A 70,179-nucleotide genomic window follows, 5' to 3' on the forward strand; every position below is an offset into this window, starting at 1 on the left:
GAGCAGCCTGGGACAGTGGGAGGTGTCCCAGCCCAGGCCAGGGGGTGGGAATTGGATGAGTTTAAGGTCTCTCCCCACCCAGGACATGCTGGGATCCTGTGACCAGCCCTGGGCAGGAGGCTGTAGGGAAGCCAGAGGATGACACAGGATTTCAAGTGGAAACACAGAGTCACTGGGAGCTGACTTGTGGCACAGAAACCCCAAAGCTTGAGGCAACTGATTCAGTGCAGTGAGCTTGTCAGGGCTGTAACAGCTCTGATTAAAGGTGTCAGCAATGCCACATCAAGTGCCTCATGAGCTGCAGCACCAGGGCAGCCAGGAGGCAACAAGAAATCCATGCTGCTCATGAGCTGTAATTAAGGCTACCACTGACTAACAAAATGGGCAAAAAAACCCCTCAAAACTAAAAGTAAACTACAGCAGGGAGATGTGGCATTCACATTCTCTGAAAAATCCTTTCACCCAGGATTTTTCTCCTGGGAATCTGAGAAGCCTCAGAGAAAAGGAAAACAATTCTTATCTCCTTTGCTTCTCCTGTGCTGTGCTCATGTGGAATGTGTTTGGAGATTGTTCACCCACAGGTGATTGTTCCATTGCATTCTGCTGGGAGTTGTTTTGGCTCTTTGGCCAATCAGGGCCAAGCTGTGTCAGGACTCTGGACAGAGTCACAAGTTTTCATTATTATCATTTTAGCATTCTGTAAGTGTCCTTTCTGTATTCTTTAGTATAGTATAGCATTCTTTAATATAATATAGTATCATAAAGTAATAAATTAGCCTTCTGATAAGATGGAGTCAGATTCATCATTCCTTCCAACATCTGGGGGCAATCCAAATACAACAGGGAGGTGATGAGAGGGAACAGAAAACCAAAACCACTCAGGATACAGAGTGGCTTTAGGTAGAAGGCCCAGAGAGCCATGAAATGATCACCAAGGAGCTGTACCTACAGCAAACTTCCCAGGAACAGCCTGCTCCTTCCCAATGGCTTTAAGATGAAGGAGGGTAGATTTAGACTGGATATTGAGAAGAAATTCTTCCCTGGGAGGGTGGGCAGGCCCTGGCACAGGGTGCCCAGAGAAGCTGTGGCTGTCCCTGGATCCCTGGCAGTGTCCAAGGCCAGGTTGGATGTGGCTTGGAGCAGCCTGGGACTGTGGAAGGTGTCCCTGCCATGGCAGGGGTGGAATGAAACAAAATGAACTTTAAGGTTTCCTTCCAATCCAGATCACTTTAGGATCCTATGATTCCCTAAAGAGTTGTTTTCAAGAGTGCTTTGCAAAAAGAAAGATCAAGCACCTCTGGCAGGAGGAACATAACCCTGCTCACCCAAGCTCAGTTTTTATTTAGACCGAAGTCCAGCTGTAAGGCAAGAGCAGAGCAAGGTTTCCTGTGACCACTGCTCAGGGCCAGCACCTGATCTCATCTCTGGAGGCAGGGTCCAGCTGTCCTGGAGCCTGCAGCACATCCAGCACGCCTTGGCCGGGGCACCTGTCAGGAAGGATTCAGCTGATGGGTTTGAGGGACCTGCTGTAATTATCTCATCACAGTGACACACACCCTGAGATGCAATCAGCTGCCAGCTAATTGCACAACATCCCCAGTGCACTCAGAAACAGCACAGGAGCCACATCAGCTGGAGGAATCCCATTAAACCCTTGGGAAGCACAAGCCCACCCACATTTGAGCAGGTCCTTGAGGAAGAGGCAAAGGTTGGAAAGGTCCCAGTGGGAAGGGCAGAGCCTTGGGAAAGCCCAACAGGTGCTTCAAGAGAGAGGTTTCGAGGCAAGCACGCTTCTTTGGTGGTTTTTTTGGGATGGGGGGCGGGGGAGGAAACACTGGCTCTTCCCATCCCTGCTCCCAGTTTTCTCCATCCTTGGTTGTGGCAGCTCCCTCAAGGCAACAAAGAGCAGCAATTCCAAGAGAGCAGCAGCTTTTTGTGGAGATTGGACCAGAAAGATAGCAAAGAGGATGGAACCTGAGCTACTGTCCCTGCCGGCCTTATTGTCCTGGGAGTACTTTACAATCCCTGCAGACAGATCCCTCAGCCTGGCAGTTTATCATCAGCATCCTGGCTGCTCAGGGCCTGACAGGTAAATAAACACACAGCTACATTGATGCCTTCTGCCAGCAACTCAGAACAGCCACAGGGACAAGGCAAGTTTTTATTACAGCCTTTAGGCAGCAAGTCAAATTCATTCCCTGAGAATCCTGCACAAAACATGTGCAGGTTCCCATCTCCCTCGAGGCATCTTTAAACATCACTATTCCATACTGTATTTAAGGCATGTTAAAAGTTCCTCCCTGACATTCACAGCTCCCCATCCCCACCACTCTGGGGGTTTTTGGGGCACTTGCTTAGAGACACAGCAGCGTGGAACCCCCAGAAGTTCAGCAAGCACAGCAAGACAGCAAGGCTTAGAGAGAATTAAAAAATAAAGTCTCAACAAGAAAGCACCTTAGAGGAATGCAATTGATTTTCCAAGTCTTTCAGACCATGTATTTTAATTAATATTTATCCTACCTACTTAAATGCCATAATCTGCACCGTGTTAGAACTGCAGCATTCAACAATTGATGCTATTAATTCTGCCCACCATGGCATCTCCCTCTTCCAGATGCAAAGGGAAGCACTCAGCAGAGAACAGAGGGATTCTTGCAGCCTTCCACGTGCGCTGGGAAAGCAGCAGCAGCTGAATAATGTTCTCAAGCAGATAAACATTCCAACAACGCTGCTTAAAGCATCAATTTTGTCTTCCCCTCGTTTGCAAGAAGCTCCTGTTGTCAGCTTAACTCAACAACTATTTCCACACAGCAAACAGCTAATGGGCCACTGAGAAAAGCTCCTAAAAATTCAGCCTGTGCTGCTCCAGAGCTGAGCTGAAGCTGTGTAACCCATGGAAATAAGGGGCTGGAATGATGGGCAAGTGTCAGAGCACTGGCACAGGGGAAAAATAATTAAATATAGAAAACAGAAATTCTTCTGCCACAGGAGAAGCTTCAGTGGAGAACCAGCTCATCTGAGAGTTGTTAAGGACCAAGAACACTGAATCTGCTTTTGGGGAAGGAGGCAGCTTTCCACACAGTCAGCCAGAGCAGATGTGGGAGGCAGGAGGGCATCACCATGCTTAGTGCATCCAGGGAGAGCTGACAGGAGACACCAAAATCACCATTTCTGGCAGAAATTCTCTTCCCCAAGCTCAGAGCAGGACCCTTAAATTTGGTAAGAAATGCAAACCAGCCATAATTCCTTGGGGAAGGAGGAGAGAGGCTACAAAGGGCAGAGCCTTTTGGGGCAGACTCCCAGCTGCATCCCATGGGGAGGAATTTTGCTCCTCCATAGCATTTTACAGAACTTTCCACCTCAGCCAGGTCACCAAACTAAGCAGTGCTTGGACCTGTGGCATCTCCACCCCTGGCTTCTCTCTGGTACAGATTTAGGGAGAGTGTAAGGTTCAACCCCCCAGCACTGCACCACAATTTTTACAGCAAACCCATCCTGAAGAAGACACAGTTTGTCTCAAATTCAATTGCACTGCACCAAAAGGTGGTCACAACACTTGGGAGAAAAATTAAAATAATCCCCAAAACCCAAACACCCTCAAGTTTCAAACTATCAGAAGTAGAAGACTCCTGATCTGTATCAGGGGGCCCTATTAAGATCATTATTTGCTGTCAGAGTCTTTAAGCAGCCTGCTCTAAATATAGACCCATTTAAAGCTTTTCTAAGGGAAAAAATAATTTAGAAAAAATCTAAGTGACTTAGAATCAAGAGTGACACCAAGACAGAGCCACAGCAGTGCAGGCAGACTGCACGAAGGTGATTTTTAAAGGCAAACCTGTGCACCTGCACTCCCTGGGGAGATTTTCAGTTCAGAGCTGCATCCTCAGTGCTCTGCTGCATTTGGTGCTGCAGCACCATCAGCGATTCCTCCTCCCTGTTCTGGGAGCTGCCTGTCAAACCCATTCCCAGGAGGGAACCTGCCTTTGTTAGGGGCTTTGCAGGTGATGTACACCTTGGCCAAAAGCAGTTTTCCCTGCTAGGATCTCTGCACTGCAGTCCCCAGGCACCCATGGGTCTGCCAAAGCATGAGCAGTTAAAGCTGGCAGAGCCTCAGACAAGAAGGTTTATATCCTTTTCAAAACTCCACTTCAACTTTATGTACTCCAGGGAATTTTGTCGTCTGTGCACATAATCCCCTTGGGAATCCTGAAGCCTTGGTGATAAATCCCTGGAGCTGGTTATAAAACACAGATGTGCTTTTGATCACGGGGCAAATGCCAGCGTGAAGTGGTGTTTGTTCCCTCTTTGTTCTCCTGGCAGAAGGGAGTGCAAACACGGGGCTGTCTTCCCTTTTCTCCCTGATGGTGTTGGAGCCTTCTCCCTCACAGTTCTCTCCATTTCCATGGAATAATGGTGCCAACAGAACTGCCCCATTTCCAGGCAAACCCAAATGCAGAGGGAAGGGTTTGCTGGGAGCACACGCTTCCACAGACAGCGTGGGCACCAACACCCTTCAGAGAGCAGCCTCTCTGTCAGCCAGTTAAACCAGACCAAACACAAAGCTCCTCTGCTTCTAAAAGGACTGACTGTCATTGTGTTTATTCTCTTAAATTAATCCAGATTAATTTCTACTGCACACATAAAATACAGTATTCTCACGTCAGTGTACTGCCCCAGCTGAAGATCTTTATTTCTTTAGCATTTTTTTCCTGCAGCCACATCACATTTAAGCCTTTCCTGCCTGTAAGGTGACTCCAACCTCTTCCCTACCACACATCCAACCAATTTCCCAGCAGACCAAGCCACGTGGCAGCAGGAGAGACTTGCAGCAGGATTAGGATGCTCTGTAGGGATGCAGGAAAACAGCTCCCTTTTCTCCTGAGAGAAACAAACAATTCTAATTTGGAAGCTGCTTTTTAATGCAGTTGGTGGGGTTGGGTTTTTTTTTCCTCCTCCTGCTTTTTAGAAAGCTGTTTTGAGCATAGATTGGGAGGTTTGAAGCAGCACTGAATCTTAATGGGCCTCTCACGTGCACAGGCAGCTGCTCCCTGCCAGACTGGAGCTGCTCAGAAACATGTACAGACTCTTCTCCACAAAAGAAAGTAGAAGCAGCTTTAGATGCTTCTCTTTTTCTGTTGTGTTTGAAACAACTGACTCCACCAGCCAAAGAACATTCCCTCCATTGCAATCCACCTCCTAAAGGGGAACAAAACCACTGGATGGAAAGGAAAGGCTCTGAACCCCTGGCAGAGGAAACCCCCGGTGCCTTCGTGGCAGAGACAAAAGCAGCGACACAAAAGCTCAGCCCTGCTCCCTCCCTCCAGGAGGGTCACAGCCAACGGGATCTCTTTCCCAGGGAGAAGTTAACGCTGTGTCCTGCGCCCAGAGCCAGGGAGCAGCCTCTCCCAAGTGGGGTCACTGTCAAGGGAGGAGCACACAGGCAGTGAAGCCTCTGGTTTGGATCTGCTGGCAGCAGCAGGGGAGAGATGGAGCAAAGCTCCCAGGAAAGCGATCAGAGCTGCCGAGCAAATCATGGAAGCATTTCCTCTCAATGAGCTGCTCCCTTCCCAGCAGCTGGCACACTTCTCCCTGTGCTGGCTGCCCTGCCAAAAACATCAGTTCCCAGGGGAGCCAAGGTCAGGCATGGCCAGGGAGCTTGGCTGGGTCACCACCCCTGCAGAGCTCACCTTACCTCCATCCCATTCGGTGTGAGCTCAGCCTTCAGCCACCTGCACTCACAGTCCTGGAACGGGTTGGGTTAGGGACCTTAAAGCCCAGCCCATGCCACCCCTGCCATGTCCCCATGGGCAGGGACATCTTCCACTGTCCCAGGGTGCTCCAGCCTGGCCTTGGACACTTCTAGGGATCCAGGGGCAGCCACAGCTGCTCTGGGCACCCTGTGCCAGGGCCTGCCCACCCTCACAGGGAGGAATCCCTTCCCAATATCCCATCTAGCTCTGCCCTCTGGCAGTGGGAGCCATTCCCTGTGTCCTGTCCCTCCATGCCTTCTCCCCAGTCCCTCTCCAGCTCTCCTGGAGCCCCTTCAGGCACTGTAAGGAGCTCTGAGCTCTCTCTGGATCCTTCTCTTCTCCAGGCTGAATCAACATATAAAAAGTTAATATACCAAAGATTTCCACACACCTTTCAGGACACTCAATGGCAGTAAGAGACCCTCCCCTTCCTCCCTAGACCTCCTTTCCTCCAAATAACCCCAGGAAGTCAAATGTGACACAATGAAGGATTTGCCTCCTTTGGGACCAATATCCTGAATTTTGTGCTGACATCTCACAAGAGGGAAATCTGCTGACACAGAGGCTGTGATGCTGCACGTGCACTTTTGCACAGCAGCTGTTTAAGGGCAGTGTTTGGAATGCAGGGATCACCCCAGAGGGTGAAAACACTGAGGGAGAGACCTCGAGCAGCCTGAACAAATACGAAAAATATCAGCAGAAAGACTGCTGGGACACTTGATGCTACTCTATGCCAGTCAGAGATCACTGGCTTCTTCTGCTTTACAAAAGAAATAGAAACTTCAGTCTAGGCAGAGCTATTTGATTACAGAGCAGATCTGGTTTAGCAGATAACAGCTGGAGTGGAGGAAGAGAGCCAAGCCATGGCTCTGAGCCTAAACAGCCCGGCTACAACAAACTACAAAGGGGAGAGGAACTGCTCTGACACACAACCCAGGACACAGGATTGCTCCTCACAGCTGTGAGAAACCCCAGCCCGCAGCCTGTCACTGCTTTTCACTTCCCATTTGCTAAGCACATCCCACCCTTTACCCGGGCAGAGCATTTCCAGGAACACTCGGGAGAGTCAGCATTCCTGGGAGCTCAGCATCCCTCAGGGCAGTGAGCACAGGGGTGGAACAGGCAGGACAGAGCAGAGCAGCTGCAGCACTGCCCAGAGGGATGGAAAATGAGGATCTGCCCTCTCTGCACCTCAGCCAAGCCTAGAATGGCAGGTTTGAACCAAAGAAGGAAAGTACATTTGTATTTTTGGCTTGTGACATCAAGGTCTGGGAGGGGCCACATGGTACTGCCCAGCCCCACAGCAGGGTATTTCAGGGCAGTGTTTTAATGGGATCAGAGCCCCTCTGCTCTGGAGCCAGCCTGGGGGAGCTGGGGGTGCTCACCTGGAGAAGAAAAAGATCCAGGGAGAGCTCAGAGCTCCTTCCAGAGCCTGAAGGGGCTCTAGGAGTGCTGGAGAGGGAGAAGGCAGGGAGGGACGGGACACAGGGAATGGCTCCCACTGCCAGAGGGCAGGGATGGATGGGATATTGGGAAGGGATTTGTGTCTGTGAGGATGGGGAGGCCCTGGCACAGGGTGCCCAGAGAAGCTGTGGCTGCCCCTGGAAGTGTCCAAGGCCAGGTTGGACACTGAGACTTGGAGCACTCTGGGATAGTGGAAGATGTCCCTGCCATGGAATGAAATGATCTTTAAGGTCCCTTCCAACCCAAGCCATTCTGGGATTCTGTCTCAGGACCATCACACAGGTACAGGGGACATTCATGGCTCAGCCCCTTGACACTGGTACAGCCTGAACTGGACAAGTTCACAGAGACAAAAAGCAGTTTGAGGCACATCTTGGTTTCAAGCAAAACACTCCCTCAGCAGAGAGGCAGAAGAGAGAGATGAGGTGGTGTAAGAAACCATTAAGCAAACTCTTCATGCTGACCATGAGTGTCAAGGTTTTGAGGAGCTCAAGGGCTCAAAGCCCCATGCAAGTCATTTGTGACTCAACCATGTGCAAACCATGCTAAGCCAAATCCCAGAGCTGGCTCTGATGACATCCAATCCACCCAGAGATCAAGAGTCTAATGCCACATTTCAAACCCCCCAGAACTTGAGAGGAGCTGAGTATTTTCTTATCCTTGTACACAATGGAATTTATGAAACAGATAGCAAAAGCCATCCATCTTCATTTATAAGTCATGGCTTTTGCCTTTGTTAAATTTAATTGCTTCCCCTGTGGCTTCAAATCAAGGGCAGATTCTATTAAAAGTAATTACTTTGCTGTGCAGCTGGCATAGCAAAGTTGCTTGATAAAGGTTAATCTACTAAGTGATGGCAGCTTCCAAATGAGGGTGATGATTTTCATTAATAACTTCATGGGGAAGATGATGCTGGAATTTACACGTGCATTGACATGATAGCCACAGCTCCAGAGGGTTCTGTGTCCCCATCCATGGCCCAGGACAAGCATGACACTGGGGCCATGGGGTCTTGCTGCAGGTGCCAGGCACTGCTCCCTGTGTCACCCACAGGGCTTCCACTCACACTCATCCTCAGGGATGTGCAGGCTGTGGTCTGCTCCACCCCTGGAAGTGTCCAAGGACAGTTTGGAGCAGCCTGAGCTAGTGGAAGGTGTCCCTGGCCACTGCTGAGGGTTGGATCTGATGGGCTTTGATGTCCCTTCCAACACAAACCCTTTTAGGCCAATGTAGAATCAGCACCCCCCTGTGAGGAGCTCATTCCAGGCCATTTGCTCTTCAGGATTCTTTTTTGTTTTCCATAGTTCTAGCAGAAGGAAAGGCAGGGGCAGGAGCCCCCTAATAATCATCAGACAAAGTGGAACCAACCTCAGGAGGAAGGCTTCAAACAAACCGCTCCTTTTTCTTTCTTTTCTCCCTGCAGAGCAGCAGGAATGCAGCCCATCCACGAGGGCTGCAGCATTCTGTGCAAAAGGCCACTTGTGCCACACAAATAATGGGAGAAAGGCTAGAAGATATAAAAAAATACACTTTTTTCACCCCACTAATGGCATCTTTTAGCTGCACTGGAGGATTTTACTCCTCCCACTCATGACCAGAATGTTCAGTTATGCCCTAACAGCACTGCTGGTCTCTCCAGACTAACTAAAGCTGGTCTAATGGTCCTTTGTGGATCTCTTCCAACTCATGATATTCTATGAATCCTGTGGGTTTAGGCACCAGGACATGGCAATCCAGTGCCTACTGTGGCAGATTTACAAAAAAAAACCCAAGCATTTTCATCTTTTTAACCATGAGAACCCAGTTTTATAAGCAAGCTGTAGATATTTCATGGAAAATTAGACCAGCTCTCTCAACCACAAGAAAGTTTTACACCATAAATCACAAATGCCTCTGAAATCAGGAGCTTGAGGGAAAAAAAAAAAAAAGGTTAAGAATTAGAAGCTTAGCACCAGCTATTTTTAACATAATACTGAGAGTAACACCCTGCAAGCAACACACACACATGCTCTATGAATAAAGTAAAAACTCAGCCTTCTGCACACGCCTGCCCCTCCATGAAGGGAGCTGCCATCTGCATGTTGAAAGGATTATTTTCCACGTGGGAGGCCAGAGAAAGGGGAGAAAAAATATCCCAGAAACCTGCTAGGAAATGCAGTCAAGAGGGCAAGTTGTCTCCTGTTTCAGCAAGCAGAGGTGGTCCACGTGGAATGGCTCTGGCAGAGGGGGGTGCTGGCTTTCCAGCCTTGCACCATTAATTGCCCTTCAGGGAATTAATTAAGGAACTGGGTAACTTCAGGGAGAGGGTTGAGACTGAGAGTTCTGAAAGGGATGGCTTGCTGGATATTAACCTTGGAACCATCTTCCTGTAAGGCGGAAACACCTCTTGTCACCTCTCTTCCAACCCAGCTGCATAGTTTTCACCCCATTCACCACAGTCATGTAAAGTTTCAGCTGCCAGGGCTCAGCCCCTGGCTCTGGCCAGTCCCAGATGGGACACCCCAACTCCAGTTTTTCCTCTGAATAATGAAAAGCCACTATGAGCACCTCTGTTCCTCCTCCTCCAGCACAACAAAGCCCTTTCAGAGCAGCAGGTTGCTGCTCCTTCCTTGCCTGCTGCACTTCATGAAGCCACTTGTGGCCATTCCCGTCTCCCCAGTCCTTGGTTTCCCAGTGATTTCCCCTTGGTTTCCCAAGCTCTGCCTTTCCTTGTGTCTGTGACAAGGATTTGTACTCTGGGGGTTCCAATTTCCCCTCGGCAGTTATCACTCCAGAGCAATAAAAATCTCCTCAGGTCAGATGCAAACAACACGTGGCTCCAACTCCCCCTAAATCAAATTTTACTGGAAAGTCACGGGAAGCTCAAACATTCCCAAGACTAGAAAGAGAAAGGAGCTATTTATTCTTGCAGTTACACCAAGCAAGAGCTGAAAAGGTGTTACATTGCTGCCAGCTTAGCTACACATTCAAAAATAAATGTGTTTTCTTGGTGATGGTGAGAGTGCAAATCTCCAGGGAAAGCAAAATCAGAATGGAAAGGCAGCAAAGCAAAGTTATTTATTCAGACTATAGCTGTCAGAAGGGTCTGTTCTGATCAAAGGCTGTTCTGCTGCCCAGGGGGAAAGGTGAGCAGCCCTACCTGCAACTGGCAGGTGAGAAAAGCAAAGAATTCTGCACTGGGAGCAGGTGAAGCAGCCCAGCAGGGACACGGGGGACACCCAAGGGATGAGCACGCTGTGTCACCTGTGTGATCCAGCAGGGCAGGGCAGCAAGGCTGTGCCAGGCTCTCCACGGGCAGCGTTCCCCTGTAATTACATGGGGGAGCAAGGAGCCATTGCAGCAGAGTCCTCTCGAGTTTGATCGAGCCTTCAGCAGACAAATGGAGCAGTCAGAACCACCCTGCCATGGTGTCACTGCTCCAGAGGAGAGGAGGGACCCCTCGGGGTCATGCGCACTCCCTTGGGGACACAGGCCACCCCTCAGGGACACAAGCCATCCCTCAGAGACACGGCCCAGCCCTTGGGGACATGAGTAGTCCCTCAAGGACACGAGCCACCCCTCAGGGACACGGCCCACCCCTCGGGGACATAAGCAGTCCCTCAGGGACATGAGCACTCCCTCAGGGATAGGGGCCATCTCTCGGGGACATGGGCCACCCCTCGGGGACATGAGCAGTCCCTCAGGGACATGAGCCACTCCTCAGGGACATGAGCCACTCCTAGGGGACACAGGCCATCCCTCAGGGACATGAGTAGTCCCTCAGGGAAACGGGCCAGCCCTTGGAGACACGGGCCACCCCTTGGGGATAGGAGCACACGAGCAGTCCCTCAGGGACACAGACCACCCCTCAGGGACATGGGCCACCCCTCTGGGACATGAGCACTCCCTCAGGGACATGAGTAGTCCCTCAGGGACAGGAGCACACAAGCAGTCCCTCGGGGACCTGAGCACTCCCTCAGGGAGACAGGCCATCTCTCAGGGACATGGGCCACCCCTCGGGGACACAGGCCATCCCTCAGGGACACGAGCCACTCCTCAGGGACATGAGCCACTCCTCGGGGACATGAGCACTCCCTCAGGGACCTGAGCACTCCCTCAGGGATAGGGGCCATCTCTCAGGGACACGGGCCACCCCTCGGGGACATGAGCAGTCCCTCAGGGACACGAGCCACTCCTCAGGGACATGAGCCACTCCTTGGGGACACAGGCCATCCCTCAGGGACATGAGCCAACCCTGAGGGACATGAGCACTCCCTCAGGGACATGAGTAGTCCCTCAGGGAAACGGGCCAGCCCTTGGGGACATGGGTCACTCCCTTGGGGATAGGAGCACTCCCTCAGGGACATGGGCCACCCCTCAGGGACAGGAGCACATGAGCAGTCCCTCAGGGACACAGGCCACCCTTCAGGGACATGGGCCACCCCTCAGGGACACAGGCCACTCCTCAGGGACATGGGCCACCCCTCGGGGACACGGGCCACCCCTCAGAGACATAAGCCACCCCTTGGGGACACGAGCCACCCCTCGGGGACAGGACAGGACGGTGCTTACCGGGGGAAAGGACCAGGCCTCATGGCGGGGCTCAGCAGCTGCAGCACGATGGTGCAGGGATCGAGGTTAACGCAAGTCAGGATGGATTTCTATCCGGAGTCAAACTGCACTCCCTAAAAGAACAAAGAGATTTTAGGGCAGTGTTTTAACATGAGCACAGGCCCTCTGCTCTGGAGCCAGTCTGGCAGAACTGGGGGTGCTCACCTGGAGAGGAGAAGCTCCAGGGAGAGCTCAGAGCTCCTTGCAGGGCCTGAAGGGGCTCCAGGAGAGCTGGAGAGGGACTGGGGACAAGGGATGGAGGGACAGGACCCAGGGAATGGCTCCCACTGCCAGAGGGCAGGGATGGGATATTGGGAAGGAATTCCTCCCTGTGAGGGTGGGCAGGCCCTGGCACAGGGTGCCCAGAGCAGCTGTGGCTGCCCCTGGATCCCTTCCACTGTCCCAGGCCAGGCTGGATGGGGCTTGGAGCAACCTGGGACAGTGGAAGGTGTCCTTGACCTTGGGAAGAAATGGGCTTTAAGGTAACAGAATCACAGAATCACAGAATGATGAGGTTGGAAGAGACCTCTAAGATCATTGAGTCCAACCGATGCCCTGACACCACAGCTAGACTATAGCACCAAGTGCCATGTCCAGTCTTTTTTAAAATACATCCAGAGATGGTCATTCTGCTGCCTCCTTGGGAAGAGCATTCCAGTACTTTATTATTCTTTTAGTGAAAATTTTTTTCCTAATATCCAACCTATCCCTTCCTTGACGTAGCTGGAAACTGTCCTCTTGTTCTGTCAGTGCTGCCTGGTGGGAGAGACCAACCCCACCTAGCTACAGCCTCCCTTCAGGAAGCTGTAGAGAGCAATAAGGTCACCTCTGAGCCTCCTCTTCTCCAGGCTAAACAACCCCGGCTCCTTCAAACACTCCTCACAGAGCTTGTGTTCCAAGCCCCTCACCAGCCTTGTTGCCTCCTCTGGATGTGCTCAAGCATCTCAACATCCTTCCCAAACTGAGGTGCCCAGAACTGGACACAGCACTGTCCTCCCAAACCATCCAGTGGAATAATTTGGAGATAGGATCCATGCTCCCAAGCAATGCCAGCTCGGCCCCTGAGTACTTTTGATTGGCAGAAATGGGAGATGCAGCTCTAGGACTTGTGTAAAGCTCAGTAAAACCCAGCCGTGAGCACGCCTAGGAGCGTGTGACCCTCCCTGGGTATTTTTGGTAATTTTTGGGTAACAATGTGTACATTACACTGCAAGTCACACCACACAGGGTGGAATGCTGCCAAATCCAAGGCAGGAGCTATTCCTGGTGCCTCCAACCTGAGATGTTTCATTTCCAGAGCAATTTGATATTAATATAAAAGGAGAAAAGAGGAGCTAAAAGTGAGTTATTTGTTTCTTATTTTTATGGCCACTTTGATTCTTTAGCAATATTTACCACAAAAGGGGGAAACAAAATCCGCACCAAAACCCTAAAAAAAACAACTACCCTTCAGATTTTTAGCTAAAACCAGGTTATTGGATGCCCCAGAGCTCCCTCTTCATCATTCTCTGTATAAATCAGACTGAGAAAGAGCACAGCCAACCCCCACAGTCACCTGCAGAGTGGGATGCTCTTGCACACAAAGCCAAGATTTAGAGCTAACCCAAAGGCAGAGCCTCTAATTCATCACAGTTTTAATTGGTTTCAGTCCCCAAAGAAATACTTCAGTAGACATGAACTGAACCTGGCAGCCACGCAGGGATGGGAGGGGGGCACACACTGATTCTAGAGAGAGATCTTTAAACCACAAGACCAAGCCTTGGACACTCAAATTGGTTTCTGTGGAAAAGCTGTAATGAAATTTTATGGCTCCTTCAGAGGCACAATAGAACTGGTGGAATTTGAGCAACCTTCAGTGAAAAACATACATAAAACAAACCTTTTCTTCCCTCCTTTTTAAAAAAGAAAAACCTTGCTGCTTTAAAAAAAAATGAGGCAGGAAGGAGAAGCTAAAGAGAAACTGGATAAAAAATGCCCCCCCTTTCCCCCCTCTTTAAAATCAAAGGTATTTTACCTCCCCTAAGGCACCAGAATGTAATCATGAAAAAGCTGAATGAAGCAAAAGTTTTGTGGAGGTTCACGTGTGGATTTGACCTAGATACAGTGAACATTCTTGTGATTAATACAGAGGTTATAATTTTATACCAGCGCACTCCAACTCCAGCTCTAAAACAAATTGGACAGAGTGTCTTATTACTCCCTCATTCCCCTTGATAGATCACTAAATAGCTGCGTGCTTTAATTATTTGAAACAGACCACAATTCGTTATTTCCCCTTTGAATTCTGGTGCAGAGTTGGATTTTCTTTCATGCCCTGCAAACTGCTATAAAGGGACTGAGATACTAAAGGAATATTAAACCCTTTGCCTACATGCCAAAATCTGTAGGAGGTACCAAATGCTCATAACACTGCCCACACTGCACACTCCACTCCACCTGAGAGATTGTTTAAAGCTCATAAAGATTAAAAAAAAAAAAAAAAAGCAGGTGAAAAGGAAAATTTGAAAGGCAAAATAAAAGCAGATTTCCTGGGTTTCAGAGTAATTGGGTTTGTTTGACATCCCAAAGCAGGATGTTCTGGAATGGTTTGAGTTGCAGGGACCTTAAAGATATTCTAGTTCCAAGACCCAGAAGTTTAAAAAGTCTTTAAAAACTCCAAATCAGCATTACTTTTCCACTTTTGCTGCCATACGAAGCTGGGTTTATGACTTTCAACAGGGTTTGTAGCCAATCACCACTTCCTTGATCCACATGTGATGCCCCCAGGGAGAGCTCAGCTCTCTGTCCTGGCCTGACCCTACCTGGGCTCAGGTACAGCAATTAAGTGACCATGGATGTCTTCACAGCATCAGCTGGCACCTGCACCCACCCACCCTGAATTTAGTGCCAACCACACAAAACTCACAGCCAGTTTCTCTTAACAAACCAGCAGCAGGGCAAATGTTTGCAGAAAGGAAAAAAAAAATTTAGAAAAAAAAATTTCTAATTTATTAGAAAAATTAAACCTCCTTAGACATATATTAAATTTCCTATGACACACACAGTCCAAGATCCAGGAGGAGGGAAAACACTATGGCCTCCCTGACAGGACACATCCCTGGGGGATACTTTCTCACCACATCTCATGCAATTAGATGAAAATTTATAAACTACAACATCTCTGCCAGGCAGAGCTAATCTAAGGCTGGTTTGATGACTACTGCTCTGGCTTGTCAGGTGTGAGCATCTAATCACACCTCCGTTCTTAACCTACTCCAGCTGGCTGCTGAGCTTTCCTTCATTTCCCACCAATTAAGCTTCCCCAGATCTCCTTTACTCAGCTTTAATACTCCTGGTTACCTGAGTAGCCAGGGCTGATTTATAATGATCTTCAGGTAATTAATCCACTGATGCCAGCCTGAACAATCACAGAACAGGTTGGGCTGGAAGAAGCCTTGAACTCCATCTCATTGCAGCTCCCTCTTTCCCAGCCCAGTTTTCTCCATTTGTGGGGACAAAAAAATGTTTCTTTGGGGAGAAGGGGGCAACACAGGCACTTCAATAGCTAAACAAATATCTGTAATATCTGCCAGGAACTTTGCAGCACCTGGTTGAAGAAGCACAACCACCATCTCCAGTGACTCCTTCCTCATCCTCCAAGCCCATCACTTGCACTGTTATCTGGCTAAGAGATGGCCCCAGGCCAACCAGAGAAAAAGTCCTTGGATGTTCCCTCCAGGGGAGAGGAGGGCAATGAGAGGGAAACAGGGAAAGCAAAGAATACAGCCAGCTCACTCAGGCATCTCCATCCATTTCATGCTTTCAGCATTCATCCCATAAAAATTCATCTTGCCCTGCAGACAGCATTTTAGAGAGAATAGAGGAGAAAGTTTCTCTTCTTCCTACTTTGTGCCCAGAAGGCCAAAATCAACACATCCCTGCAAACAGACTGGGACAGGTACTAAACAGCTGAAGAATGCACTTTCTCCCCAGGCTACATATGTCTAAGTGACATTTGATTCCACTGAAAGGCAGATTCATTTGTATCTGGGAAAAAGGCAAGCATGGAATGTGAGCTTATTTTGAACAGAATCAGCATTGTGGTAGCCAAAGCTCATTAATTATGAATTTTATCAACTGTTCACTGAAATTTGTTCTGCCAGCACAGTGTAACTGCCTGCAAAAGCAGTGCTTTCAAAGGAGAAAAAGCCAAGCTATGAAATAACCCACATCCTTCCTTTTCCAGGAGCTATCCCTTACTCGTTCCACAACAATTACAATGCTGGGAGAATCCTTGAGGTTCTCCAAGCATCTCAGCATGGCATTCATTGCCAGGAAAAAGTGCTGAAGGGCATAATGGGGTGAAACAGGAATGTGGAGCACAGGAAGGAGCTCTCCTGCTTGCACTGCTGGGGTCCTGGCAGGGTGCTTAAGAAATTTGTCACTGAACACTCCCATGTTTGAAGCATATTTTCTGCCCTTCAGCTGAGCTGTGAAAGGAGGAGTAAAAGCAACAACCACCCCACAGCCCCAGGGCTCAGAGAGTGAGTCAGCCCCACTCAAACACTCACTCCCAAGGATCCCATTAAGTGCTGAACCAAGAGAAAACATCACAGGGCAGCTCTGCAGGGCACAGGCAGCACTTAACATTACAATTATTTAGAGACACTGATTTTAATCAGCAAGCAGAGCCTCTCTACTTAATTTCATTTTACATGCACACACAGAGGCCTATCTTGGCAAAGGCAGAGCAGTGTTTTGGAGGTGAGGAAGAGGATCATCCTCCACAGAACAGCACCTTTATGAACAGGCAGAAACAGCCCTGCTCCTGGAGGAACTGGGTTTGAACTGAGCCTTCCAGCCCAACAAACTCTGCACTACCACTCTTTCACTAACAGGAACTCTCCCCCTACTACTCCCTGCAGTCTTTGCCTTCCTTAAACACCATTTTTGCAGAATTGCCCCACCTGTGGCTGATGGGCCCAGGTCTGCCTCCTGAAGAGTCCACTGGAAGCAGCTGGGACCTTCCCTGGGACCTTCCCTGGGAGCCCCTGCACAGACACAACTTCCCCCAGTATCCATCACTCAGCACACAGGGATCAACAACTGATTTGTCTGTGCTTTTTGGAACTAGGTGCTCTTCAAGGCCCCTCCTAAACCAAACCAGCCGGGGATTCCACGTTTCTGCATGTTCAAAGGGCAGCTGTTGGGCTAAAACACACAATTATTTCCCTTCCACCAGGGAAGTAATGAAGGACATGAGATGTTCTCCCAGTAAAATACTCTGCTTCCTTCAGGGAAGTAATGAAGGACATTAGGTGTTCCCCCCAGCAATTAAAATAAACCTGAGGAACAAAGATGTGGGAGTTGTGCAGGAGCTGAGATCTTCACAGTCCACTTTGGGTCTTAGCAGCAGGGAAGCTCGAAGTGCCCAGCTGAGGTGAGAGCAACATCCTCAACACTGCGGGGTGACCTTCAGGACTCCATTTCTGTTACCAGAGCCCCTGGAAATGAGGTCTGACTTGTCCCCTTTGTCACCCTGGTGAAAGCATTAACTCAGCTGGTAATTAGAGAGGCCTCAGCCAGGTATGTTAATGACTACGTGAAGAGTTTCTGTTAATCAGCTGTCGGTGAACAATGGTATTTCTCAGATCATTTCCAGATGCAAAGCAGTTAGAGGGTATTTTCATCAATGATCTGCATTACATTTCCTCCTAATCAAGTTCCCAGTGATCTTTTGATTGGGATGACAGGAGATACAGAAATATTACTCAAGTCTAGAGTGATCTTTCTCCTGTTAACCCCTTCAGGTAAAAGCCATTTAAACAGCAGGAGATGCTGGCCACTGGTTTTACCAAATTTTTGGTAACACCGAGAAACAAATGCTGTCCCAGCATGGCAGGACTCCAATCTGAGCAGCCAGCGTGGTGTCACTGCAGAGGAAAACTCCAGCAGCCCCTGCCTGGTGAGAGCACAAGCCATAAAATGTGCTAAAACGAGATAAATTCACAAAATACCAGTGAGCTACAAGGACTTGGAGGGAGGCAGTGCAGCCATCTGTGCCTGGCTCCCAGAGCCAGCCTGGCAGAGACTGTGATTAGCACTGTCCAGACAGATCTTCTCCTGTCTGCTGTCAGCAGCCCTGTCTGCTCCAGAGCCTGCCCATGGCACTAACAGATGTCCCAGGCAGCTCCAGCCCCTGCACAGAGCTCTGAGATTGCATTTCAATTCCCCCAGTGTGAGCTCTGGTGCTGGAAGACACAGAAAACGTGCAAATTAAAATACAAATTTTTAAAAATCCTCTTCCTAGGGGTTCAATGAAGAAGCTAAAAATGCCCACTTGGCATCTTCTGGCCTTGGAGGAAACCTCAGCAGAAGTACCAGCAGGTGGGAGGCAGCACAGGCAGGGCCAGAGCTGAGCTACCAACCCTCAGCAACACTCCCAGTTGCTGCTTGGGTAAGATAACAAAGGTTTTACCTCTTATTTTCAATCTAGGATGTCTTGTAGTTATTCCTTCAAGGTGCATTGCTGTTAAAACATCCTGGAAAATGTCCCAGGATACATTTTTCTAAGTACAGAGGTCTCAATTAGTACTTTTCAATCTGTTGACACAGCCTCAAGCCCAGCCAGGTTAGACAATCCGAGCCCACGTATCAAGCCAGAATTGAAATTCAGCTCTGCTCTCCACTTGCACTTCCCAACGAGAATTTATCTCCAAATAAAATAAAAACCCTCCAAATAAATTTAAAAGTAAAAAAGAAAGATTTAGAGAGAAAACAAAGAAAAACAAAATCCATCACAAACCAGGCAGTTGAGTAGGAAATAAATAGCCCAGAAATACAGCAATAGCTTATGCATATTTGAAATACCCCACAGCTACAGGGTGCGTGTAAGCTGCATGAAGAGGAAAGCCTTTGGGGAGCAGTTTGAGTTGTGGTAGCTCAGAAAAGCAATCACTGGAGCAGTGTGACAACAACCCTGCCTAGGAAAAGCCTCTCCAAAGACACTGAGAGCTGTCAGCTTTGAAAGGAAGCAGCAGGAAAGCCAGGGGCAAGCTGGAGCTGCTGGAAAAGTGGAGTCTTCCTGGCAAGTGTTTTGTTATTAGGCAAAATAATTATCTTACAAGGCAATGGTTATTGTTGCTAATTAATAAGTGGTGTGCTTAATATAAAGCTCTAATTTGAGTGGCGAGGCAGAGCATTAAAGAGGGATTTGGCAAGTGGAAAAGCACCTCCAGCTCCATGGGTTGTGGGGGGTCACTCTCCAGGTGCACACAGGGGGTGGCCACATTAGTCTCATCCCAAGTCATGGAATCCAGAATCCCAGAATGGATTGGGTTGGAAAGGACATTAAAGCTCTTCTTGTTCCACCCTGCCATGGGCAGGGACAGCTTCAACTAGACCAGGTTGCTCCAAGACCCATCCAGCCTGGCCTTGGGGTGCCCATGAGACAATATCATTTTGGTGGTAAATAATTTAAAGGGACACCCAGAGTGCCAGGGATGCTGAGTTTTGCTCCTTCCTTCACGGTGTCTCTCAGAAATCTGCTGCAAACCATACCAAAGGTGATTTCAAGACTCATCTCAGGCTGCTCAGCTTCTGCAGAATCCAAGTTCCCACAATTACTGCTGCAAAGAGAGCTTTCAAAACCTTCCTCCAAAGGCATTTTTATCACCTTGGCTGAGCAGGGACAGGCAGCAAAGCTGGTCCTGAATTTGGAACTCCGGGTCAAGTTTAATGTGTAAAACTTCAGGGAAGTTTAATGTGTGAAACTTCAGGGAAGTTTTTTTCCACTTTTTTCTTTGCAAGTTACTGGAAAACCAGCAGGAGTCACGTACCCAAAATAGAGTTTACATGTGACACAAAGCTGTTTGCTTTCCAAAAGCTGAAGTGGGATTGGGACTGTAGGTGTGACAGGACATTTGACAGTCACTCCTCAGTGGCACGAGTAATGACAGGTCCTGGAGCTTGGCTTGACTCATTCCTCACAGACAGGAGCCAGGAATGCCTGCAGGGCATGGTGTGGGGTTTGCCCATGGGAATTAACCTCAAACATTCCCTGCCCATGGCAGGGGGTTGGAACCAGATGATCCTTAAGGTTCCTTCCAACCCAAACAGGTCTGGGACTCCATCTCTACCACCACCACATCATCATTGATTTACATTTAAAAGTCATAGCTCTTCTTGCATGGTACCAAGGCTGGACTTGGTGGTCTTGGAGGTCATCTCCAACCTAAATTATCCTGTGATTCTGTGCCGTACAGGGAACCAAGTCTGGGGTTTGCAGAGGTCAGTTTAAACTGGTGCATGACTGGATGGAAGAAACACTCCTGGGAACCAAGCTCATTAAAGGGTAAAACAGGAATTGCCAGAAGCTTATGTATGCATGGTCACATTCTAAATGATCTCAACACTTCACAGAAAGGTTCCTGCCAGGAAGGCAGGAAGCCCTGGATAGGAGCAGTGTCCCCTTCTTCCCAGCTGGAGTGTGTAGAGGGACTGGTAGACCCGAGTGATGTTTTGCCCCAAACTTGTGTTGGCCTCACCAGGGTTTGCCTGAAGGCAAAGAGCAATGAGTCAGATTTTGTGGCTTTGCTTGCTTTTTTAAGGACACAGCTGATTCATAGTACAAGATAAAAATTATTCTTGGGGCCAAAAAATAATCCTGAAGGTTGCTGAAGGCAGACAACCTGACTGCTTGATAACTCCAGTGGAATTCTGGCATCCAGCCCCGCTCTGTCCCAGCTCTTTGCTGAAGTCACACCATTTGTGGTTGGACTTCAAAGGTCTTCTCCAAGCTGAATGATTCCGTGATCTCCAGCAGCATCACCATCCACCCCCAAAAATCTGAGACACAAACACCATTTAAACAGACTGTGAACACTGTGAAGGATCAGCTACTGCAGGAACCTTCTTGGTGGTGCAATAGGTCAGCCCCAAGATCATCCATTGCTGCCCACATTTGCTGTGAGAGGGCCAGGAATAGGAAAAGCTGTCACTGTGAGGCAGGAGACCAGCACCTGATGCTCTGTGCCATCTGCCACCCTCACCAAGTGGCACTTTTCCAGAGCCACATCCCACCCCCTTGTGCCACCAAGGTCAGCTGCTCCTGCTGAAGGGTGGAGACCCCCTCCCTCCGCAGGGCCCAGCTCCTGCTGCCAGCACAGCAAAGCCCTTCTCCTCTCACATGTCACACAAGAGCTAAATGCTGGAAAATGTGGCTCCCCAGCAGCCCTGGTGGAAGGTGCCAACACTCACACTGTGACACTTACAGTCTGTCATCGACGGCTACAGAAGGATGAGGGGGAGAGAGCTTCTTCTTCTCTGCTCCTGACTCTGGCAATCAACAAATTTCCCACTTCCATGCAGAGAATGTTCAGCTTTTCACCCTGATGAGCACAGGGCAGGTTAAAATACACACCTTTAAGCTCATTCACTTCTCAAGTTTCTGCGCCATGGGGTGAATTTTAGTGTCTGCTGAAGTCATTCTCAGGGTAAGGAAATGGAGCCCTTTCTGGACGTGCAGGAGTGCCAGCACTGCAGCAGGGCTGTTCCAAATGGGAAAAGGCTGGGCCAAGGATGTGGCCACACTTGGACTTCCACTTTTCCACCCCGTCTTCATATCAAGGTTAGGAACAAAGCTCATTTAAGGAGCTCCCACAGCTCGAGCAGCCCTCTGCCTCTTCCACACACAGATCCTGCTCTCTAACAGGTTCCTGGTTCAACAAGCTGCCATCCCGTTCTGCCTGAATAATTTAAAATCGGGGAACACAAGCAGCAGCAAACAGGCACAGGCAGGATAGGACACACACCCCAAGCCCCTCGAATGCAGCAATGGCTTTGTGACCACGCTCAAAACCTCGGGGAGGAGCAGCTCCTGAAATCCCAGCTCACTTCAATTCCCAGCCCTGCCCCGTGAGCTGCCCTGGATTCACCACTATGGCATTCCTGCACGACCCATTAACTCCAGCATCTCATCAGCTCCCTCCTTTCTGCTTTGTATCTGGATGCCAGTGATATGGAGAGCTCACATTTACACTTGGCACCACTACAGGCTGTGACTAAAGGGTATTCTGAGCTTGTTCTCATCCTCCACAGCTGCTGGCTTCACCTTCCCTTGTCTCGCTCTGCCCTCACTCTCTGAACTCCAGGAGCCTCCAGGGGCACTGCCAACTCACAGCAGCTGTTCCCATCCTCCTTATGCATTATCAGAGAGCATTTTCCTACTGAAATCCTAAGAAATCTCCTTCCCCACAGCTCCTGCCAAGTGGAAGTGTCAATTTCCCATGTGACAAAAAGCAAATCACCGGAAACTTGTGGAGTGTTGGATCTGGTATTGGCTCAACAGTCAGATATTTTGAAGTCCAATATTCAAGCAGAGGGTCTCCAAAAATAAAAGCAGCAGTTTTAAAAGAGCTCTCAGAAAGGTTTTACAAAGGTGGGGGAAATATCAGAGAACAAGACTGCAAATGGGCTCTATCAATGATGTTTGGCTGCTTCCTAGAAATAAGCCAGGAACTGGAAGAGTTGAAGGGATTTCCCTCATAGAAGAAAAATACCTACATATTAACACTGATAGACCAAATAAAAATGCTTAATGTGGATTTTAGAACAATCCAGATGAGGCCTGACACATCACTAGCAGTGCAGGGTAAGAAGAGATGACAATGACAAGGGGAAACAGAGCATTATTTACAATTGTAAAGATCATGGCCAGTTAGTCAGGGGCCTGGGGAAGAAGTCCTCAAGGATTCAGAAGCTGGATTACAGAGACCATTTCAGGGCAGTTACTGGTGACAATTTCTATATAACCAGGAGCTCAACAGACATTCCATCATCTTTCAGCAGGCAGGAGCATCTGGAGCTCTGTGAGCTGCTCCTGCCTCAGCGTTTGGAGTTCAGCTTCTTCTGGAGCCCAGCTACACAGCCCTGGTTACCCTGCTTATTTACCAGTCTCTTGGAAAAGGAACCTCAGCCAGTTCTGGCTGGTGTAGCCAAGAAAAAACTTCTAAACAAAAAGCTGGGTCCACATGGAACACATTGCAGGCTGGGCACTCAAAACACATTTCCCCAAGAAAAAAGTGATGGCTCACAGGGGAAAACAAAACCAGGAGAAGGGTAGAAAGGTTCTTTCCTCCAGATATCCAGCTGAAGTCCTGGCAGCTTCCAGGGATTTGGGGGTTTTCCTCAATGAGGCATCCAGCTCAGCTCACAGTGACGTGACGAGGGGGCATTTAGCAGAGATGATGAGTTGGGCCCAGGCTTCTCTGTTCTGGAAGAAGAGCTCAGCTGCCTGGGCTGAGGAAGCAGCTGCCGCTGCTGGAGTAGCTGCCAGAGAAAAAGAGAAGTGGGAGGACCACAGACTTCAGATGCTCTAGGCTGGCTCAACTGGAAGCTGCTTATTTTTGCCAGAACATTCCTGCCCACCCCAGAGGAAAGCCAGCCCTTGTGATCTTCCCCCAGCCCTGCTTCCTCTTGCTGGGAGAGCCAAGGAGTTCAAATGTCCGTGGTGGCTTGGAGTGAAGTGTCACTGTCATGTTTTCTGAAAAATCCCTTCACCAGGATTTCTTCTCCTGGGAAGCTGAGAAGCCTCAGAGAAAAAATGAAAACAACAATTATCTGATGGCTTCTCTCTGTTTTGCTGCTTTGGAATGTGGTCTGGAGATTGTTTATCCAACAGGGGAATGTTTGATTGGTTTCATGTGAATTGTTTTGACTTAATGACCAATCACAGCCAGCTGTGTCAGGACTCTGGAAGCAGTCGTGAGTTTTCATTATCATTCTTTGTAACCTTCTGTCTGTGTCCTTTCTCTAGTCTTTAGTATAGTTTTAGTATAGAATTCTTTAATATAATATCAGTAGATAAAATAATAAATTAGCCTTCTAAGAACATGGAGTCAGATTCTCAATTCCTCCTTCATCCTGGGGACCCAGCAAATACCACAGTGAAGTGCCAAAATCATGAATGCACTTATGCAAATGCTGAAATAACACAAACCTGAAGTGACAAGCTATTAAGCAGCCTTTAATGCTCAGCATTGTAAAGGATTTATTAAACACTACACTTGCAAGGCCAGGACAAACAGGGAAGTGGGAATTTGAGATAACTTTGCAATCTCATTATACCCTCAAGTAGCACAGGCATCAACTGAACCCCAAATATTTCACAAGACAAGGTCAGTGCTGTTTCTAGCACTGGACTTAGAAAGGAAAGCCCCAAGGATAAATCCATGTGCCCAGAGCCCAGATTTTGGATGTCTTGGCCCATGTCATCCACTGCTGTAGCTGCTCTGTTGCCTCTGCCCAGTACTTCTTGGGGAAAAGTGGGGAAAAGGAGGAATGGCAGAGGACAGATGTTATGGGCTGACTGCAAACATTCCCAGTCCCTCATGGGACAGGGACAGAAGAGCTGGGAATGACGGAGCAAAGCCCAGCTTGGGCAAAGAGGGTTGGAGAGAAAGTGTCGGTTTAATTTTTGGCTTTGTTTTTCACCATCCAAATCTATGTTAATCATAGAATCATGTGGCTTGGAAAGGGACCTGCAAGGACCACAGAGTCCAACCCCTGGCCCTGCCAAGACAACCCAACAACCCCATCCTGTCCATCCCTGAGGGCATTGTTCAAATGTTCCTTGGGCTCTGTCAGCCTGGGCCTCTGCCCATTCCCTGGGGAGCCTGGGCAGTGCCCAGTACCCTCTGAGGGAAGAACCATTTCCTGATCTCCCATCTGACCTTCCCCTGACACAGCTCCAGCCATTCCCTCAGGTGCTGTCCCTGTCACAGAGAACAGAGATTGGAGCTGTCCTTTGAGAGGAAGTTGAATTCTGCTCTCAGATCTCCCTCCAGTCTCCTCCTCTCCAGGCTGCACAAATTTTAGCAATAAATTAAATTAATTTCTCCCAAGGCAAGTCTGTTTTGCTCATGACAGTAACTGATGAATGATCTCCCTGCCTTTGTCTTGATTCAGGAGATTTTCCACTTTATTTTCTCCCTCTGTCCTGCCAAGGAGGAGCAGGGAGAGAGCATCCAGGAGGGCATCTGGCAGCTGCCCAAGGCCAGCCCACCCCATGTGGAGAGAGAGAGACCTCTGGAACAGAAAACTGCTTTCACAGGCAGACCTAATTTGGCTTGGAGTTCAGTTTTTGGCTGTCCTATCCTCTCCCCACCCCTTGGATCTCATTTCACATTAAGGTGAAAGCAATGACAGCTGATTTTTCAAGTCTGGAGACACTCCTCTGACATTTGCACAATGCCTTTACCTGGGAATGTGCCTGCAGCAAACTGGCTGCCACTTGCAGAGGAGCATCAAGCACTGCCTTCCACTCACACCAAGAGCAGACAAGGTGCAGCATGAAGGTACTTGGAAAAGTGGAGGTTTTTGTGGGATTTTTTGGAGTTGGTTTGGAGTTTTTTGTTTGTTTCTTTGTTTTTGGTTTTTTGGTTTGGTTTGGGTTTTGGGGTTTTTTTGTTTGTTTGTTTGTTTTTGGGTTTTTTGTTTTTGCTCTTTGGGGTTTTTTTTAATAAAAAAGTATATGGTTACTGTGAGAGCAAGCAGCTGATGAAACCACCCTCTCAATCTCTTTCAGCCTTCCATCTTGTTCTGCACTGTTTTCTTCTTTTGGCCCATCTTTTTTTTTTTTTTTTAATGATTTGTTTCTTCTCCTCCACTTGACTCAAAGGAACCTCAAATCATCACAAATACAACCTGGCTTCTGAAAGAGACTTCAGCAACTGTCAGGATTCCCAACACCCTGAGAACTGTGTGTCACATCCAGCAGAAGGGAAGGAGGACAGGTGGGAAAAGAGCATGGCAAGAGCTGAGAGTTACCCTCTGTATTCCCAGCATCCCAGGGGGCCTGCAAGATGTGCCCTTGCAGAAGCCAGAGAATGGCTGCAGAGCAGTCTGAGGGTGAGGAATGAGGCTGTGGCATTTCTCCCGAGGCTTTTCAGCTCCCAAGACCTTACAGGAAAGCAGTGAGACCTCACCTTGAGTGCTGAGCTCTGGGGCTGTTGGCACAGGAAGGACATGGAGCTGCTGGAGAGAGTCCGCAGGGATGTTCTGAGGGATGGAGCCCTCTGCTCTGGAGAGAGACTGGGAGAGCTGGGGGGGGTTCACCTGGAGGAGAAAAAGCTCTGGGATGATGAAGTTGCAGCCTTTCAGTGCCTGAAGGGAACCTGCAAGAAGGACAGAGAGAGACTTTTTATAAGGGCCTGGAGTACCAGGACAAGGGGGAATGGCTTTAGACTTACACAAAGAAGGTTTAGATTTGATATTAGGAAGGAGCTCCTCCCTGGAAGGGTGGGCAGGCCCTGGCACTGGGTGCCCAGAGAAGCTGTGCCTGCCCCTAGATCCCTGCAAGTGTCCAAGGAGAGGCTGGATGGGGCTTGGAGCCTCCCAGGATAGTGGAAGGTGTCTCTGAATTGGATATTCTTCAAGGTCCTTTTCAACACAAGCCATTTTATGTTTCTATGAAAACGAGAAAAATTAATTCCTTGCAGCACAAAATCTCAACCAGTCCCAATCCAGAAGAGACCAGAGCACCTGGCTCTTGTGCAGCTCTTTTTTCTCCATCTCATGAGGATGACACATCTTAGAGATCTTTATTCTCAAAGGCTTCCCTTCCAGCTCAGCAGCAATCCAGTGTTAGGGGCTGGTTTTGCCAACATGACCCTTGGTAGTGTTCCATGCCCTGGAGGCTTCAGCTGGAGAAAAAATCTTTGGTTATTTCAGCAGGGGCCACCTCTGCAGCCAAGGAAAGTCTGCAAGGTCTGGTTTTCCTGGGCTCACACAACTCTGCAGCCTCAAGGAGAGCACGCAGCGATCACACAGAGATCCCATTTATGCTTTCATGTTTTAATCCTTTCATTTAAAAAAGATTTAGATGGCATAGAAAGGAAGGGAAAAAACCACCCCAAAAACCTGACATTTGGATGCCTGCCTCTTGATGTTCAGCCAAAAAGAGGCACAGCTGCTGTGCCACGCTGGCATTTAACCATCACAGAGCCCAAGCACGTGGCAAAGCCAAATTATGATGGGTGATGGTTCCCAGGAGTCCCAAGAGGAGCCACCCAACAGCCTTGCTGTCAGCAGGAGAGAGGCAAAGGATGGCTCCTGTGGTTTCCTGAGAGCTCCTCATCTCCTGATGTCAAGGCCTTGCAGAAGGTCAGCCAAACCCACTGGCTGATGACCTTGGGCTCAGAGGACTGCCAAGCACCTGAAAGCCACCAAAGGGTGGTGGCACCCAGCCCAAGGGCTCCACCCCAGCCTTGAGAGAGCACACACTCCCCAAAACATGGTTTTAATGTTGCCAAGAAGCTGCAAAGAATGACCAAAACATAGAAATACGTTGGATTTTTTTCCCCCTTAACCTTTCTCCAAGTCATTCCAGAGCCTGCATCCAGCCTAGCAAGTAACCAACATAGTTACAGGGCTAAATTCAGAACTGCTTAAAAATCCAACTCTTCAGTCCTCGTGGCATTTTATTGCCCTTGGGGAAATGAATGACCTTGACACAGAGCTGGTTTTCCCTGTGCAGCTCCCTGACTCCATTTAGCAGCAGGAAAAGCAGGAACAGAGCCCAGACTGGTGTTACTCAGAATATCAGCTCAGCTTCCAGGATTCTCAAAGCAGTCACTCAGGGAAAGGGAGAGGTGAAGAAATATGGCATTTCTGTGCTGTATGGCTTCTATACATCAACATCCTCCTAATCAACAACAGCTGAAGAACTGCAGAGTGCAGGGGGAGAAGAAAATCCTGTAGATATTGAAGAAACTTTTATATCTATAAATACACACACATGGATACGTGCACATCCAGACTTAGTCTCCAGCCTGCCCAGCCAGCTGGCATTGAATAACCAGGAGATGCTGTAATTTTTGGGAGAAACAGCATCTCCTGGGTGCAGCTTTCACTCTAATTGTGTTGGCATGATTATTTTTTCCTAACGAACAGGACAGGACTGCTGGGGTATGTTCTTTGAGCTTTATTTGCAGCATCAGCCTCATCACGTGGTTGAGACAATGGGAAGATGGCAAAGCTCACGTACAGCCAGCAGCAGCCAAAGATTTCTTTGTTAGAAATCACTTTAAAAACTTTCTAGCCAATTGTTAAAGCTTACAGACAATTGTTCTAGCTAATTACTAAAAGTATACATACTTCACACAATGCTTGCTTGTCTTCTTTCTATTAACAACACACAATGCTCCATTATTAAGCTTAAAACCTTCTACTATCTTGCTAAGTATATTTTCCTGCAGTTTTAAGGTCAATCTCAGCTAAGCCTAAAACTCAAGCTATTATTTAATGTCTTTCTTTGCTATACCATTGCAACTTTTTCTGCTTTCAGACTTTGCAGCTGCAGCTAGTTCTAAGTTTCTCTGCTCTCTCTATTTCTAAGGCCTGCTTTTACAGCCTTCTGAAAATCTTCTCACCTTTACTATTTCCCACACTAATCTTGGTGTTTTATTTTGGAGGGCATAGCCACTTGTTAGGCCATGGAAAGCCAACACCTGTGCCTGCATTGTGGAAAGAAAAAGGTTCATCTGATGGGTCCAGAGAGGAAAGTTCTTCAAGCCACCTCCTAATGGACAGGTTGGGCTGGCACTGCTGTGTGCTGCAAGCACATTGGGGTCTGAGCAACAGGGATCACACGGAATCACACAATGATGCATTTGTCTTCTGAGCTGGCAAAGAACCCCAAACCCTCCAGGGCATGGTTGTGTCATTCCAAGGGCTGACTCTATTAATCTAGCAGCAGATGCAACCAGTTCCCACAAGCCCTCCCCTGGTTCCAAAATCTTCCAAGGAGTTGGTGGGAGGAGGGGGTAAACACACAGCGATCTCTTATTTAGACTCCACTGACACAGCTATCAGTGTGACAGATTAGCTGTTATTGGAACATCCTGCTGTCCTGAAAGAAATATCTGCCAGGAAAAAGCAGAATGGGACCTGAACACACACCTCCCACCCCAAGGTTATTACTATCCCCATATCAACAGCCCCTGGAAGCCCAGGAGACACAAAATTCCTGATACACAAAAAAAAAAAAACCAAAAAAACCAAACAAAAACTGCTCTGCCCAGGTGTTCAGTGGATGGCAGGGAAGGTAAGAGAAAAACCAATGTCTAAAATGAGATTCAAATGAAATTCTTTCTATTTGAGAACAGAGAGAGAGCTGTGCAGATGGCAAATCCTGTACCAAATGATGAGTCAACCCTCCAAACAGGGGGGCATATTTTAGACCCCAGGGAGTGCAATAAAGCCGACATGAGGCTGACTTGAGTGATCTCCTTGCCTTCTGGGAGATGCTGCCCTTGCACTTGTTCCTCTGCATCCCTCACACCCAGCCAGCTCCTCTTGGCTTGTGTCTTTGGCTTGATCCAAACAGAAACAGCCCCGCGCTGGGCTAACCTCACTATTTCATTAATCATTTATCTCATCAATCATTTTCAGCCATTTCCCTTGGGCCACCCAGCCTTGCCTGCAGCTGCCAAATTTCAGGCTCGTTTCATCTCTAACCTAGTTTCAGAGCTGCCTTGTCTCCCTGCCTTTCATGTTCCCAGCTCGTGTTCCCCTCGCACACTTGAACTGGCTGTCCCTGATCAGCAAAGAGCAGGATGGGGGGGAGAAACGAGGGGAAGACAGACTTTTTGGGATTGTTGTGTGCTAAAATCAGTGCCTTGGAGCCAGATGGTGGCTGACTTGTTTAATTCTCCTCTAAAAGTGGACTCAAACGAGGAAGTAACCTCAAAGTGGGCAGCACTCCATGCTAGCAAGTGCCTGCAGGTCTGTGATCAGGGCAGAACATTTGCGCTGTGTGCCCCCACGCAGCAGCATGTCCTGTGGTGACATTAATTGGGATTAGTGCAAGGAAGCCTGGCGTGGAGTTCTGGCCCAGGCTGGGCTCAGCCATTCAGAACATCATTTACCAGCTCTGGAACGAAGCTGTTGCCACAATTTTTAACACTTTAGGAGATGGGGAGGTGTGGTTTTGGCACAGCAGTCACATCACTCTCTGCTCTCCCAGTGGGGAAGAGATGAGACATGCAAGGAAGGACAAGGCAAAGTGCTCACAGGACCTTCAGCTGAGCCTTTCCTGAGCTCTGCCATATGTCATGGGCTGCTAAGCAGTGAATTTCCCACTCTTGGCAAATCTCACATATGGGCAGAAATGTCTCCCCTTAGCTGAGAGCTGAAAAGCATCTCTTCCATGTAAACACAGATCTCTTCTGTTTCTCCTTCTCTCTAGGAGCAAAGGGGAGGCACAAGCAGGAGGAACTTCTGGCAAACTGGCCCTTGGCTCTGGGAGCTTCGTGGTGAAACCAGCCCAGCTCCTTCCACCGGGCTGTGCCAAGGGTGGCAGCTCTGGGAATGCTTGGGGATGGGAGGAAAACCACCCACACCAGGTCCCACAGAATGAACAGCCCTGGCATCAAGTAAAGAAAAAGAGAGAGTTTTAAACCCCAGACTTGAGCCTTGCAGTTTCTCTGATTGCTCAGAGGGTCAGATTCCAAAGATCCCACCCAGCTCCCACAAACCAGGTTCTCGTGTTCTGGAGCCCTGCAGGATCAGAGCATGGCTGTGAGTGCAGAACAGGGGCAGCCTCCTGCACCAGCAGCATTCACATTCAAACCCTGGCAGGCTCCAGCCTCCAAGCACATCTCTGTGGAATTCCAGCCCTCTGCTCCCAGCTGAGCTGCTCTTCTCCAGCAGAGCCCACAATGCAAATGTCAGTGGAAGGCAGGCACAAGCGCCACGCTGAGAATCTCTGCTCCTGCTCACCGTGGCATCAGGAAATGTTTCCAATAAACAGCAAGTTCTCTTCAAAAATAGGAGTTTTTAGGGGAACTGGATTGCTGGCAGCTTCATGCAGAGTTGTTTCAGCCAGAGAGAAATGCAGAAGTGTCAGGACACGGCCTCTTGCCCAACAGCAGAGAGGAACTACAGAGTCATTTCGTGATGAAATAGCCACAATGAACAGTCATTTTAAAGAAAGATACAGTCATACAATCCTGGCAGAAAACCAGGGCCTGTTATTTCAGCTCCAGGCTTTGGTTCCATCCTCTCTCAGTGAACTGAAATCTCTGACCCTCTCCAAAGAGCACCCAACCCCTCCCTCTTGGTCCTTCCTCAGACACCTCCACTTCAAGGGGTGTATTTTCAAACTTTGGCATGTAAGCTTTTAGGACAAAAAGCTGTGTTTTGGTTCACTGAACACATTGCAGATGCACAGATCCGCTGCTCCAACCCTTTAAAAGGGGTGTGTGTCTTTCTTGTTGCATAAACCTCATGTATTTGAGTCACTTTCCCTCTGCTAGGAAAGGTGGTGTGGGGCCTGTTCCAGAAAACTCACCAGCAGGACTTGTGAATGCTTTAAAAGAGCTCAAGAAGCTGGAAAAAATTGCATGGACAACTGGGGTTTTTTTCTGTTCTCTCCAAGAGGATAAAAAGCTGGCAATTAATAAAACACCAGCTTAAGAAAACCAAACAACTCGAAGGCTTTTGCAATCAGTTCTAGCATTACCTGTAGTCAGAACTTCTTTGTTCAAAATACCCTGGAAGAACATTCCACTAAGCAGGAGAGGTATAAAAATATTCCTTAGCAGGCCCTGCATTAGAGACCACCCCAGGGTTTTCTGTTTTGTCTTTTTTATCCAATCTATCTGCTCCCAAAGCCCCTGGCAAGCCTGCCTAATGGAGATTTCTCACCCTTGAACAAGACTGCCTGCAGTATTCAAACACAAAAGGAAATTAAAGACCTTTGAAACACGCACAGAAAAAGTTGTTGGGGTTTTGCTGCCCCATCTTTAGGTTGACAGCTGGACTTGATGATTTCAAAGGTCTTTTCCAACCTGAAAATTTCAACAAGTCTATCCCAGTAACCCACATGTGGCATGTAGCCCTAGGCTGAAACGTTTCCGGCCCCTATTCTTCTGCACAGAACCTCTTCTTCATGTGATTATGGGGTTTCCTTCACTCTTTAAATCCACAGCCTCCCATTTGGGATGCTGGGGTTTTTTTCTTCTCCATTATTCATTCCAGATCAGGAGGCTCAGCCAGCAGCATCACCTTCCCTCTGCTCAGAAAAAAATATTCCTTCTCCACAAGCACATAAGATTCTTTTTAAACTCTCGTTAATCAAGGCCTGTAATCCCTGGGATCCTGCCAGGCCTTGTGGTTTTCCTGGTGGTCTCCTCCTTCAAGTCTCACAGATAAATAATGTCCTAAACCAGTTTGGTCTCTGGAGGCCAACACAAAATCCCGGTTTCCTTCTTGGGCTATGTTTCTCCCAGCTTAATCTCCCCCTGATTTAATCTCCAACGAACACCTAGATAACTTCCAGGAGCTTTACTTCCTTGGAGGAGTTAAGACCCATGTTTTAAGCTCCCCTTTCCAGGTGTAACACTGGTTTCCCAGCCCAGACTCCTTGTTTGTCACAGGGGACAAGCAGTGCCCACAGACACATCACCACCACCCTCTCAGAAGCCTCCACCATGTGATTATTGCCAAGTGCTGGCATTCCATTTCCTTCAGAGAATTTCCACTGTGCCATGAGACAGAGACAACAATTTGTCCTGGGAAAAAAACAGGGCGGGAAAATCAGGATTTTAAAGCCAGCAGGAGGTTTGAAAGGAGCAAACACTGTGGCAGCTGTGAATGTCAGACAGCAGCAGATTTCTTCCTGGTTGTGGAAGCATTAATTAGCAGACCTAATCTTTAAGAGGCATTAGGATGCTCTTGCTAAAGTTTAGCAGCTGCAGTGAATGAGCTGAGCTCGTGAATAAGGGCTGAGATGGGAGCTGGGAACAGGTAGAAGACTTCAGCTCTGAAATCAAACCCTCTCTGAGACAAGACATTTATTTCTCTAGCTTTTCTCTTACCAAAGGCACTGCACAGCCAAGGCTTGGAAATCTGATTTAATGCCATTTTATCAAAAAGGATAAGTCTGTCATGCAGGAGAAAGAAAATTCCACTGTCCACGGAATAAAAAGTAAAACCATCTTCGTGCCTGGAGCAAAATTTAAGCTCTGGGCTGCCACAGGCAAAACAAGCACTCCAACCTGGCCAGGAGTTTTTGTCTCAGTCATTTCTCCTCTGCATCTCCTGTTCTCTTCACCACTCAAACACACCGACCCTCCTTGCACAAAGGTCATCTTATCACACAGCTGGCCAGAAATCAGAAGGAGGGGGGAAAGGGGAATAATTTGAGAACGGAGCTGCTGCCTCCCCTTGCATTTATTCAATTCTGACATCTAGTGGGCACCAGCAGCAGCGGGAAGCAGGAGCAGGAGTGGCCAGCCAGACTCACCAACAGCCCTGGGATCAGCCCCTGGTTCTTTGTGCCACAGAGGATGTTCCCCACCCTCGGCACAGCTCTGGCTCCTCGGGACCCTCCCAAGTGTCCGTGCTGGACTCGCACCTGCAGACCTGCTCCAACCCCACGCTCCTGGTGTGAAATCACTCAGGTCCTGCTCCCAACAGCTCCCCACTCTGAACAGGACATGGATCTGGCAGTTAATGCCTCTTCTTCGTTTCAGAGAGATCATCCAGGGGTCAGGCTGGACGAGCAGCCTGAGCTGAGGTTGCTGACAGCCGAGCGTACGCCCGGAAATCTCCACATTCCTCCCGGATGAGCAACAGCCTTCTCTCTGACATGGGCTGGGCTCCATCCAGCTGATCATCTCTGCTCCTTGGGAACTTTTTTTGGCTAGGTCCATGTAGGACTGGACCCCTCTTTATTGCTGGTAGCTCCACCCACTCCCAGCTAGCCCACGTGAGCAGAATTTGATGTACGGCTACCAACACACCAGTGCCAGTCCCGTGGTGGCACAAACCACACCAGTGCCTGGCAGTGACCACAGAGTCACAGACTGGCCTGGAAGGGACCTTAAAGACCATCTCAGGGCACCTTCCACTAGACCAGGTTACTCCAAGCACTGTCCAATCTGGCCTAGAACACTTCCAGGGGTGACGTGTCCATCACAGAGCATCTGTGCCATGATGCCAAAAAGAGGGTCTGGCAAATGAGTGCTGTGGCAGCCTGGAACACAAATTCCACAAGTGCTGACTGAAGGGAGAGAAGGGAACTGAGCCCAGTTTTTCTGCAGTATCACTGCCTGGTGTTGTCCTTCATCCATCCCACACCATGGGAATTTCTGCCCAGACACTGTCAGCATAAAAAGTGTCAGGGTGTACAAAAAACCAAACAGAGAAAATGAATATGAAAGGAGTGATCCTGCCGTGGATGCAAGTTTTACTGCTTCTCTCAGAGAGCAGGAAGTCAGCACCTTCCAGCCTTCCCTGGGGACAGACTGCAGTGCTGGAGGTCTGGGCAGGGGCCAGGTGTCCTGTCCCATGTGGGCAGCTGCAGTTGCTCCTGTTCATTCCCTAAATGACTACACAGATCCAAACTCTCACTTCTTTCCTCATCCTACAACTGCTTTGCATCGATAGGGTGACAACATTTCACCTTCTGATCAGGCAGCAAAGCTCAAACAAAGCCCCTGTATGCAGAATTGATGAGACTGAGGTCTCATCCCCCGTGGCTTTGCTGTCTCCTTTCCCTTTTTTGCTGCCTCAGAGTTTCTGAACAGCCTCAAAGTCTGCAAGAGGAGAGAATTTCTACTCTGCACATTCCTTCCAGGGCAAGTAGTGCTTCTAAGGGTGCGGGGAAAGCTCCCTCCCCGTCCCTGCTGCTGCATAAATCTCCACTCCCCAAGCAAAATCCAACAACAAAACTCATGGTCTGCTTACACAGCCCAAACTCTCAGCCAAGGGAGTTCGAAGGGAGCATCCAAGCAAGGGTCATTGGTATGTTGGAGCACTGAGTGCTTGAGTCAGCAATTTGGGACCAGGAAGGGCTCAGGAAAGTAATGTGGACAAAGGAAATATTGCTCCCTGCTGCCAGATAAACATCTGCACAGCAGATGCCACATCAGCTCCTCCTAGGTGTGAAGGCATTTGCATTCGTGCAGCCAGGAGCTTAAAGTACACTGCAATCATTTTGGCTGGGGGGGAAGAAAAAGGAAAGAAAAAACAAAAAAAGGTGGGGTTTTTTGTTTGTTTGTTTTGGGTTTTTGTGGGGTTTTTTTTTTTGTGTGTGTGTGTGTGTGTGTGAGTGTGTAGAGAAGTGAACATTTAATTATCACATATTAGCAAAATATAGAGTCATAGAATATCCTGAGTCAGAGGGGCCCACAAGGATTGTTGAATCCAGCTCCTGGCCCTGAGAACTGTCTGTGGGAAACGGGGAAAAGCAAGAGTGAAACAGGGAAGAGTACAAGCCCAGCTGGAGCTGTTTCCTCTGTCAATCCACCTCATCCCTTCCAGGAAACAAAGCCAGGTCTTGGAGAATCAGGCCACGAAGGTCTTCTGCTCACCTGGGCCAGAAAGACACATATAAAAAGACCTAAGCCACAATCTCCTGAGCTCAGGAGTTTCAGAAAGCACCTAGGTTGTTCCTCCAATGAAGAGTTCATGGTTCTACCTAAAATCAGCACAGATGGGTGACATCAGCCCTACTGGGAAAGAAGATGCTCAGCAAAAATTTGGAAGAGAGGCAGATCATGGAGGACTCTGGCCCAGGGCGTTCAGAGCAAAGGAATCATGGGATGCCAGGCTGGTTTGGGTTGGAAGGGACCTCAAAGCTCATCTCATCCCACCCCCCTGCCATGGGCATGGACACCTCCCACCATCCCAGGCTGCTCCAAGCCCCATCCAGCCTGGCCTTGAGGATTCCCAGGCCTGCTCCTCCAAGCAAAGCAAATCAACTCTGGAAAAGGAAAACATCTCTTTCTCTGTTAGATCTTTGTCAGCAGCCTCTGCTCTCGGCTACCACGGTGGTCATCGAGGGTAGCTCTGACTGCATCTTCTCAAGCTTTTGAGGTGGAAATTCCTACAAATCAGGTTACCTCGCTGCAGTCAGGAGGGGAAAATAGGTGACAGTCAAACCGGGTGGGATGGTGGCTTTAGAGAGAAAAATAACTTGATTTTGACTGATAAAGCCATAAAAAAACCCAAATAAGAACCCCCAAGCTGCACAGCAACCTTCCATTCCCGGAGAGCCGCAGGGTGGGCTCTGTGCAGGGGGTGGAGAGAAGGGGAAGAGGGTGCTGAGACCTTTCCCAGGTGAGGAACACACCAGAGGTGTGCTCTAACCTCCAAAAGCCATTAGTACCTGACAATCACCGTCATTAGCAGCCCCCAGCTCACCACATTAGACACCAAGAACCCATTAAAGCCAAATTCCTGGCGGGCTTCAACTCCAGCCTCTGGATTTGGAGAGGCTTCTCTGTCGGCAGCTGCTGCAGCCCGGAGAGACAGGAATGGAGTGTGGGTGTGTTCGTTTGAATAATCAATAATTAGCCGGGAGCATCACAGAAAATTACAAGCAAGCAGAAAGAAACACAGAACAAACAAATGGAATAATGAGGTTTTAATAGCATCATTATGGGATGGTGGACACAGTTAAAGTGGAGTTCTCCCAGGGATACCTAACACATCAGTAGGGCTATTGATGGATGAGGGTGTATTTAGCACCTCATGAGCAGAAAGTGAATTTGGGGAAAGACTTTCACTCCACGGAAGAACAGTTTTTTTCACCAAAAAGGAAAGGCCAAGGCATCAGGTTCTTTCTTCCCATGCTGGATCTTTGAATCTTGGCTCTTCTCATTCTCCAATCTACTTTAAAAACAGAGAGGAAGGAGAAATGTCTGATATTTTGTCTCAGAATCATCCTTGGGAAAAGTGTATTCAGCTTCAACAAGTTGCTTATTAATTTGCTTCCCACCCCGTGGAATCTTGCAAAAAGAAACCTGCACATGCAAAACATTTCATATGTGCACAAATGTCGTGGCAATGGCTAATTAGAATAAAAAAAAAGGAATAAAAAGAAGCAGACTGTTAGAAAAATTAACAACAGTGAAATAAGACCTATGAAATAAGACAAATCAACATGTATTGTCAAGTCTCAAAAGCAGAGATGGTCGAGGCTAGAAGCTGATGTATGGTCTGCTCTGAAATGGATCTGAATGGAGAGTACAACATTCAGAAGAAATGGGAGATGTGCTTTTCCAAGGGAACATGTGACAGCTTCTCCAGCACCCTGTAGCCTACACTGTGTCTTCAGCAAGTTGGTCACCATGGCAACCTGAAATTTTTCTGTAAGACAATTTTGTTAGTAAAATTTTAGAGATAGACTCGGGCAAGAAAGGAGAGTCCCCACGTGTGGAAGGGATTAAATATAGTGACTCTCTAAGAACAGCTTGTCCAGGAGCCACTGAATCCTGCCCAGCCCTGGGGATGGGGGATGCCAGCACCAGCCACTGCAACCATTGCTGGGGACCAAGGGACAGCAGGAGAAACAGAGGGAACACAGGAAATTCCAGCTCAGTTTAAGGAGAAAGTCTTCCCCCAAGAGGGTTCTGTGTGTAGCCCAAAGAGGATGAGAGATCTCTCTCCCACGGTATTCCAACCTCAGCCACACAGCCCTGCTTTGGGAGGGCCTTCCTGACTGTGTGACCCTTTGATGAGCTCATTTCTAAAGCCCAGCACTGAGCAATGGGTTGAGAGCCCTTTCTGTTCCTCCAGGGAAGGAAACCCTGATGGTTTTCTCCTGGAATTAGACAAAGGGTCTGTGAAGTGTAAGGGATCATCCAAGCTCCGTGCCCTGCCTAAGTAGGAACAACTTCCTCCATGTGGCTGTGGGTCTAATCCTTCAAAACAGATCGAGAAGAGGGGGAGGACAAAGGGCAAGACCAAAATTGCTGCTGCTCACGGCACTGGGAGGCTGTCACAGCAATTCCCTCTCTGCTCTAACACCTCTGCCCCAGCCCTGCCGCGCTCTGACCCCTGCAGCAGCAAAGGTCCTGCCTGGCTCTGTTTCCCTCCCTGAACAGATGAAAGCATGCTGTCCCCTGCCACAGCACATCACAGCTGCCAGGTGACACCGAGGACTCAGCCACCAGGGCCAGGAGGGATGAAACAGCAGCCTGACATTTCCCCAAGCACCAAACTGCTCCCAGAGCTCATCCGACACAGAGCTCACACACCCTGCAACAGATCCCACCCTGCAGGGATTCTCCTTCCTTCTGCTCCTTCTCTCTCCTTTTTTCCCCTTTTTTTGTCTCTCACAGAAAGCAATAAGCAGCTTTATGAGGACCATAGAAAGTGGGTGGGTGAACGGGAGAGGCAAAAACAAAGACATGAGGATATAAAACCCCAACTAAAATCAAGCAGCTCCTTAATGAGGGCACTGGGGATTAAAGCTCAGTTTTCCACACCCCAGGAGAGCTGTGAAGTCTGCTCTGCTGTTGTATTTACAGGAGACAGATAAACAAGCACCCATTTCACTCTGAAGGTCAGGTCCTGGATTTCTTACGTATGAGAAGGGGCCCAATGCTGCCTGATACTCTTCCATTGGAAAAAAAACCCTCTGATACTTAAGGATGCCACTTGTGCACGTGCAGTGCTGCTAATCAGCTCCTCGGGACTGCCACCACCCCCCCTCCTGCCAGCAGTGAGCTGTGCCAGGTGACAGAGTCCTCAGTCAGGGAGCAATTGTAAGGAAAATACAGAAAACTCGAGGAGGAAATCACAGCCCCTTGGCTCGATGCTGAAGGAAGCTGATTTCCTGTTAAAAAACCACTTTCCTGGTGTGATTAACGAGTAAGACACAATCAGCATTCACCATCTACTTGTATTTTGCAAAGGCAGGAACTTGCTCCTTGATTTTCCCGTTCAAGGACTTGAAGCATTGCTGGGGAGACTCTGGGTATAATTCACGGGTCTGCACAGGAAAAAGCTGCCTTAGGCAGGTGATTTTGGAACAGCAAAGCATCAGGACCCTTTTGCTCCCTGGGGATTAAGGTGGTGGCAAGTTCGAGCCATTTTTAGGCTCCTCTTTGCAATTCAGAGCAGCATCAAGCAGACTCCAGCTCAGGTTGTTAACAGGTGATCAGCTCTTGTTTTCCCCCCTCCTGTCCCTCCCTGTGTGCCTGAGCTATTTATGGCAAAGTCTGGCCCCAGAGCATGCCACGGGAATTTCACAATCTCCCCAGTTTGGAGATGGACGAGGAAATAAATCCAGAAAATCTGATTAGGACTTGTCACTGAAGTAAGCTCATTAATCATTGATGGGGTTTTTCATATTCAATTTCTAATTCCTGCAGGCACCAGCAGACTGGTGGGTCTGAAGACTGCAGACTTGAAAATGTTCTTTATATAACAATGGCACTGATTTTTTTTTTTTTCCTCCTGAATATTTAGCACATTCTAATAAATAAAAAGAGCTACAAAGCACCAGTGAGTTCATTTAGACTAGCTTCTTGCACAAAGTCAGGCACAGAATTTTCCTGAAATATTTCCTGAAGCCAAAAAGATAAGAAGGCCTAGCTAGAAATGTAAAATCCAGCATGAAAAACTGTCAGCCACTTGCCTGAGCAATTTTTGCAGCAGTCAGTTACCCATTCTGGTGTGTAAAAGAAAAAAAAATCACATTTCATTTCTTACCTGGACTTGTCTACCTCTGCCTGTCAGCACCAGGTTCTTTCAGTAAGAGATGAAAGTCTTCTATTATTAAATTGCTATTTCTCCAGCCTCCCCCAAAATCTTCTCAGCTAAGCCAAGCCACTCGAGCCTACTGCCATTTCAGAGCTCAGCACTCATTTCCCATGCCCCCACCAAACCCTGCATGGCTTGTAATAATGCCAGCCAGGATCACACATATGCCAAAACCCAGGAAAAACAGCAGGGAACAACTTTTCCTGGCCTCAGACACACAAAATCTGTTTAATTTTTGGCTTCAAATGAAATCCTCTAATTCTGGATACCAGCAAAAATCAGGAAGATTCCTCTCCAGACTTTGCAACTAATAAGTCAAACTGATAAAAGTAAGAGAAACAAGGGGCTTTGGGGGTAGAGTTGATATTCTCTTTAAATCTCCTGATCTATCTGCCTCTGACACGTCCAAAACCCAGGAAACTCCTCAGAAAAAACACCTCCATAGCTGACACTTGCATGAAATACAGCTCCATCAGTGACACTCGCAACCCATTTTTTAAAGCAAGCAGAAAGTATTAAATTTCAAACTGCTCTGGGTTTCAAGAACCATAAATTTCTCCCCGCTTGCTTCACGTTCTGTTCTCAGGAAGGTTTTACATCTTGCTGTTGGTTTGGAGATTTGTTAGAAGTTAGGCACAAGAACACAAAGCATTTCTGGGTGCTGCTGAAAGGGGATAGCTCTTCTCCAGAGCCAGAGAATTAAAGACACCTAGCACTGCCCAAAGGCAAAGAAAAGTCAGAGATTCCTGTAAGAAGACAGTCAGTGATTAAAAAGGCCTATTGGCTTTAGTGGCTCGGGGATAAACCAAAATAGCATATGGATTTAATGAAATAATTCTTACAAACACAGCAGAGTGCCTGGGTTTTCCTTTGATATCTCGTTTCCAGGAGAGCAGGAGGCTTGTCTCCTCCAGCACATCGAGGTTTACCACGGATATGCTTATGAGTAACATGTGTTAGCTTTTGGTGAGTCACCGGTGCTAAATTCCATCTAAAACTGTCTCGTTTCCAACGCAGCAGGCTGGAGCTGAGCTCCACACGCAGGGAGCACTCAGTTCTGGCACTGCACAGGGACACAGACCTGCTAATGATATGGACCCGAAGCCTTTTTAATCACAAAGACAGAGTACTAAGTAATTTCCTCTTCCCAACTACTTCAAACCTGCTTGGCATGCCAAAGAATGAGCTCATTCCGTGTTGCTAAAACTCTTTCAAACCACTTCCCTTCAGATTAAGGCCTTAAGAGGGCAGGTAAAGCATCAGCAGCAATTAGAGCTGCTCCCACACAGAGCTGCAGAGGCAGGTCAGCAAAGGTGATTTCTGTAGGATAGGCTCTGCCAGCTCCAATAAATCACGGCTGCCTTTCATTAGCATTCCCGTTAATTGGCTTCCAAACATCTCCTTCACGGATTCTCCAAGTGCTTCTCCCCACCCTGGGTCTCCCAGATCCCTTCAGTTTTTGCTTGAGGAGCTGTGTGGCCCTGGGGCACTTGATGTGGCACAAAGACACGGCCATTCCTCCAGGTCCCTTCTCTGGATATGCTCCAGCCCCTCACTGTCCTTGTGTGAAAAATGTGTATTTTATGGTTGGCTTTTTGCAAATACTAAAATGAATATGATATGTGTTATGTTAGGAAGTTATGCTGTATTAATTTTATTAAGGAGTGTGTTAAATAGAGTTTTAGGTTATAAAATAAGGTTAAAATAGAATCTATGCTATATAATGTATTTGTTCTAAGAGAGGAATGAGGTACTCCCACTGAGATAGCAGCCACAGGACACCTCAATCTTTCAGAGAAAAAGAATTTATTGCCCAAGTATCAGGAGAAACGAACTTCTTCCTGCCTTGCTCAGCCCTGAAGACGCCGTCAGGATTCAGAGGAAGAAGCTGACACTGCCCAGACAGAATCCTGTGTTGGAATGGAATTTATGCATCATGGATGAGGTGTATGAATATACAACAGGCTGTTGCTTTTAAGAGTTAATCCTCTGTTAATGTGGGTCCTTTTTCGGGCTTATTTTGCCCAGAAAAAGGTACCCGGACTGTCCTTAACTCTTTGTTTTTATTGTCTCGAATTGTCCTAATCCCAATTGTCCAAATTATTGTTACTCTAATTATATTACTATTTTTATAACCATTTTATTACTAATAAACTCCTAAAATTTTAAAACCAAGTGACTGGCATTTTTCACACTTGTCTCAAGGAAAATGGGGGTAAAAAGGCTGGAAGCCTACACTGAACTCAAACTCTGAGTTTGCAGAAGGATTTTCCTGCATGCTTTTGCACACTGCCTGTACCCCAGGACACTGGTGTGTGTTGGAGCATGCAGGATGGACAACTCAAAAGAGAGGCACAGCCACGAGCTCTGGAGCTGGGATGTCTTCCAAGGAGCTAAAAGTTTTTCATCCTGAGCAGTCACTTCCCACCCTGCCACAAAACCTGCAGACCCAGGGTGTATAAAAGCCAACCCTAAGTCTACCCTAACCTGAACCCCATCAGCACTGGTGGTGCAGATCAGAAAGATGTAGGAGCAGCCCCAGTGCTCCTGGAGCTGTAGGTTCTTTGAGTCTCCCAGCCCTAACCCTCACCCACACTCACCCAGGCCAGGTTATTCAGGGCTGAAGTAGCTGGGTTTGTTCCAGTCTCCACGGCTGCTGCCTCTTCCCCTTGAAGGGAAGGCTTCAGGAGCAAAGGCATCATCTAAAAAAAGAACATGGAGACATCTGTAAGCATGAGATGCTTTCAGACTTGTGTTGATTGCTGCCCAGAGAAGCTGTGGCTGCCCCTGGATCCCTGCAAGTGTCCAGAGCCAGGCTGGATGGGGCTTGGAACAATCTGGAATAGTGGAAGGTGTCCCTGCCCACACCAGGGGATGGAACGAGATGATCTTTCAGATCCCTTCCAACCCAAACCACTCTGTGATTCTAGAATAGAAATTATTCAGCACTGCATTCTGCACACAAGTACTGCACATGAGAGCACAAATCTGGCAGTTCAAAAAATGGATAAACCTCAGCATGGCCTGGCTTGGCAGGACAGTGCACCCTAAACTGGACACCCCTCTGCAAGGGAAAAACCAGCTGCCCATGACCAGGAGCTAGCAGCTGATCTTTCACAGTGCCTTCTCCTTCAGACAGATGACCTTGAGAGGTTCCAAGAGGAGAATAGAGGTCAGGGCATTCCTGAAGGATGGCAGAGCTGCCTTACCTTCCCTGCGAGTGCTGCCCCACCTGTCAGGGGTCCTCATGGGCACGTGCATCATCTGGAAATTAAAGACATTTCTTTGAAAACCTCACCTGGCAAGAAGTCCCACCTCTCCATCCCCTCAGGCACGAGGTGGTCACTAAAGTAATTCCAAACCTCAATCTTTATTTGGCTGCTAACAAGATCACTGCTGGTGCTCCTGCAATGGTTGCACTCCATGATCCTGTCAAACTCAGGGTGTTCTGTGATGCCAGCCTCAGTCAATCACAATTCCTTCTGCATCCAAACAGCACCACAGGTGCACCAACACCTCCTCAGCCAAGCTGAGATTCCCTGAGCAGAGTCACAGCTCCACAGCAAGAGCTGCAGTGCACTTGCTGCAGCCCTCTGCAGAGGAAAACACTTTACTTTTCAAGTGCAGTAATTCCCTTTGGCATTTATTCCTTATTAACGTTGCAGGAAATATATTCCCCAGCAGGAATATGGCAACAGCACTGAATTTTAAGTGATGGTTAAGGAAGACTTGGAGGAAGATGTCTGCTTGTAAAAGCAAGTGTTTGTGCTGAGTGCCCTGTTAAACAATGGTTATGTCAACCCACAGAGGACTGACGGAGCATCCCAGCCTGTGTTACACATTCCAGAGCTCCACATGCAGTCCCTCTGCTCTGCAGAGCCAGGCTTCCTGGGGTGCCCTCACTAGCCAGCTCTGAATGGAGATTTTGAGGAAGAAAAAAAAGAATAAATGAAGAGCTAATTTGGCAATTCAGGCCAACGAAAAGTAACAAAGAATCCTATTTGCTTACAAGAATCCTATTTGGAGAGGAACTTTTCACAAGGGCTTGGAGTGACTGGACAAGGAAGACTGGCCTTAAGCTGAAGGAGAGTAGGGTGAGATGGGATACTGGGGAGAAAGCCATCCCTGTGAGGGTGGGCAGGCCCTGGCACAGGGTGCCCAGAGCAACTGTGGCTGCCCCTGGATCCCTGGAAGTGTTCCAGGGCAGGCTGAGCAGGGCTTGGAGCAGCCTGGGACAGTGGAAGGTGTCCCATAGTAGGGGGTGGAACTGGATGGACTTCAAAGTCCTTTCCAACCCAAACTATTCTGTGATTCTACAGTTCAACTTCTTCATTGAGCTCCCTGAATTTTCCAACAATAAAAGCTCCCCATATCCTTGCTTGTTGAATTGTGTTCCCTCAAGCACAACACCCACTGTAGAGCTGTGTTCTAAGTGCAGACACACAAGTTCAAGAGTCAGTTCGTGGATAAAGTGGACACTGGCACAGTTTGGAAGCAGTCAGTAGGAATTCCCAGATTAGGTCAGCATTGAATAATTAAAACCAAAAAAGAGCTCAAAAAGGGAACAAAGATCTCAGCAGACCAAACGTCCTTGGGCTGTGCTGTGATGACGTGCTCAGCTGGGAGGTGGGTTTGGCAACAGAGCCAGAGCCACAGGGATCTCTGTGTGTCCAGGAAGTGCCAGTCACTGCTCTCCAGGCCCATACTCCATGAAGGAAGTGCTGGAGGTGACAGATGTGCCAGAGTGCCACAGAGTGTCATACTCTCCCAAGCAAGGGCAGAGCCCTCAGCTGATGGAAAGGGATCACAGCTGACAGCTGGATTTCAAACTGCAGCCACTTTCCTGATCCAAACCTTCTCCTGCAACAGGAGCACACATAGACACCTGGACTTCTCTTTAAAAGAGGCTAAGCAGAATTTTCACTCCTCTAGGCAGCAGAAATGGGTTTTCCCCTTTCTCACCTCCTCGCTGCTCATGGATTCAGAGCTGAATGTGCTGCGGTGGCACCGCACGGTGATGTTGGCAATCAGCCCCCCAGAGACTTCCACAACGCTCCTGCAGGAAGCAGTGGGCTGTAACAGAACAAAACAGAGCCAATCTCACAGAGCAAACATCCAATACCAACCCTCAGTGGTGGTGGGAACCTCAAGAAGGATTTCAAAAACAAATTCCAAGAGAAAGAAGCCCAAGAACAATTATACAACAGAATGTTATGGCTCCCCAGCTATGTGTTTGTTGTAAAAACCTCTGAGCCTGCTTGGGGTAGGAGAAAACCTCCAGCTCCTTTCTACAGCTCAGCACAAAGAGAAGGACAGTGCAGGGCTATGCCAACAGCAGCCCCAGCTCTGGAAGTTAAACTACCCTTAAAGATGTTGTTTTTCCAATTGGACAAAAAAACTGCAGCAAAACCTGCACTCAAGTTTGGAAAACACATCCTCACACTACCATACTGCCCTAAGAAGAGGAGGGGGATGGTGTCAGTTTAGGACACAGGGATAACACTGCAGCAGCCAACTTTTGAGTTTTTAAAGGAAAACAGCAAAGCAATAACCAACAACTCTGTGTGGTGCCATCTACACACATATGAGTTGCTTAGCTCCAGAGCAGAGAGGTGACTTGGCCCAAGTAACTGTGCACAGAGAAGTCCCAAGTCTGTGCACAGACTCAAAGACAGACAACGTGTTTCCACCAAAGCTGGTGATTTCAGACTCAGAGGAGAGCAAGAGCTGCATCAAGAGCATTTTTATTTCAGGCTGAGAGTGAAAAATCCAAAAGAGATCAGCACTGTGAGCACAGAGGGAGGATCTGCATGACACAGAAGGTAACCCTTCATGTGGTGGCCAGATAGGTGAAAGCAAGTGAAACATCAGCTCTTAACTTAGAGAATAAGTCATTCCTTCTAGGCTTTGGCCCCAAAAGCACACAATCCTTCACTGCACACTGCTCCCAGACACAAATCCTCTTTTCAGCTCCCTGCCCTCCCCACTGAGCAGGCAGAAGAGTTTCCCACCACTGACCCTTCCCACCCAATGCCCACTCCATGCTGTAGGTTGTACCAAAAGCATGCAGCCATTCCTCACTTTTCAGCACCAGCAGCACTGCAGCCTCCACGAGAAGAGCCTGGATGGAGGGGAGGGTTCCCAATGCCAGCAGGGGCACCTACCACAAAAGGGCCACTTTGGAAGTCACAGGTGGAGGGGTCTCTCCCCGAAGCTTTGGCGCACACGGTCTCGCGGATGCTGAAGCGCAGATCTAAGCCGTAAGTGTCGCTGTCCCACGTGTCCACCTGGTGAGAGCAGGGTCAACACAACACAGCATTAGTCCTTTTTGATTACTCTTTTCCCTTTCCTCGTAGTTCAATCAATGCTTTAGTGCCACCCTGATTTTTAAAGATTTTCTAAGCCTTCTGATGTTTACATTTTTGTAACAAACCTTCTCAGGCACTTTCTGTAAATAACTCATTTTCTTGCATTCTTTTATGGAGGAGGAGAAATTTGATGGACTGTTGGTTTGTCCAGTGTCATTGGAGAGGTGGCACTGTCACCCTCCAATCCACTGTCACTTTTGAAAATATATAAATGTTGGAGTCAGAAAATAAACTTCCCCTTTTTACCTTGAGAACAGCAGCGTGTGCGTGTCGTGTTATTTCGTGTCTTATAGTGACACTTTAGCTCAAGATGGGAGACTTAAAAGGAAAATAAAAAAAGCAATGCCCCCCAAAAAATCCCCAACAAACGACAAATTCCCACTACTTTCAAATACTTGGGGGTTTTAATCCAAATTGTATAAATCCATAGGTCATCTTGACATTCATTCTTGCAGAGACTTGATACAGGCCACCTATAGGAACAGAAAGGTCCAGAGGGTGTTCAGGAGCATGGACATCATTACTTTGGATTAAGAAGTTTTAACAGAAAAGGAAGGTTCTGAGGGAGTTCAGGAACATGGACATCATAACTTTGGATTAAGAAGTTTTACCTCCTTAACTTGGGGAGTATGCAGTGTAATTCTGAGCACCACAAGGTAAAACAGATAGGGGTTTCTTGCTTGCACTGGGACTCTGGCAGATTGAAACCAGATTTGGTGCATAGAGACAGATGACACAAATAAAGATCAGAGAAAGAATCCTGAACTGTGGGGGCATTTAACCAGCGAAGAGCTTCAGATGAACCAGGCTGCTTGATGCCCGAAGCAAAGCAGTTTGCTGGAGGTATTTAAAAACATCACTTTTCAACAAAATCCTACAGAACAACCCTCAAGGACTTCTACTCCAAGGGTGAAAAATCTGAATTCCTAAAGTATTTTAGTTACAAACTCACATACAAAAGATATTTAGGTTCCTGAAGCTGTAACTTCAGATAATGGCCCAAACCCACCCTCTTCCAAGCAGCATCAGCCAACTCCAAGTAAACCTGGGCTTCCAGGACTGGGTGAAAAAGAGTTTTCCATGCCAGGAGAGCACATTTCAGGTGAAGGATCTCTGTTGTTTGTGTACTTACTCCCATGACTCGGCTCCTGACAACACCATACAGGTTTCTGCTCCAGGACTGGGAATTGATCCGGGCAATGGAAGCATTGAGAGCCTCTTCTGTGACAGGGAGGTCGTAGTCATACACTGGGAACCCTGAGAGGGAGGCACAGTTCCATCAGAAGTCCATTGTAGGATCATACTTTTCCCCCCAAAACCACCCTAAAAAGGAGGACAAGGCTCCAACTTACCCGAACATGAGAAAACACTCAATGTGAGGAGAAAAATTATGATCCTCATTGTGTGTCCTCTAAAATCCCCCAGTCTTTTTTCCTCTCCAAGCAAGGATATCCCTCTGTCTTTATATAAATGCAGCCTTGATCCTATGCCTGACCTCCCCACAGAGTCCAAGCTCTGCTCCAAACATTGCACTTTAAACAGAATTGATCCAAGAGTAAATATTTGTTGTCAGCTTTTCTCCATTTAGCAGTAATTCTCTGATAATCCATGGGCTGCAGTGCCTTTTTCCCAGGACTGAATTCCCCTCTGGGGAGCACTGAATTCCTGACATGTTTGTAGCCAAAGGCTACTAGAACCTAGATGTTTTGTTCTCTTTTAGCCACTGGCTTTCCATGGGGTCAGTCAACTCTGTCCTTAGCACTGGACCCAGGACCTTCATGTCTTGATATGTGAAAATATGAAATATTTTAATAAAAAATGGTTAAAAAATAACTATACATTTAAATAAATTTTAAAAATTTAAAATATAAATTTAAAATTGTTAAATATAAATATTTTTTTAAAATATACATGATTTTAAAAATATATTTATAAAATAGTGAAAATAGTGAAAATATGAAAATGAAAAATGTGGGAAAATATGGGAAAATATGGGAAAATATGTGAAAATATGAAATATTTTAATAAAAATTGGTAAAAATATAAATATAAATATAAATAAATTTTAAAAATTTAAAATATAACTTTAAGTTGTAAAAAAAAGTTTAAAATATACATTAATTTAAAAATATATTTATAAAATAGTGAAAATAGTGAAAATATGAAAATGAAAAATGTGGGAAAACATGTGAAAATATGGAATATTTTAATAAAAATTGGTAAACATATAAATATAAATTTAAATAAATTTTTAAAATTTAAAATATAAATTTTAAATTGTAAAGTATAAATAATTTTAAAATATACATTAATTTTAAAATATATTTATAAAATAGTGAAAATAGTGAAAATATGAAAATATTCTTCCATATGAGTCAAATTCCTCCATTAACCTTCAAATTGCAGCAATTGAATTCTGTGGCATGGGGCCATTTTAAGAACTTCCCAAACAGGAGAACTTGCAGGAGGCTCAAATTTGATAAGAGAAAGCGTAAAGTTCCTCCTGCTTGAAAGCAAAAAGGAAAAGGGGTGGGCACTTTTTGCCAGCCAGCTTGGATTTCAGCATTGGGAATAGGGTCAAATATGCTGATTGAAACTTTTCCCAGCAAATAAGCTGCAGCCTCTCTCTACATCCATTCTCCTTGTTCCGTGCAGCTGAAGATGTTCTCTCCCAGCTCTTGGACCTTGGGAAATGGATTTGTAGAGAGTCTCTACAGTGTGCATCCATATAAAACTTTGAGGTGAGAAATGTTGACTTGGAAATGCCATGGAACAGGACAGACATTGTTGAGAGGGAAACGGAGCTAGAAACAAGTTTCAAAGGGTGGCTTTGCACATAAGACTGGATACTCTGATAGAACTATGAAAGATGCATTGTAATGGGACCCACAAGGGTAATTTTAGATTTTTGGTTTTAAGGCATCTGCAGCATGGTGTGGCAAAAAGCTGACAGGCCAAGAAGCACTTACAGTGTTTTGTAATTAGGAAATAGTTGGCTTCTGATTGTGATGGCATGAATTATACCATCTGTATCACAGAATCACAGAATGATGAGGTTGGAAGAGACCTCTAAGGTCATTGAGTCCAACCGATGCCCTGACACCTCAGCTAGACTATAGCACCAAGTGCCATGTCCTGTCTTTTTTTAAACACATCCAGAGATGGTGATTCTACTGCCTCCCTGGAAAGAGCATTCCAGTATTTATTATTCTTTCTATTCTTTTATTTGTCTCACCCTTCACATGAGACTGAAAATGGAATAAGTCTATAAAACACCTCTCAGTTACCCCATCTCTGGGTCAGAAAAGGGAATTTTCTGACTTTGGACACCCTCACCTGTAGCCAGGAATGTTCTGCTGTGGCTGTGCCCACGCCAGAGCTCCACCATGCAAAGGATTTAAAGTGAGTTGGAGACTCTCAGGAACAGCCTTTTGTGCCCTGCCCAGCTTTCCTGCTGCCAGAGCCAAGACCAGGCTGCCTCAGGTCACCAGAGCCTTCAGGTGAGCTCTTTGACCTGCTTCTGCCGAGGCTTCTCTACAATCACTCAGAGGCAATGTTGAATAAAGTACATACTGTTATAAAGGACACAAAAATGTTGACAAATGGTAATAATTTTCATTCACCAGTGTCTGCATTTTGTGTGATCCAATATTCTAATATTTTTACATTATTTTTCTGTGCTGAAACGTTTTCTGTGGCTCAAATGTCATTTGGAAGAAGGAGTAGTTTTGTTTTGCTATTGAAGATGGGTCATAGAATTGATTAAAGTATTTTGATTCCTGAATGTTAATCAAAGAAATGTGTTTTGATATTTAAAACTCATCCTTCTCATTTAAAGCAATATCTCAAGCTCTTTTCCTATGAAATGTTGGGAATTAGAGACAGAGAGCTCCAAACTCAAGGCACCTTTTGTCAGAAATAAGCATGTGCTGAGACTGTGACAGATGAGGGAGTATTTTCCTTTCAGTGTTTTCCTTTCTCCTCACACTCCTTGCCAAAGAGGGGCCTGGGTGGCAGTAGCATTTTGTGTTCTGCCTCCCATCTTGGTTCTGGGATGGATGTTTGCACTTCTTTGTGCACTACTGTTTCAGAAACTGAGGAAGGCAAGTCTGCCCAGTGGAATGAGACCACTCAAACAGAAAGGCCTTGGCATTCAGAGGCCCAAGATCCTTGATTTTCACCTTGCTGCAGTAGTCTGGATAACATTTAGCTTCCCACTAACTATTTGCCTTTTGTATGCTGGGACCAGTTAATACACCACTAGAAGGTGGATATGTAAAATTCCTTCCCAACCACTAAGGCACAGTGCTGTAGCCAGTGCAAGAGTAAATTTAAATATTGATCCAACTGCAGAGTTTAAAGACTGTTCTCTCAGAGCAGCTCTTAAAAATGCTGCCAGCAGGATGGTAGCAATGCTGAGTGGGACTTGGAAATTGTTTAATGAAATCAGAGTTCCTCTACGGAGCCCTTGCTTTACAGCATCTGGACAACAGAGACGTTTGCTATCCCAGCTCCCTGAATCTCTGATTTCAGTATATTTAGGCAGTGGAGCCAATTTTACATTTTCAGACTCAAGTTCTGGGTTTCTGGGGACGTTTGAGACTTTCTCCACGTTCTCTTTGTGCCCAGCTTCCAGCACTTGCCAAAAAGGAGGAAGCACCAGGTGGAGAGTGGTGCCATGGCACACAGAGAAGTGATGAAAGGTGAGAAGGAGAATTGGCAGTTTCAGGACTAAATTTGGACTCTGCCAACAGCAATTTCCAGATGCCAAGGCAGCTTGGGGCTGCAGAGAGAGGGAGTTGTATCCTATTTAATCTCCACACCAAACAGGCGTTGGTTAAGAAATGAGGAAATTAAAGTGCCTCTCTTAGATGACTATTTTCAGACTCCTTTCACTCCCAGCAATCAAGTCAGTTCTGTTCCCAGACAACTGGAACAACAATTTCTCTTTGTGAGTGAAATTTTGGTAATTACAAGATGTATTTTCCTCTAAAATGTAAATCATCCAGCATCATCACATGCCTGTATGTTGAAAACAGAGCTATTCCTGATCTCTTGTTTCCTGAACATTCAGATGACAGATGAAAATTAATGGTGTCCCTTCTGATAAAATAAAAACCAAGTAAATTCACAGCAGTACATTCCTCTGTTTTCCCATAGCTATTGTGGCTTGCCATCAGCAAAATCAAAAGGTCCCTGAGAAGTTCTTCGCCATTGGCATGGCCCAGCAGAACAAGGGGGAATGGCTTCCCCCTGCCAGGGAGCAGGATTAGATGGGATATTGGGAAGGAATTGTTCCCTGTGACGGTGGTGAGGCCCTGGCACAGGTTGCCCAGAGAAGCTGTGGCTGCTCTATGCTGGGAAGTGTTCCAGGGCAGGTTGGATGGGGCTTGGAGCAACCTGGGAGAGTGGAAGGTGTCCCTGCTCATGGCAGGGGAGATCAGAAGGAGATGGGCCTTCAGATCCCTTTCAAGCCAAAGTGTTCTATGATTTTCTGAGTAACTTCACCATACCGCAGCAGACTTAATGTTGACATCAGCTGGTCAGAGGCAGGAGAAAGGCTTCTAAATTTTGCTCAGACTAACAGAGGATTTGAGACCTAATTCATAATTCACAGACACAACAGTCTCAGCTTTGATTCTCTTCCTAAGTCGTCTGTGTGTCCCTTGAGATATTGGCAGAAATTCATACAGCCCATGCAGGGGGCTGCTGAATATTCTCCAACCCTTGACCTCCTGGGAGGGAGTAGAAGCCTTTCAGATTCCAATTTCTCTAACTGATCACACACTGCCCTAAGCAAGTCCCTTCTGGCACACATTTAAGTCAAATGAGGAGAGGCTGAGGGAGCTGGAAGGGCTCAGACTGGAAAAAAAGGAAGCTCAGAGGAACCCTTCTTACTCCTACAACTCCTGCCAGGAGGGGACAGCTGGGGGGTCAGGCTGTGCTCCAGTGAACAGGGACAGGAGGAGAGGGAACGGCCTCAGGCTGGGCCAGGGCAGGCTCAGGGTGGGCATCAGCAGGAATTTCTGCATGGAAAGGGTGCTCAGGGATTGGAATGAGCTGCCCAGGGTAGCGTGGAGTCCCCACCCCAGGAGGCGTCCAAGGAAAACTTGGACGTTTTCTTGGACTTGAAAACAGTTTCCTGGGCTGGTGACAAGGTGGGCATCAGGCACAGGTTGGATTCAAAGGTCTTGGAGACCCCTTCCAAGTAGAACTAAAATGATTCTGTCATTCTATGCAGTGTCTGATCCTCTTGGTAGTTCGGGTCCAATGGACACAACCTCACCCTCCACAACTCCTACTGGTGTTGCAGGAAACAGACTTTTAGGATGAAGCAACAGAAAACACAGGTTAAAGCAAACAAAACCATATTAACACATCCCAGACGGGTATTCTGAAACATCACAGCCTGCAGCAGAAACTCAGAGGCCTCTCTTCATTGCTTTCAGCCTTTGAAACTTCAAATATTTGAAGTTCCAGAGGACTTCCTGTGCCTGTCAGAAAGAAAAGACCTTACAGGGTCATTGCCACAACATTGTAGCTGATGCAAGGCAAATAGTTCCTCTAGACCCAGAGCCATGCCTGAAAAGTCACAGGGCTACATCTCTTTTTGAGTTTTTTTTCCTATGTTTTCCAGAGCCTGCTGATCATTTTCAAGGTTTTCTCCCTATCCCTAGGGCACATTCTCCAGAAGTTCTGCTGTTACAGCCTTTGGCATTTAGTGAAAGCTACCTGCAATGACCAGTCAATGAAAGCCCTGGGAAAACCTGAACTCCTGGGTGAAGCTGGGCAAAAAGTTTCTCTCCCAGATCTGAATCCACTAAGGGCCAAGTACGTTCCCCAGTGTCATGCCTTGTCCCCCGTAAGTGTGCTGATGTCATTTAAAGTGGTTGGCAAAGAAAATAACTTTGAAGAGTTTTGTAATTTCTGCATTAGCATTGAAATCATTGACCAGAAAAATCACATGTCAACATTTCTGGGATTCTTAAATACCAAAGCTGTCATTTCCACCCTGCATTTCAGAGTCTCTAGAGTTTTAAACACTACAGAAAAAGTCCCTGGTGCTTAGCTGTACCTTTACAATCGGCATATACTACTAATGACTACTTTAGGCAGGAGCAGCAAACACAAGAATGAGCCAAAGAAGCGATTCTTGTGTTCTCAGATGTCCTGCACAGCACAAAGTGGGAATTCAAGAATGGATTCAGGAGCCTCAGGGTGCACAGGAAGCCACAAAGACTTTGGGATGCTGCAATGGACCAGCCTGCTGCCTGTGCCTGGGCTGCACAGGGCTGAACTCCATCTGGATGCTCTAACAAAGGCCGAAGGAACATACCGCGGCCACTGGAGACTCCTATTCAAAGTCTTGTGAGCTACACAATTCAGCTGTAACCAGCTGCATTTTTCATGTTAGCTTGAAATCCAGCAGAGGAAAAGGCAAACGTGGAAAAGTGTTCTTCCAGTTCTAGTGACAGCTGTGCCTGCACAGCACCTGTGCCCATGGCACGGTGGTGGGAACCAGATGATCTTTATGATACTTTGCAACGCAAAGTGTTCTGGCATTCTGGTGTGGTGTGTTTTGTTCATGTTCTGTTCACTAAAGGGCTAAAGATAGAGGGAATAAAACACTTAGACCTAAAACCACGTGTAACCAAAACCGCATACAATCACAAGTATATTTTTGCTTAATAAATGCTTGCTTAAAATATTTTTGCTTAATAAGTGCTTGCTCAATAAACCATAAGTTCTAGAATTTTAGGTATGACTACTAGATGAGGAGGAGTCGACCGGAGGACGGCTGGGGAGGACTAGCAGCCTTCATCAGACGACTACCAGCAGAGGACGAGCCCTTAGCAACAAGAAGACACATGCGCAGAGTACTTTCTGGCACGTCCCCAAAGAGAAGAGATACAGTATAAAAGTTAGACTGGGAACATTCCAACAGTGGGTGAGGCAGGCCTTGGCGAGCGGAGGCTCGCCTGTCGCCCAGCCCTGATTTTGCTTATGCCTTGCTTGTTGTAATTAATAAATTCCAATTGGACTAAGCTTATTGGAGTTTGCTTCAATTCATAACACTGAAATTCCCCAGCTGGAGAGGAAAACTGAGCCATGGCAGCCCCAGCTTTCCTCCAGCGCCTCCTTTGTTCCAAGCAAGTCCAGAACTTCGTTTCAGAGCTGACACATGTGCCTTTAAGGTGCCTGCATGGAGGAGAGGGAGGGCAGCTGCAGCACAGGGCTGGTGCCCCATCAGAATGTCTCTCTCCCCATGGCACCAATGCCGCTGCCTTGGGACACCGCCTGTGGACGGCGAGTCTGCGCTCAAGCCAGGCAATGTAAGTCAGTCAGGGGCACAGGCTGCAGCTGAAGCAGCCAAGTGTTGCTGTGAGGCTGGCAAGTCAAGAGAAAGCCATTGTGGCTTTTTTGACTGGTGTCACAGTCTCGAGGGCTTCTGCCAAAGGCCTGGGAGAGGCTTTGGGGAAGTGCCAGAGCAGCCGGGTGCCAGGAACAAGGTGGCTGCCTGGGGCTGCTTGTGGCACCCGACACCCAATTGCTCAGGGCTTCCCAGCACCCCGGCTCCTCAGGGGCCTCCTGTCCCCTTGTAGCCTCCTGCCAACCACTCCCTCACACACATCCCCCTTGTTCCTTCCCACTGCCTCGTCCCGTCAGGGCCTCCACAGCAGCTCATCCCTTCATGGCCCCGTCTCCTCAGGGTCTCCCCCAGCCCAGCCGAGCTGCCCGGCAGCAGCGCCGCAGCCCCACAGCAGCTCCAGAGGAGCCCCATCCAGAGGCACCTCGGAGCCCTCAGCAACACGGGCAGCAGCACATGGGCGGGAGGACACGGATGGCGCTTCCTGCCCGGCACAGGGCTTGTGGCCATCTCCAGGCACCTGCCCGGCCGCTCTGTCGGCAGCACAAAGGCTTCAGCGGAACCACCAAAGGCCGAGGGGCTTCGGGCCGTTTTCCCTGCAGCACTGCACACCTGGGCAGGATGCTAAGTACAAGTACCCTTTTCCCTACTTCCCCTGTGCCCTACGGACCCTGGGCAGCAAAGAAAAGCTCCTGAGAGTCTCTATATTATAACACATTCTATATTTACATTGGATAAAAAATGGAAGGGAGGAAAAGAAAAATCATAAAGAAAAAGAAAATCCCTGCTGGCTCAGGTTGCCCCAGAAAAGAGAGCCTCCCGGATCAGCTCTGTACAGGGCTCCAGCAGTGCAGCCAGCCGAGCCGTGACAGACGAGGCCGAGTCCTCCATGCCCTGCGCAGCTGATCTTGCAGCCTCTGGAAGATGGAATATTGCCCACTCGCTGTTGCTCGGAGGACATGAAGGGTTTCAAGTGCCAGCTCTGACACAATACTGCTCATGTCCTCCGTCAGGCGTTCCAGGGCTGCAAGAGAGAGGAACAGAGCCACGGTTCAGATGTCGGATCTGCGGGGAGCTGAGGAGAGCTCCCTGCCAGGGCCATCCCGGCCAGCTCTTGCCATGGCCAGGTGGGAGCAGGGACCAAGGGGATCAGCCCGAAGCTGCTGGCCACGAGTGGCACACGTGGCCCTGAAATCTCAGTATGCTCTGCTCACGGGAGCAGAGGCCTCTGCAGCCGGAGCAGGGCTTGCAGCTCTCCCCCCCGCTGTCAGCCCGCTGCCCTCACTCACCACTGCAGATCAGCTGGAGCTCTTGCTGCTGCCCCCTCAGGTGCCGCCCGCCGATCCCTGCGAACACAGAGCCTGTCACGGCCCCAGCGGCACAGCTCCCTGCCAGCGGCGCTGCCGGCGCTGTGGCCACACGGCCTGCTGGCCCGGCAGGGCTCAGCCCGGCCCTGGCCGCACCCTGCCGCCCAAGGGCACGGCTGCCAGAGGGCGGCAGCGGCGCCGAGGCCAGGCGGGGCTCCACGGCGCTGGGTCCAGCTGGCGCTGCCGGGGCAGCAGGTGGGGCTGGGGCCGAGCTGCGGCGGGCTGGGGAGGGAGCCCGGGCTCGTGGCTCACCCAGGAACCTGATGGCCGCCTCTCGCAGGGGCTCCTGTGGGCTCTGCAGGTAGGGCAGGGCCTGGAGCAGGTGCTCGGCCGCTTGACTCCTGTCCTCGGCCAGCTGGAGAGAGCGGCGGGAGGGAAGGAAGGGTTGGCGCGGGCTCAGCCCCTCCCTGCCCGCACAGCCCTGAGGCGCGGCCAGCAGCCGCTGGGGCCGGGCTCCCGAGGGGAGGGGCCAGAGGGCCGGCTGCTGCCCGGGGAGCCGCGGTGCCGCTCCGCCCCGCAGCCCCGCCGGGCCGGGGCTCCATGGGCCCCCGGCTCGGGCCCACGGGAGCCTGGAGTAGAGCCCGCGCGGCCTCTGTGTGCAGCAGCGGGCAGGGAAAGAGCTGCCAGCCCCGCACACTGAGCAACACCCTCGGGGGCCTTCAGGCTGAGGCTGGGGATTCTCGGCTGTCCTTACCAGGCACTTGCCGAACCTCCATGTCTGATCCACCTGCAGCATTTGTTCGAGATCCCTCCTCTTCAGGAATGTGGCTGAAGAATGCAGCGTTTCCCTGGAGGCCTGGAGAGCAGCAGAGACGCACAGATGGCCCCACAGGCCATCCCAGGAGCGCAGGAGCATCCCAGTGCCACAGCCTGGAGGGGGCTGCAGCCTGGGAGGAAGCCAGGGCAGGAGGCAGCCCAGCCCACTCCCCGGGGGACAGCAGCCGGCCACAAGCCCTCACCTCAGCAACAAGCTGATCCTCATCATGGCAGTGGATGTAGAGTGGAAGCAGGCTCTGGCGCACTTGTGACTTCAGGGCCTTTCTTCCATCTTCTGTTAGTAAGTCCAGCATCTCTTGAAAGACACACATGGAGCTCAGCTGCACCTGGCTATCATGCTGTGTGAAAGGAAGGACAAAACACCTCAGCATCAGCTGCTTCAGGCCCCCCAGGGCACAGGGCTGCATCTCCACAGGGCACCAAGCGTCCGGGCAGCACCCAGGGGCCGTGGCTGTGGGCACAGAGCCTTACGCAGTCAAAGAGTGGCAGGAGTGCCTCAGCCAGCTGCAGGGCGATGGGGGTGGGTATTGGGGCGCCATTATCCAGGAGAGTGTATCTGAGTAGAAGAATGGTCATCCTGACCATGTCGCTATCATTTTCATCCAGAAGATCCACAAGGCTTTCATTCAGGCTCCTCATTTTTTCGGCCTGTGTGGATCACAAGTTTGTGAAACAACACCCTGCTGCCGCAGGGCCCAGAGGCCAAAGGCCTGTCCCGAAGCACTCGGGCAGCTGAAGCGGGAGGCAGGAGAGCTGGGAGCAGCTGCCCCAGGGCCCGAAGCCCAGGCGAGGCCAAGCCACTGCGTTGCCCGGCCCCACGCTGCCTGCACGGCTTCAGGCACTGCCCCCTTCTCACCATCAAGGGGTTCTTGCCCAGCACTACGAGGCCTCTGAGGGCCAAGTAACGCCTCGCCCTGTGCTCGCTCTGCAGGTTCTGTGACATGATCTCCAGAACACTGTCACTGCGTTCCCTCAAGTCCAGGCACTGGAGGACCTGAAAGGCACAGGGCAGTGACAGGGGACCCCGCCAGCAGGTGCCTGGAACAGCAAAGGGCTGGGCCGGGCAGCAGCACAGGGCACGGGCACCCTCTTGGCAGCTGTGGCTGTGAGAGGGCAGAGAGCTGGGAGGCAGCTCAGCCAGGCAGTGCTGGCCTTGAGGCTCACCTCCACAAGGAATGCCAGGGCAGGGAAATCCCAATAGGGCATCTCTTCGCCAAGGAGGCTGAGCACGTAGAATGCAATTCCAGAGCAAAAGCGTACAGATGAATGGCAAATTTCTCTGACGAGAGGAAAAAGGAAACAAGACCCTGAGCCAGTGGGGCCAACCTCTCCCAGGAGTGACTCACACACTTCTCATCTTTCTCCACCACCCTTCCAGCAAGGGGACGTGGGCCATTTGAGAGTTGGTTGCTCACTGGCATCCTCCTCTCCCTTCCTCTTCGAGTCTGCTTGGCCGTCCCTCAGTGACAGGGCCTTCAAGCCCATGACCACGGGGGCTGTGTGGGGCACCGGGGCACAGAGCACAAATGTCAGAGGCAGTGGGGGAGAAGGGGGTCTCACCTGGCCAGCAGAGCCACGGCAAAGTGGTGGGTGTCAACAGAGAGCAGCGTGTCCCAGCCACACCTGCGTTCCATTGCCACCACCACATCCTCACACCGGAGAAGGCAGAGCAGGGACTTCAGGGTCCGCACCGCAAACCTGTGTGCAGAGCAAAGCCCAGCAGGTCACGCTGGCAGCACTGGCTCCTTCGCAGGCCACGTGGCAGGGACAGGAGGACTGGGATGGAGCACCTGTTGGGGCTGGTGGCAAGGCCGTGCTCTTCCTGGCATTCCATCCAGAAGATATCGACCTCCTCTGGCACATCCAGGGTGCTGAAGAACACTTGGAAGAGCAGGTGCACAAAGAGGCGGGGGAAATACACCTTCAGTATACGTGGGATACAGGGCTCCTGGAGGATCTTCCACATCACCACGGTTGCCTGCAGAGGACAAAGCCCCCCCGAGACAGCGCTCAGTGCCGAGGTGTCCGTGTGGCAGGGCCCGAGCTTGGCAGGGAGAGGCCCCGAGAGACGCAGGGGGAGCACGGGGCCTGGCGGGCCTGAAGCTGCCCCTGGGCCAGGTTTCAGGCCAGCGCCTGAGGCAGGGAGATGCCTGAGTGGGGAAAGGAGGGTGGGAGAGCTGCTGGAGAGGCGGCCTTGGGGCCAGCAAAGGCCAGTTGCAGAAACTCACGGCCACGGCAAAGACACCCGTTTCGTCCCCGTCGGAGGTGCGCGTGCTGTGCTCTGGCCAGCTCCCCAGCACATCCAGGAGGACCAGCTGTGCCAGCTCCGCGGTCCTGGCTGAGCCCATGATGATCTTCCACATGGCCGTGGCGGCTCTGTGGGGTTAGAGCTCTGTCTCAGGGGGTCTCAGACACAGCACTGGGGGGAGCTGAGCTGGCTGCCAGTTCTGCCTCTGCCGATTGCCCCTCAGCAGCAGCACCCAGGCAGCCCAGTCCTGCGGGGACAGAGCCCTGAGGGGCAGGGAGGGAGCATGGCAGCAGGCTCAGGGGCTGACATGCCACGGCTTGGAAAGGGAGCAGAGGGCCCTGGAACTCTCTGCTGGTCAGACACCTGGGACAGGCTGTACAGGGTGATGGGCTGAGGAGCCCTGAGCCCTCTGGGCAGGTGGGCCCCATACCTGTCACAGGATGGGGCCACACGCAGGAGCGCCATGACTGCATCGTTTGGCTCTGCTTCGGTGAGATCCAGCAGGGGCTTGTTCAGCCTGTGCTCATCAGAATCATTGGCCAGGAGCCACTGGTGGATGTACCTCACCATGGCAGGCACCTGGAGCAGGCACGGGGAGATTTGGAAAGCTGCCAGAGGGAGCAATGTTCCCAGCTTCCCCAGAGAAGTGCTTCCCTTCCCACCACACTGCCTCGTGGCCTCAAAGGCTCCCAGGGACCAGCATGCATGGCTTGGGAGGGCAAGCAATTCCTGGCAGGATCAAACCCTGGCCACAGGCTGCTTACTTGCTGTGGGCTGTAAAAATCTTCCTCTACCAGCATACACAGGAGGGCAGCACTGGTCTCGGTTTGGAAGACGGGCGAGAATGGTCTAGGCCCAGTGCCCATGGCCATGGTCTCCTCCTCCTGCATCCTCTTTATAAATTTGCAGACAAACTGTAGGCGAAGGGCAGGAAGCCGGGGATGTTGCATGGAGTGCTGCCCACATGGTGCTCGGCTGAGCAGGGACAGCAGGCCCTGCCCAGCTGGGGGTGGCTGCAGGTACCTGTGCTGTGCTGCGGAAACGGCCGTGGCTGGATTGCTGCTCTTGTGTGCACTCCACGGCTGCATCTGGCAAAGAGCGCAGCCAGAGCTGAGGGGCGGCAGGAGAGGCCGGATAACAGAGGCCAGCCCTGTGCTCCCCAGGCAGGGAGAGCCCCGGGATGGCCCAGGAGGATGGAGCACGGCCACAGCAGGGTGTCCGCCCGGCCCCTCTTCTGTCCTGTCCGTGGGCATGTCCCCAGGGGATGGCATGGCACAGCATGGGGACAAGTCGGCCACAGGCCCCAGTCCTGCGGCCCAGCTCTGCCACTCACCCTCCTGCGGTGGCTGGAACGGCACCACCTCTGAAGTCTCCTGTGCTGGGACAGCAACAGGGCCTTCTTCCTCCTCCTCCACCCAGGCCATCTTTGGCACTCTCGGTGGTCTCTGCTCCATGTTTCTGACGGGATTTGTCGGTGTTTGTAGGAGGGATGTCTTGGAAAAGCTCCAAGTCACCAAGTCCTGAAGTTGGGCCTGAAAGGCACCTTCAGGAGACAAGCCTCAGGAAGGCTACAGGACAGCAAGTCCTGCACTCAATCTCAAGGGCTCCTGCCACAAGGACAGGAGACTCCTGTCATGGACTGTGGTCTGGCCTCGAGGGCTCCTGCAGAAGACAAGCCTCAGGGAGACCACGGGTCAGGAAGTCCTGCAGTCTGGCCTTGAGCTCAGCTGCAGGAACAACGCCTCAAAAAAGCTCCGGGTGGGACACGAACGAGCGCGCTGTGCGGGGGCTCCTCACGGCACCGCTCTGTCCCGTCCTGTCCCGTCGCCTGCTCAAAGCACTGTGGTGTGCTCTAGTCACCACCAGCTCCTATGTCACCGCGTGTCACAAAGGATACCCTGTCCCGTTCCATGCCAGGGTGACTGTGCTGCGCCATGTCACAAGGGGCCCTTGCACAAACTGCCACCTTCCCTGAGCCCGCCCCCAGCCCACCCAAAGTGGCCCAGGCTGGAAGGAATCCCTGGCCCCAGGTGTCCAAGCCAGCCCAAGAGGATCTTTAGGAAGGGCTCCGAGCATCAGCAAACGCTGCCCTGCTCTGCGGGCTCAGGGCAGCAGAAGGAGCCCCCAGGGCTGCCGACGCAGCCGCGCTGGGAAGGGGGCACGGGGCCTTGCAGGGAAGCTGGCACGGCCTCCCTGGGACAGGTCCCGGCTGGTGGCCATCCTAAACCCGCGAGGGTGACACGCACAAGGAACGGGTGGGCCCGGGCACGAATGCTGCTCTGAGCCCTGGGGCCCGGGGAGCGCTGACATCAGCAGGTGTGGCAGAGTCCCCGCCCAAACAGGCCTGCCCCCCCCCCCCCGAGCCTTGGCAGTGCTGGTGCCCGTCTCCTGCCCCAGAGACCCGTGCCCCCGGGGAGCTTCTGTGCCAGAGGGAGCCAAAGCCCACGTGCATCGGGGGCTGTGCTCCTTCCTGCAGGGGCTGATGGCTGGAGCACCTGCAGCAATTGCTGGCCACACTTGGTCTCTGTCAGTTGATGTTGCTCCTTCCTGAAATGACTTTTTCCATAGCAGGGATTAGCACCAGCACAAAAGCACCAATAGCTACTGCATTTCACTGGACAGAAAGACTCTAAAGAGACACAATCATGTCTCCATGGACTTTCTGTAGGTTTTTCATGTATTCAGGAATAAAAAACCAGTTGAGTTTAAAATTTAGTGCAGCATTGTGTGTCTGAGGCCAGCAGTTAATATCGGGTGCATTGGCAAAGTACAGAAAACAGGGGTCTCAGAGGAGACAGAGAAGTTGTTCTGTGTCTCTGAGTATGATGTGAGCACCCTAATGGAGCAGCCACTGCACATGCTGAAAGTAGACTTGCTGTTTTTGTGCTCGCTCCTGAGCCCGCTCTGGTGCTGTTTCTGCGGGGTCCAGAGCTGCCGGGATAGCAGCAGCGACTCGGCAGCCCTGCTGGACGAGACATGGCCTCCCTCCCCATGGTGGCAGCAGCTCTGCGAGCCCAGAGCTCTGGGTCAGGGAGCCTCGGTCACAGCACCGTGGCCTGGGCAGCCGCCAGGGCCCGGGCTGGCCGCCAGCCCTGACTCTTCCCCTGCTCCTTCTTGGCAGCACCCAGTGCAGTGCCCGAGCAGTGGCCCCCTGTTCTCCCTGTCCCCAGCCTGGGCACCTCCGGGGTGTCCACACCCTCCTGCTGGGGTGGTTTCCCAGCCTCGAGGGCTTCTGCCAAAGGCCTGGGAGAGACTTTGGGGAAGTGCCAGAGCAGCCGGGTGCCAGGAACAAGGTGGCTGCCTGGGGCTGCTTGTGGCACCCGACACCCAATTGCTCAGGGCTTCCCAGCACCCCGGCTCCTCAGGGGCCTCCTGTCCCCTTGTAGCCTCCTGCCAACCACTCCCTCACACACATCCCCCTTGTTCCTTCCCACTGCCTCGTCCCGTCAGGGCCTCCACAGCAGCTCATCCCTTCATGGCCCCGTCTCCTCAGGGTCTCCCCCAGCCCAGCCGAGCTGCCCGGCAGCAGCGCCGCAGCCCCACAGCAGCTCCAGAGGAGCCCCATCCAGAGGCACCTCGGAGCCCTCAGCAACACGGGCAGCAGCACATGGGCGGGAGGACACGGATGGCGCTTCCTGCCCGGCACAGGGCTTGTGGCCATCTCCAGGCACCTGCCCGGCCGCTCTGTCGGCAGCACAAAGGCTTCAGCGGAACCACCAAAGGCCGAGGGGCTTCGGGCCGTTTTCCCTGCAGCACTGCACACCTGGGCAGGATGCTAAGTACAAGCACCCTTTTCCCTACTTCCCCTGTGCCCTACGGACCCTGGGCAGCAAAGAAAAGCTCCTGAGAGTCTCTATACTATAACACATTCTATATTTACATTGGATAAAAAATGGAAGGGAGGAAAAGAAAAATCATAAAGAAAAAGAAAATCCCTGCTGGCTCAGGTTGCCCCAGAAAAGAGAGCCTCCCGGATCAGCTCTGTACAGGGCTCCAGCAGTGCAGCCAGCCGAGCCGTGACAGACGAGGCCGAGTCCTCCATGCCCTGCGCAGCTGATCTTGCAGCCTCTGGAAGATGGAATATTGCCCACTCGCTGTTGCTCGGAGGACATGAAGGGTTTCAAGTGCCAGCTCTGACACAATACTGCTCATGTCCTCCGTCAGGCGTTCCAGGGCTGCAAGAGAGAGGAACAGAGCCACGGTTCAGATGTCGGATCTGCGGGGAGCTGAGGAGAGCTCCCTGCCAGGGCCATCCCGGCCAGCTCTTGCCATGGCCAGGTGGGAGCAGGGACCAAGGGGATCAGCCCGAAGCTGCTGGCCACGAGTGGCACACGTGGCCCTGAAATCTCAGTATGCTCTGCTCACGGGAGCAGAGGCCTCTGCAGCCGGAGCAGGGCTTGCAGCTCTCCCCCCCGCTGTCAGCCCGCTGCCCTCACTCACCACTGCAGATCAGCTGGAGCTCTTGCTGCTGCCCCCTCAGGTGCCGCCCGCCGATCCCTGCGAACACAGAGCCTGTCACGGCCCCAGCGGCACAGCTCCCTGCCAGCGGCGCTGCCGGCGCTGTGGCCACACGGCATGCTGGCCCGGCAGGGCTCAGCCCGGCCCTGGCCGCACCCTGCCGCCCAAGGGCACGGCTGCCAGAGGGCGGCAGCGGCGCCGAGGCCAGGCGGGGCTCCACGGCGCTAGGTCCAGCTGGCGCTGCCGGGGCAGCAGGTGGGGCTGGGGCCGAGCTGCGGCGGGCTGGGGAGGGAGCCCGGGCTCGTGGCTCACCCAGGAACCTGATGGCCGCCTCTCGCAGGGGCTCCTGTGGGCTCTGCAGGTAGGGCAGGGCCTGGAGCAGGTGCTCGGCCGCTTGACTCCTGTCCTCGGCCAGCTGGAGAGAGCGGCGGGAGGGAAGGAAGGGTTGGCGCGGGCTCAGCCCCTCCCTGCCCGCACAGCCCTGAGGCGCGGCCAGCAGCCGCTGGGGCCGGGCTCCCGAGGGGAGGGGCCAGAGGGCCGGCTGCTGCCCGGGGAGCCGCGGTGCCGCTCCGCCCCGCAGCCCCGCCGGGCCGGGGCTCCATGGGCCCCCGGCTCGGGCCCACGGGAGCCTGGAGTAGAGCCCGCGCGGCCTCTGTGTGCAGCAGCGGGCAGGGAAAGAGCTGCCAGCCCCGCACACTGAGCAACACCCTCGGGGGCCTTCAGGCTGAGGCTGGGGATTCTCGGCTGTCCTTACCAGGCACTTGCCGAACCTCCATGTCTGATCCACCTGCAGCATTTGTTCGAGATCCCTCCTCTTCAGGAATGTGGCTGAAGAATGCAGCGTTTCCCTGGAGGCCTGGAGAGCAGCAGAGACGCACAGATGGCCCCACAGGCCATCCCAGGAGCGCAGGAGCATCCCAGTGCCACAGCCTGGAGGGGGCTGCAGCCTGGGAGGAAGCCAGGGCAGGAGGCAGCCCAGCCCACTCCCAGGGGGACAGCAGCCGGCCACAAGCCCTCACCTCAGCAACAAGCTGATCCTCATCATGGCAGTGGATGTAGAGTGGAAGCAGGCTCTGGCGCACTTGTGACTTCAGGGCCTTTCTTCCATCTTCTGTTAGTAAGTCCAGCATCTCTTGAAAGACACACATGGAGCTCAGCTGCACCTGGCTATCATGCTGTGTGAAAGGAAGGACAAAACACCTCAGCATCAGCTGCTTCAGGCCCCCCAGGGCACAGGGCTGCATCTCCACAGGGCACCAAGCGTCCGGGCAGCACCCAGGGGCCGTGGCTGTGGGCACAGAGCCTTACGCAGTCAAAGAGTGGCAGGAGTGCCTCAGCCAGCTGCAGGGCGATGGGGGTGGGTATTGGGGCGCCATTATCCAGGAGAGTGTATCTGAGTAGAAGAATGGTCATCCTGACCATGTCGCTATCATTTTCATCCAGAAGATCCACAAGGCTTTCATTCAGGCTCCTCATTTTTTCGGCCTGTGTGGATCACAAGTTTGTGAAACACCACCCTGCTGCCGCAGGGCCCAGAGGCCAAAGGCCTGTCCCGAAGCACTCGGGCAGCTGAAGCGGGAGGCAGGAGAGCTGGGAGCAGCTGCCCCCAGGGCCCGAAGCCCAGGCGAGGCCAAGCCACTGCGTTGCCCGGCCCCACGCTGCCTGCACGGCTTCAGGCACTGCCCCCTTCTCACCATCAAGGGGTTCTTGCCCAGCACTACGAGGCCTCTGAGGGCCAAATAACGCCTCGCCCTGTGCTCGCTCTGCAGGTTCTGTGACATGATCTCCAGAACACTGTCACTGCGTTCCCTCAAGTCCAGGCACTGGAGGACCTGAAAGGCACAGGGCAGTGACAGGGGACCCCGCCAGCAGGTGCCTGGAACAGCAAAGGGCTGGGCCGGGCAGCAGCACAGGGCACGGGCACCCTCTTGGCAGCTGTGGCTGTGAGAGGGCAGAGAGCTGGGAGGCAGCTCAGCCAGGCAGTGCTGGCCTTGAGGCTCACCTCCACAAGGAATGCCAGGGCAGGGAAATCCCAATAGGGCATCTCTTCGCCAAGGAGGCTGAGCACGTAGAATGCAATCCCAGAGCAAAAGCGTACAGATGAATGGCAAATTTCTCTGACGAGAGGAAAAAGGAAACAAGACCCTGAGCCAGTGGGGCCAACCTCTCCCAGGAGTGACTCACACACTTCTCATCTTTCTCCACCACCCTTCCAGCAAGGGGACGTGGGCCATTTGAGAGTTGGTTGCTCACTGGCATCCTCCTCTCCCTTCCTCTTCGAGTCTGCTTGGCCGTCCCTCAGTGACAGGGCCTTCAAGCCCATGACCACGGGGGCTGTGTGGGGCACCGGGGCACAGAGCACAAATGTCAGAGGCAGTGGGGGAGAAGGGGGTCTCACCTGGCCAGCAGAGCCACGGCAAAGTGGTGGGTGTCAACAGAGAGCAGCGTGTCCCAGCCACACCTGCGTTCCATTGCCACCACCACATCCTCACACCGGAGAAGGCAGAGCAGGGACTTCAGGGTCCACACCGCAAACCTGTGTGCAGAGCAAAGCCCAGCAGGTCACGCTGGCAGCACTGGCTCCTTCGCAGGCCACGTGGCAGGGACAGGAGGACTGGGATGGAGCACCTGTTGGGGCTGGTGGCAAGGCCGTGCTCTTCCTGGCATTCCATCCAGAAGATATCGACCTCCTCTGGCACATCCAGGGTGCTGAAGAACACTTGGAAGAGCAGGTGCACAAAGAGGCGGGGGAAATACACCTTCAGTATACGTGGGATACAGGGCTCCTGGAGGATCTTCCACATCACCACGGTTGCCTGCAGAGGACAAAGCCCCCCCGAGACAGCGCTCAGTGCCGAGGTGTCCGTGTGGCAGGGCCCGAGCTTGGCAGGGAGAGGCCCCGAGAGACGCAGGGGGAGCACGGGGCCTGGCGGGCCTGAAGCTGCCCCTGGGCCAGGTTTCAGGCCAGCGCCTGAGGCAGGGAGATGCCTGAGTGGGGAAAGGAGGGTGGGAGAGCTGCTGGAGAGGCGGCCTTGGGGCCAGCAAAGGCCAGTTGCAGAAACTCACGGCCACGGCAAAGACACCTGTTTCGTCCCCGTCGGAGGTGCGCGTGCTGTGCTCTGGCCAGCTCCCCAGCACATCCAGGAGGACCAGCTGTGCCAGCTCCGCGGTCCTGGCTGAGCCCATGATGATCTTCCACATGGCCGTGGCGGCTCTGTGGGGTTAGAGCTCTGTCTCAGGGGGTCTCAGACACAGCACTGGGGGGAGCTGAGCTGGCTGCCAGTTCTGCCTCTGCCGATTGCCCCTCAGCAGCAGCACCCAGGCAGCCCAGCCCTGCGGGGACAGAGCCCTGAGGGGCAGGGAGGGAGCATGGCAGCAGGCTCAGGGGCTGACATGCCACGGCTTGGAAAGGGAGCAGAGGGCCCTGGAACTCTCTGCTGGTCAGACACCTGGGACAGGCTGTACAGGGTGATGGGCTGAGGAGCCCTGAGCCCTCTGGGCAGGTGGGCCCCATACCTGTCACAGGATGGGGCCACACGCAGGAGCGCCATGACTGCATCGTTTGGCTCTGCTTCGGTGAGATCCAGCAGGGGCTTGTCCAGCCTGTGCTCATCAGAATCATTGGCCAGGAGCCACTGGTGGATGTACCTCACCATGGCAGGCACCTGGAGCAGGCACGGGGAGATTTGGAAAGCTGCCAGAGGGAGCAATGTTCCCAGCTTCCCCAGAGAAGTGCTTCCCTTCCCACCACACTGCCTCGTGGCCTCAAAGGCTCCCAGGGACCAGCATGCATGGCTTGGGAGGGCAAGCAATTCCTGGCAGGATCAAACCCTGGCCACAGGCTGCTTACTTGCTGTGGGCTGTAAAAATCTTCCTCTACCAGCATACACAGGAGGGCAGCACTGGTCTCGGTTTGGAAGACGGGCGAGAATGGTCTAGGCCCAGTGCCCATGGCCATGGTCTCCTCCTCCTGCATCCTCTTTATAAATTTGCAGACAAACTGTAGGCGAAGGGCAGGAAGCCGGGGATGTTGCATGGAGTGCTGCCCACATGGTGCTCGGCTGAGCAGGGACAGCAGGCCCTGCCCAGCTGGGGGTGGCTGCAGGTACCTGTGCTGTGCTGCGGAAACGGCCGTGGCTGGATTGCTGCTCTTGTGTGCACTCCACGGCTGCATCTGGCAAAGAGCGCAGCCAGAGCTGAGGGGCGGCAGGAGAGGCCGGATAACAGAGGCCAGCCCTGTGCTCCCCAGGCAGGGAGAGCCCCGGGATGGCCCAGGAGGATGGAGCACGGCCACAGCAGGGTGTCCGCCCGGCCCCTCTTCTGTCCTGTCCGTGGGCATGTCCCCAGGGGATGGCATGGCACAGCATGGGGACAAGTCGGCCACAGGCCCCAGTCCTGCGGCCCAGCTCTGCCACTCACCCTCCTGCGGTGGCTGGAACGGCACCACCTCTGAAGTCTCCTGTGCTGGGACAGCAACAGGGCCTTCTTCCTCCTCCTCCACCCAGGCCATCTTTGGCACTCTCGGTGGTCTCTGCTCCATGTTTCTGACGGGATTTGTCCGTGTTTGTAGGAGGGATGTCTTGGAAAAGCTCCAAGTCACCAAGTCCTGAAGTTGGGCCTGAAAGGCACCTTCAGGAGACAAGCCTCAGGAAGGCTACAGGACAGCAAGTCCTGCACTCAATCTCAAGGGCTCCTGCCACAAGGACAGGAGACTCCTGTCATGGACTGTGGTCTGGCCTCGAGGGCTCCTGCAGAAGACAAGCCTCAGGGAGACCACGGGTCAGGAAGTCCTGCAGTCTGGCCTTGAGCTCAGCTGCAGGAACAACGCCTCAAAAAAGCTCCGGGTGGGACACGAACGAGCGCGCTGTGCGGGGGCTCCTCACGGCACCGCTCTGTCCCGTCCTGTCCCGTCGCCTGCTCAAAGCACTGTGGTGTGCTCTAGTCACCACCAGCTCCTATGTCGCCGCGTGTCACAAAGGACACCCTGTCCCGTTCCATGCCAGGGTGACTGTGCTGCGCCATGTCACAAGGGGCCCTTGCACAAACTGCCACCTTCCCTGAGCCCGCCCCCAGCCCACCCAAAGTGGCCCAGGCTGGAAGGAATCCCTGGCCCCAGGTGTCCAAGCCAGCCCAAGAGGATCTTTAGGAAGGGCTCCGAGCATCAGCAAACGCTGCCCTGCTCTGCGGGCTCAGGGCAGCAGAAGGAGCCCCCAGGGCTGCCGACGCAGCCGCGCTGGGAAGGGGGCACGGGGCCTTGCAGGGAAGCTGGCACGGCCTCCCTGGGACAGGTCCCGGCTGGTGGCCATCCTAAACCCGCGAGGGTGACACGCACAAGGAACGGGTGGGCCCGGGCACGAATGCTGCTCTGAGCCCTGGGGCCCGGGGAGCGCTGACATCAGCAGGTGTGGCAGAGTCCCCGCCCAAACAGGCCTGCCCCCCCCCCCCCCGAGCCTTGGCAGTGCTGGTGCCCGTCTCCTGCCCCAGAGACCCGTGCCCCCGGGGAGCTTCTGTGCCAGAGGGAGCCAAAGCCCACGTGCATCGGGGGCTGTGCTCCTTCCTGCAGGGGCTGATGGCTGGAGCACCTGCAGCAATTGCTGGCCACACTTGGTCTCTGTCAGTTGATGTTGCTCCTTCCTGAAATGACTTTTTCCATAGCAGGGATTAGCACCAGCACAAAAGCACCAATAGCTACTGCATTTCACTGGACAGAAAGACTCTAAAGAGACACAATCATGTCTCCATGGACTTTCTGTAGGTTTTTCATGTATTCAGGAATAAAAAACCAGTTGAGTTTAAAATTTAGTGCAGCATTGTGTGTCTGAGGCCAGCAGTTAATATCGGGTGCATTGGCAAAGTACAGAAAACAGGGGTCTCAGAGGAGACAGAGAAGTTGTTCTGTGTCTCTGAGTATGATGTGAGCACCCTAATGGAGCAGCCACTGCACATGCTGAAAGTAGACTTGCTGTTTTTGTGCTCGCTCCTGAGCCCGCTCTGGTGCTGTTTCTGCGGGGTCCAGAGCTGCCGGGATAGCAGCAGCGACTCGGCAGCCCTGCTGGACGAGACATGGCCTCCCTCCCCATGGTGGCAGCAGCTCTGCGAGCCCAGAGCTCTGGGTCAGGGAGCCTCGGTCACAGCACCGTGGCCTGGGCAGCCGCCAGGGCCCGGGCTGGCCGCCAGCCCTGACTCTGCCCCTGCTCCTTCTTGGCAGCACCCAGTGCAGTGCCCGAGCAGTGGCCCCCTGTTCTCCCTGTCCCCAGCCTGGGCACCTCCGGGGTGTCCACACCCTCCTGCTGGGGTGGTTTCCCAGCCTCGAGGGCTTCTGCCAAAGGCCTGGGAGAGGCTTTGGGGAAGTGCCAGAGCAGCCGGGTGCCAGGAACAAGGTGGCTGCCTGGGGCTGCTTGTGGCACCCGACACCCAATTGCTCAGGGCTTCCCAGCACCCCGGCTCCTCAGGGGCCTCCTGTCCCCTTGTAGCCTCCTGCCAACCACTCCCTCACACACATCGCCCTTGTTCCTTCCCACTGCCTCGTCCCGTCAGGGCCTCCACAGCAGCTCATCCCTTCATGGCCCCGTCTCCTCAGGGTCTCCCCCAGCCCAGCCGAGCTGCCCGGCAGCAGCGCCGCAGCCCCACAGCAGCTCCAGAGGAGCCCCATCCAGAGGCACCTCGGAGCCCTCAGCAACACGGGCAGCAGCACATGGGCGGGAGGACACGGATGGCGCTTCCTGCCCGGCACAGGGCTTGTGGCCATCGCCAGGCACCTGCCCGGCCGCTCTGTCGGCAGCACAAAGGCTTCAGCGGAACCACCAAAGGCCGAGGGGCTTCGGGCCGTTTTCCCTGCAGCACTGCACACCTGGGCAGGATGCTAAGTACAAGCACCCTTTTCCCTACTTCCCCTGTGCCCTACGGACCCTGGGCAGCAAAGAAAAGCTCCTGAGAGTCTCTATACTATAACACATTCTATATTTACATTGGATAAAAAATGGAAGGGAGGAAAAGAAAAATCATAAAGAAAAAGAAAATCCCTGCTGGCTCAGGTTGCCCCAGAAAAGAGAGCCTCCCGGATCAGCTCTGTACAGGGCTCCAGCAGTGCAGCCAGCCGAGCCGTGACAGACGAGGCCGAGTCCTCCATGCCCTGCGCAGCTGATCTTGCAGCCTCTGGAAGATGGAATATTGCCCACTCGCTGTTGCTCGGAGGACATGAAGGGTTTCAAGTGCCAGCTCTGACACAATACTGCTCATGTCCTCCGTCAGG

The 70,179-nt window shown here is 51.0% G+C and overlaps 1 protein-coding gene and 1 long non-coding RNA gene across 4 annotated transcripts; one reads left to right on the forward strand and one right to left on the reverse strand.

The window, feature by feature from the left end:
* The first annotated feature begins 25,012 nt into the window (after positions 1-25,012).
* LOC132338556 (uncharacterized) lies at positions 25,013-30,443 on the forward strand. Its single transcript, XR_009489471.1, has 3 exons — positions 25,013-25,138; positions 25,462-25,576; positions 30,031-30,443. It is a non-coding gene; the product is annotated as an uncharacterized LOC132338556 (long non-coding RNA).
* A 5,758-nt stretch (positions 30,444-36,201) lies between these two features.
* On the reverse strand, positions 36,202-47,175 carry SPP2 (secreted phosphoprotein 2). 3 transcript variants are annotated; one of them, XM_059868287.1, is made up of 7 exons: positions 47,062-47,172; positions 46,842-46,966; positions 45,506-45,628; positions 44,304-44,414; positions 42,551-42,605; positions 41,942-42,043; positions 36,202-36,464 (listed from the first exon to the last, which is right to left on the reverse strand). In XM_059868287.1, exons 1-6 carry the CDS (start codon positions 47,108-47,110, stop codon positions 41,952-41,954), a joined length of 555 nt encoding a protein of 184 aa, XP_059724270.1. In that variant the 5' UTR covers positions 47,111-47,172; the 3' UTR covers positions 36,202-36,464; positions 41,942-41,951. The 3 variants fall into 3 exon arrangements, with proteins under 3 accessions (XP_059724270.1, XP_059724269.1, XP_059724271.1); XM_059868286.1 differs by having other exon boundaries at positions 36,202-36,461; positions 47,062-47,171; XM_059868288.1 differs by lacking the exon at positions 36,202-36,464 and adding an exon at positions 41,137-41,251 and having other exon boundaries at positions 47,062-47,175.
* Positions 47,176-70,179: the final 23,004 nt, after the last annotated feature.

Source organism: Haemorhous mexicanus, chromosome 26, assembly GCF_027477595.1.
Source record: "Haemorhous mexicanus isolate bHaeMex1 chromosome 26, bHaeMex1.pri, whole genome shotgun sequence".
Taxonomy (NCBI): Eukaryota; Metazoa; Chordata; class Aves; order Passeriformes; family Fringillidae; genus Haemorhous; species Haemorhous mexicanus.

Bases quoted from the DNA above. Each gene is read 5' to 3' on its own strand.
- SPP2 (XM_059868287.1), bottom strand. From the start codon at position 47,110: ATGAGGATCATAATTTTTCTCCTCACATTGAGTGTTTTCTCATGTTCG. The intron at 45,629-46,841 runs GTAAGTACACAA...TGCTCTCACCAG, and splicing joins TCAGGAGCCGAGTCATGGGA to GTGGACACGTGGGACAGCGA. The intron at 42,044-42,550 runs GTAAGGCAGCTC...TTCTTTTTTTAG, and splicing joins GGGCAGCACTCGCAGGGAAG to ATGATGCCTTTGCTCCTGAA.